We start from the raw sequence: 72,089 nt of genomic DNA, 5'->3' as shown, positions 1-72,089 counted from the left end.
GGGTTTGTAAGAGTGGGTGACCAGATTTTCAAGGGTCTTGGTCTGCCGCAGACTTCTTGCCAGAGGTACATCATGAGCCAATCCCAGTAGGAAGACCCTATAGCACTCTTGGACCACCAACACACGGGTTGTCCCAGACACGGGAATCTTAGGCTCGCTATACAGGAGATTATTCTCCCTGTAGGTGAGAAGATCACCTGAGGTGTCTCCAGGTACCAAACGCCTTCAAAAGAGGGCCACTACTTATGCTCTTGGCAGAATTCTGCCCTGGAGGGGCCTCCTTCAGCTTGCAAATCAGCCAGTCTTCCCCTGTAGGTTCCGGAGCATCTCCCACTCGAACCGTAGGAATCTCTAGGGTGCGTTTCCCACGACCTCTACCCCTCCTCTTTTTGGCAAGTGCCATGCCCATTGTTCCAGGCTCCAGGACCTGGGGATTCCCCTCTCGGGAGGTCATAGTCAGTGTGGTCAGGTACACCCACTCCAGCAATGCTAGCATCTACTAGTGTGACCGGAGGTCCACCTACTTCCAGATTGTGTGCTCTACATCATTACCCAACAGACAATCCGCTGACATGGTTGGACTCACAGCTACCTTCAAGGAACCTGAGACCCCGCCCCATTCAAAGGGAACCAGAAGTGGTGGTCAGCATTAACCACCTGATGGACTACATTGGGTAAGTGACACCAAACAGTAGTCATACTGGCTCCTGTGTCTCTCAGTATTACTAGGCACATGAGCCTTACGTGCCATCTCTCTGTCAACCAGGGAGACAAAGGTGATCTCTGTACTACCACAGGGTCTGCTCACCAGTGGGGGGCTCCTGCCTTTTCGGGCAGTTGGGGTTTCCCTTTGAGTATCTGTACCTGTAACACTAAAAGCGCTTAGGGGTGAAGTGTCCTGAGGGCTTTTTTTCCATGGAACCCTTTTTTCTTCTGGTCAGGATTAGAGGGGAAATCCTTCTTCTGGAAACTCATTTGGTTGTGTTTTACTTTTGCCTCCACCCTCTTTTGTCTGCTGGGGGCCCTGTCTACCCTTTGGGACCCTGGTGCTGAGGCATCAGTCAGTGTCCTTGGCAAGTTCCCTAGGGCTAGTGGGCTTGCTGTCTATCAGGTGTTGGCGTACCTCTGGAAAACAATGATTGTATATGTGGTCTCTGGAAAACAGATTGTGCATCTCCTCATAAGTGTGCTCTTTCCTACCATTTTAGTCTTGCTGAACTACTCCACACAATCTATCGAAGACTGGAGGGGCAGCTTCTTGCTGTTCCTGAACTTCAGCCTATACTTTTCAGGCGTGGGTCCATACTTTCAGATAAGGGTGGCCTTCATGGGGGGTATTTCATCCTGTCATCCTTCTCTGCCATCAAAGAATCCCTCCCCTCTGCAGGTATGTACCTCCACATACTGGTGCCTCAAACTCCTTCACGGACCCTGTGCATTTCTCCGCTGCTGTGTTTCTGAATTTGTTTCTGTTGGCCTTAGGACTCTGTGCACTTTACCACAGATAACCAAAGCTAAAGTTTTTGTGCTCACTCCCTTAAACACAGTAGAATTGGCTTACACCAGATTGGCATATTTATTTTACTGATAAGTCCCTAGTAAAGTGGTATACCACATACCCGGGGCCACCCACTTAAGTTGCCCCTTGAAACACATCCCAGGTCTGCTATTGCAGCCTCTATGCAGTGTTAAACCGCCAGTTCAACTTGCCAAATTAAACCCCTCGTCAGGTCTGAGACTCCCTTTTTAATACATATAAGTCACCCCTACTGTAGTCCAAAGCAGGCCAGAGAGCGGGGTGCTTTGTATTTAAAAAGCTGGAAATGTACATTTTAAGTTTTACATGTCCTGGTAGTGAAAACAAATTTGAGGAGTTTTTCACTACTAGGACATGTAAAAACAAATCCAGGAAAACAGGAGCAGTGAAGGCAAAAGGTTTGGAAGACTACCACCCAAGGATGTCAGGTCTAACACTAACCATGCCGTATTCTGCTCACCTTTTGCCCCATTCAAATTACTTGTTAAATGTCGTATGCTTGTAAAGCGCACAGCTGCCCCAGCAAAGGGGCGTCCCGGCGCTGTATACCGCTGGGGAACCCATCCTGGCTTTCCCTGCGAGATGGTCCCTCCTGGGCATCTCCAAGGTGAAGACAAGCATCCCCGGCGCTGATGGGGCCGTTAGTAGAGATTAAGCAAGCTATTGCCCAGAGTTGCTGAGTGGGACCCATGGTTGGAGTAGGCACTGAGGCAAGAATTATCGAGTCCGCTGACCATGGCCCAAGACCCAGCCACGTTGGGAATCGAACCCTGGTACCGGGCCGACCTCTGCTTCCGGGTCTGCCGTCTCTAACCAGTGAGCCACACCACTCCACTTACTACTGTACATTTTATCTGACTCTTGGCAGAGAAATACACTGTAGTAAATCCATTTATGGCAATCAGCTTACTTTTGTGGATTACAGGCACGCATAAATTAAGACATTTTTTAGCCATAAACCTAAGTTTATTGTCAAAAATGAAACAGTATTTGAGGCATTACCACACCATTAGTAAATGACAAAACCCACCATAAATATAGAACATTTACCATTCATTGCTCCAGGATCCAATGACATAGCTTCACATGGGCAAACTACAGAAGGCAAGCATGTTATCCCTCTATAAAGGGTGCATTATTTTTTATTCTATATTTACCCCAAGGTGGGTGTATGGCCTAGATTACTTTCAAGTGCAATTGTATTTCAATTTATAAAGCACATTATTCCCATAGGTGTCACAGTGCGACCACCGGAAAAAAAGCTGCCAAAAAAGGCTACAGGCTTGGAAGGGAGAACAGCCAGGTTTTCAGTTGCTTATGGAAGCCATGTGAGAAACTAAATTAGCAATGTGGATCGGCAGTGTGTTCCAAAATTTAGCCACTGTTACCGAAAAGGTGCAACCACAGCATCTGGCCTTCTGGAACTTAGAATGTTCACCTTCTTCAGAGAGAAAGATCTCAGCGGTCTCTATGGAGAGTACCAGAGAAATACTGACCTCAGGGGTCACTGCCCCTGGAGGTGCAGCATGTGATGGGCCATAAAGATTACCTTAAAGGGCACCTGCTTCCTGACAGGCAGCCTGTGCAGGGACAGCGTGCCTTCCCTGAGAGGCGGTTAGGTACATTCAACAACAGGGGGGCTGGCACATTTTGAAGGACCTGGAATTTACTGAGCAATGACTTATTCATGTTTAAGAATAGTGCATTGCATTGCAATAGTCATGGCGCCGTGTCATAAGTGCAATGCCTACTGCTGTTCAGAGCTTCATTGGTATAAGAGGAAAATACCTTTTTGAAATATCTGTTGCGGAAATTTGTACAGCCATTAAGGGCATCGTCCCGAATAAAGTGCCAGGATTGGATAGGATTCAGGGGGACCTGTTCCGGGTGAGGTTAAAATTTGGGGAGCGTATTTTTTACCATTGTTCACAGCTTTCCTGCAAGCGGGGCACTGGGCCGGGAAAGAAATTGTCCCAATTTATAAAAAGGGACCCCATGAACTTACAATCAACTACAGACCTATTAGTCTGCTCGATAGCTCTCAAAAGTTAATTTCCAGTATCCTACTTAGCAGACTACAGGATTGGGTAACAGATAATAACATCCGGTCCCCTTTGCAGGCGGGGTTTAGGAAGACTACAAATACGGCTGACCAGGTTTTGCGACTCCTTATGCTAATTAGGAAAACAGTCACCCTGGGGGATCACCTGTATATTGTATTTGTGGACCTTTACTCCGCCCTTGATGTAGTCCCTAGGTCAACTCTATGGCAGGTGCTGCAAGAGTTGGGAGTGCCAGAATATTTACAAGACATCATAGTGAGGCTGCACAACAATAACTATGCACAGGTCAGATGCGGGAATGCGGGTGTGCTTACAGAGCCATTTCCAGTCAATAGAGGGGTCAGGCAGTGCGTGCTTGTCCCCATGCTATTCTCACTCTACATCAATGGCCTTCTAAAGCACTTAGATCAGGGTGACAACAATGCCCCTAAACTGACAGACATGAGGATCCCTGCCCCCATGTTTGTCGACCATACCTTTCTCATTTCCAAATCACCAATGGGCCTCCAAACACTACTGGATCATTTTGAAGATTTTTGCATAGCACAGGCCTTGAAATAAACATGGCTAAAACTAAGTATATGGTATTCAACCCAGGTCACAATTGCAGTGCAAATTCGACATTGGAAGGAAAACCTTTGAAGAGAGTACAAACAGTCACCTATGTGGGCATCACAGTAACAGAGCAGGGCGGGTGGCAGGCACACATTATGCAGCACAGATTAAGATTAGAGAAAGCAGCAGGAAGCATTACAAAGCTGACCAGTAACTCTGCGTTCAGACCGGCACAGCCGGCACTACAGATTTACCACCATCAAGCCCTGGGGACGGCCACTATGGTGCAGAAATATTGGGTCATATAGACGCCTCATCACAAGAATTGGTGGAAAACTGATTCATGCAAACACTAGTGGGTTTCCCGATGAGTATGCCTTCATTGCCTTCTTGGCAGTTCGGGCTGGACTGTTCCCATGAGGCATAGGATCAAGACTAATTTGCATATGGCCAGGTCTAAACTGGGGTGGCATGGTGAGCAAAAGAATGATGGATTTAACCCAGATCTCTTGACTGGGGGTGAATGTTTTGATTTGTTCTGCATTCCGTCCATAAATTGTGTGTCTTTTGCTTTCATTGCCACTAAGGCTGGACTTGGGTTTGAGATCTCTCTCGGACAAAGTTGGTCTCCATCCCATTCTCTTCTGATGGAGGATCTGGCTACCCCAGAGCTCCATCCATACTAAGATGGATTATAAGAAATACTTAGGCTGGTTGGTTCAAGCAAAATACATTGGGTTAAGAATATTAAAGTCCCCTTGGGGGAGATCAGGCTACCATCACTGTTCCCCAAGAAAGGCAAGATTATTTTCCATGAATAATATCAAATTAGCAAACTGGCAGCATCAAGAGTCTTTAATACACCCAATTTGCAGCAAAAATTGCTGACTGATGCCTTTCTCTCAATTAAAGGCTCATTAATCAGAGAAGATTTCATGGATGAGCTATTCCGCTATAGGACCCTGCCCCTCCATTCCCTTACAAACAAATGATTTAAATTGCCTCTGTCGGATGAACACCTGTGCCCAGGTTGTGGGTCTTCTAAGGAGTCTATAGAACATATAATGCTGTTCTGTCCAGCCTACCCAACTAGTAGGCATCGTTGGATCATACCTATCTGCTGAAATTTGGGGATAAGAGAATATAAATCTGCCCTAAGGATATTAAAAACAGACTGTAGTAAACCGTTGGTTTTTGCACTCTCCAGCTATTTGTTGGCTATGTGGATAACAAGGGCCAAACTTAGGGCCTTAAACGGCCAAATAGCTGGTGCAATTTTACTAATGAGCGTACATGTACAAAAAGTGCATTTTAATGTTTTATTTATTCCGAGTTCTTATTCTATGACCACAAGACAGTTTTAATATTGTTTTAGCCACATTTACGTCTGGACTATGTATTTGTTTCATTATGGTGGTTAATGTTTTACCATGCTTATCTATGTGCTTTTATGGCCTTGAGGCGAAATAAAGCTTGCATGAATGAACGGTATAAGAGGAAAAATCTTTTTCAGGATTTTGATGATGTAAAAACTTACGATTGACCTGAGTATAAAAGTTGAGCTTATTGTTAAAAATAACTTCTAGGATTTTAGCTGAGACAACTGGATTAGGTAAGCGGCCACACATCTCTGGCCACCACAGCTCTGACCACGCCGAATGCTGTGCCCCAAAGACCAGAAACTCCATCTTTTTAGCATTCAATTTCAGACAATTCCCCATCCATATGCTGATATCCATCATAAAGATTTTGAATTTCTCTGTCAAGGATAGCATGTCGTTAGATATCTATACGATGATCTTGGTGTCATCTGTATACGACAGGACCTGGAAGCCGAATGGCCGCACCAGTTTTGCCAGTACAGAGGAACAGTGGTCCCAGTGGTCAGTTTCATATACATGGAAAGTAACAGTACGTTGTCAAAAAAAGAATAAACAAGAAAAAGACATTTTGTCCTTAGTGCACAGTGTTATTTAATAACACAGGACTCAAAGATGATTCATACATTTGTTATCACAATGTTAAAAATGGTGCCCCAGGAGGGAAGAGGGCAGGTAGGGATGTGGTGATTTAGGGTGAGGATAAAGAAGTGAAAATACGGAAGTGTGATTTATACAATGTAATATTTACATGACAGGAAGGCTCACACATAAGCCAAGTAATTCACACAGTATACATAATTCCAAAAGCCATGATCAAATAACAGAAAACACAGTGATATATATCACTATTGTTGTAACTGGGTAATGTTCTCAAATTTTGACGTTTCGACCCCTATAGGATTGTAGATAAATGAGTCCCTTACGCAGGGGTCTTCCTCAGGATAGTGGTAGTGTGACGGGGGAAGAAGAAGCTACCTGGGGAACAAGTTGAGAAATCATTTAACCAAATGAACCAAGCCATCAATTGTGGATCCTAGTAAACAGGGTCATTGTTCTTATTCATGTGTCAGACATGCTAGTTGGGCATGGCTGACTTCAGATTCATTTAGGCCATTGTTGATGGTGTTGAGGAGCGACATCCATTTCCATTCCCTTACATCTAGTATATTTCCAATGTTTCCTCCCCTTGGGCCCAAGGAGGCCTTTTCAAGGATTAGCCAGCGAAGTTCATCAGGGCTATGGTCGGCATTGCGGTAGTGTTCAACAAGTGGTGCTCCCTGGACCCCACATCTTATTCGACTGCAATGTTGCAGGATCCGGGCCTTCGCCTTTTGTTGTGTTTGGCCCGCATACAGAAGGTCGCATTGACACATGATGATGTAGATGATATTTTATGAATTACAATTTGTGAGGGATTTCAGATTAATTGTATGATGTTCGTATGTGAAATCATTAGTCTGGATTGTTGTTCTGCAAGCCTTGCAATGTCGGCATTTGAAATGTCACTTTATGTTTCCTTTTAAAGCCTCCGTTAAGAATAACACGGTTTTTTCCTTGCGATCAGCAAACCTTTTTTAAATCTATTGTTTTGCTAAAGGACCCTTGTACGTTCCTCTGTGGGCAAATTCTAACTCTGAAGCCCCTGTCTTTAAATCCACGTCCCGTGGCCTGCACTGTGGAGGATGGAAGGGGGAATCCTGCCCCTTGTGACGATCTTGCCAGAGTGAATTTCTATGTTTCATATAAGACCAGAGGTCAAACAAGGCTTTTGCTAGCCCAACGACATCAGGGCCGTCTGGAATCCTAGACTGAGCCCACGAAAAGTGCATAACCCAAATACAATAACTTAAATTTAGCAAAGGATATTCACTATCTACCTGTAACTTGAGAAAATGCAGTCAGAGGCCGCATGGAATCCAATGAAACTCTGAAATGCCAAGTAACCCCAAGCGACAAGACCGTACTCTCATTCACCCCAGTGTATCAATCCAGTGGGAACCATGACATATTAAACAGGGGGAACATACTCAAGTTGGTTAACTCTTTCACGGGCCTATATCCGATAACATCAAGTGACTTATGCACCATAAGTTTCGCCCCACCAAAGGACTCTCAGCTAAATGAGAAAACCATCACTTCCTGGCAAAACAGCAGTCTGCCACATGAAATACTTAATCATCTAAAGATTCTAGAGTCTTGAGAATAATAGCTGAAGCAACCAGGTCATACCGTACCCTGCGATCTTCCTTGAGAAATCAATGAGGAGTAACTCTGCCAATTTCAAACAAAGGCCTAAAAATCGAGAGGTCCTGAATTTCATCTCCCAGCAAAAGAAGTTCTTGTAATATTTACGTTTACAGTGGCTCCAGGACTTTCTAATCACTCAACAACCTTAAACATGGATAAACAGCGGATGATAAACACAATTGAAAATGGACCTAAAACAGGAAAACTGACCTGAATGAGCAACCACCCATAGGATAGGATCCTACCATGTTAATATCCCCTGGAGCAACTGAGGTTAATAGGTTGAACATAGAAAGCCTGGGGAAAATGTTGACAGACAAAGCCTGGGAAGCATACATAAAGAAACACGATATCTGTTGTTTTCAGGAGACGTGGCCTTGGACAATTTTGATTTGGAGAGCTATACAGCATTTCCACTACCTACCGAGAGACAGCCCAAAGGAACTATTTAGTACTATGAACTATTTAGTAATCTGGGTCAAAAACAAAATTTAAGAACAAGTTGATCTACCTATAAAACGTAAACATCAATATGCAGCACTTAATGTTGAGGAAACAAAGTTGGGAACTGGACCTCTTCAATGTCTATATACCCCTGAGAAGCCAAAAGGAGATTATTCTGGCTCTTAAAACTCTTGAATCAGTATTGAAGAACATTCAAACTGAAACAGAAAATATCCCAAACCAAAGGAAATATGCAAACCAAAGGGCATCCTTCAACAGAGCCGTTATGATTTGCAGAGATTTAAATACCAGCTCTTGATAGAACAGCCAGTGCCACCAGCACAGTTAACGTATAAGCCTGTGACAAAGGTGAATTAACATATTAGTTGTCACATTACTTAGACCCTTGAATGGGTGCACAAAGTCAGACATTACTCCGAAACCTACATTTATAGAGAGGAATCGGAAAAGCATTATTGATTATGTGATGTTGAGCCTGGCATCGAATAATCCATATAAAGGTTGTGGAAAGGTTGGAAAGCAACCACGACCCAATTGAAAGGAATAAAAAAAAACTTATTTAGCCAAGTGTGTTACATACCGGTGCAAATATCATTTGGACACAAATTGGAAAAACATCCACATCGCAAAGGGACACTGGAATTCAATCGACTTTTCGCTGAACACAAAATGGAAAACTTTCCATTCAATGCGGACAATCCCCAATGTAGAAACTGCACCCTCAACGTTATCAACCGTTGTAAATTTGCTTGCAGCTACTAGCTCTATCTCAAGTAAACAAAAGGGGGGTGCATGCACTAAAGTTCATTCCTCATACATGGATTGTTCTCATGAGGATTGTGTCAAACTAAGAAGAGATATGGCTGCAGCGCAAAAAAATTGCATGTAAGAGTGAGTGGGGAACGCGTCCTGGTGAAGCCAGAAAAGTCTGCAAACATCTATGCAAATACAATAAAGGAATCAATGTCACAGGACAAGGCAAGCCCTACAAACAGCAATTGATGAAAAAAACACCAGGAAATGTTGGGACATCATAAACTGGGGTAGCAAGGGCATGGTCACAAACTTGCAAGCAAATATAAGTCCAGAGGTATGGATACAGCACTTCTATACCATGTACCAAAAAACCTCTTACCTCACCCCTGAAAACCAAGATGTGGCTGAGGAGGAGTCAGAGGTTCGAAAGCAATCAAAACCTGGGAGTACGGTATGCAACAACATGGAGGAAGAATTTCAGGAAAGTGAGGTAGCTGGAGCTATAAAGCCCACAAATCACATAAAGCCCCAGGCCCAGGCAGAAGCCCCATCAAGGTGTCACAGAACAACCAAGGTATGTGGCTAAAAATATTAGAAGCTGGCTTTAACACAATCTGGTCCTAAGAAAAGGTCCCTACTTGTGGAAGACCTTAGTTCTTATGCCAATTCATATGAAAGGGAGGCGAGATGACCCGGCCAATTGTCACCCCATCTTGCTTCTGGATGGTGTTGGTAAAATGTTCAGGAGATTGCCCCTGCAGCATCTGGAGGACTGGATAAATGGCAAACAGAATATATCCCACTCACAGGCAGGATTCCACAAAGAGCAAAGTACAATAGACCAGGTGATGAGGTTGTACTTGATTTGCTTTAGGTATGCGGTTCCGCAAAGGTCTACTTTGTACATGGTCTTCATTGATTTTAAAGACTGCTTTTGATAGCATTGATACGCCTACATTGGGGAATATCCTATGAAAATCTTACATTACTGATGGATTTGCATAACAGTAATAAAGCGAAAGTAAAGTACGGAACTAAGAGGAATGTACAGATGAAGTGGAAATACATGCTGGAGTAAGGCAATGATGTGTTCCTGTGGCGGCATCATTTAACATCTATGGCAATCCTTCAATCAATTTTAATCTTGACGTGCCAAAGATAGAGGCTCCTAGTATACCAATTATACTTTATGCAGATGGCACAGTAATTGTGGCATGAACAGAAAACTCAATGCATCGCCTACCATAGGGCCTCGAGCTTTTCGGCCGGAACAAGAAACTAACCATCAATAAGAAAAAAAACAAGTTTATGATCGTTAACCCCAGAGTTAATCACACCTCCACTTTCAAAATATATAGGAGGTCAATTGAGCGTGAACATATCTATGAATATCTGGGAATCCACCTCGACAACCATCTTAACTGAGTGGAACAATTAGCAAAAAGCAAAGTGACACTGAACCAACAAGGAGGTGCAGTTTTAAGATTTCTAAATATAACTGCCAATCCCTTAGTCAAGGCTGGTACCTATAATGCAGAAATATAGGGTTATAAGAAGATCCCGGCCTTACAAACCACTACAAACTCGGTTTTGCAACAAATGCTCCATTTAGGCCCAAGGACGCCACTGGCCGCATTGAGATCAGAACTGGGAATGGATAAAACAGAAGATGATATATCCTTAAGTCCGGTACTGGATTCATGGGTGGACCAACCCTACTTTGAGAGTGTTCCAGAAAGTTTTCCAGGACTTACAACATGGTTTGAGCACATTAAGAACACCCTCCCTGCAACTGGGTCTGAAAGGCTACGGCTGAAAACTGAGCCGATGAAAAATGATGCTATATTATTTTTGGGAACATGCAAAGTTAGTGGATGTGAGTGGGAAAAAAATTCTCTACAATGCTCCTCTAAATCATACATTTGAGCCCGGATTTGAACCTTACATCGATATGGTGTTCGCCGATATGATCTCTGTACATCCAATTCAGACTGGGACAACGTTTCAGACATCTGTTACTGTGCCCTGAGAGGCCCTGAAACAATCGCTCATTTTATGCCTGTATGTACCACTGGCTTGCAGCACAGAAGGTACTTTCTATGTCCCTTGTTTTTAAGATATAACACGCTGTTCTGCAAGGAAGCCATGAGCTCTGCTACAGGACCGACTCGAGGGAAATATACTTGTAGTAGCAGCTTATATTTACTCAGCATGGAGAGTAACAGGATCTCACCTGAGATGAGCCAGGATTACTTGGCTTCTGCAGATGCAAAGGCTCCCTGGGGACAAACATGAATGTCACATGAGTCATTTATTTAACACCACTGTGTTTTTATCTGGTGTGAGGCTATAACATGAACTTGGGTCTTGAAACATTTACCCTACTTTAAACTTGTATGAATTGTCTTTTTATAATTGCCTTGAGCGTAGCACTGAATGGGTTTCACAAATATGCATTGTGACAACTGTCACGGTAATGTGTGCTTTATAAATTATAATGCTTGTTTTTATTGCATGGCTATTTTGGCTGAAACTATTAAATTATTCAGAGATTAAAAACATGTTTACATGTAGAGAAATACCCCTTTACTCTAGTATTGCTTGTTACGGCGGTTGTTTCAAACCTTTTTATAAACGTCTATGCACTTCATTAGTCGCATCGCAACAGATTCTTCAGTATGATTGCGTTTTGCAAAGGGCCAGCAGCGATTTCCGGTTAAGGATTATGGAGCACACAATCAAGGGCTATTGCCAGCTTCCGGTTACCACTTGATGCGCAGAGCCCACCACGTTTTACAAAATGAACACTGGGGGACGTAGGGCTAATGGGGCGCTGAATGATCTAGAAGCATATTTAAAGACTTGCATTAATTAGATAATATTTATTGCAAGGTCTTTGATTTCAAAGAACTGTGTGTTTTGAACAGCAACAGCTCTTCTCCTTATGCAATCCGAAACGGACAGCAGTCCTCGTGACTTTCTGTTGTGTAAATATGATAGGTGTGATAAGCAAAATTCCACTAAAATCGACTTTGTTTTGCAAGTTCCCTGAAGAGTCTTGTAAATGGAAGCAATATTTTGAAAAGCCACAGGCTCTCTTTACTTGGAACCGAAATGCTAAATTCTGACAGAGGTTAAGTAAATGTTTCTGTGAATCCTTTACGAATGTCCAGGCCTTAGATGCAGAGCTGTGTTCGCTGTAATCATGTAACTGAGTTATTGCAGTTTAAAGGCTTAAATTGTTATTAAACAACTGAATAATATGCTTCAGGGAAAACAGTGGAATCATGCAAATGCACTTTTCATCAAGAAATATAAGAATGAAGTCTAATGCTATTAACTAAAGCAATCTTTTTTATTTTTTTAAACGACCCACTTTTTTTTAAAGGGCAATGGGATGTATTCAGAAGATAAAAATGAAACTCTGAAGTGTGATTTTTCTAAGAGTAGGCAGTGGTCCATTCTCAAAGGTGCAGTGGAGCCTGGGGGGCCCCTTCCCATTTCCAAATGGGTTACCACCAACTTGGTGTTAGGAGTAAATTGAGAATGTTTTGCGACCGCATTTCGGTCGCAAAGCACTCAAACATATTCAGTATGAGGAAGGGACGCCTTCAACATGCCCCTTAGAAATACCGTATCGCAAAACTCAACTTGTGGTTCTGTAACAATACCGAATTGCATTTTGGGCTTTGTACATCAGAAAAAAACATTTTTGCAGTCGCAAACAGCCCCATTCTGTGAATCGGGCCGTTTGCAAATGCAAAAATGCTTCTTACATCAAGTCAAATGGAAACTTAAAGAGCAAGTGAAGGAAAATGGAAGCATGAGCATGAACAGTTATGACCTAAATAAATCTGAAATTGTGATTTTGTTATTATGCAAATAGAATATTGAGCATTAGAAAGAAACTGTTCTGAATGCAGTAAAGAAATGTCAACTCGTTAATTCAAGATTTGCAGAGAACCGTCTGTAATCTACGAGTTACAGTACAAATCCCAAATGAACTAACTCAGTCTTTCATCCTTTCTAGACTGATGAAAGCAGTGCTACTTACGGAGATGATAATTTAATTATCACCACTGTGTGACCTAAAGGAAAGGGAAACATTTCTCGAGTAATATTTTCACTTGAAGGCTACCTGACTCTGGAGAAAGTCTGCCTTAATGAATCCCTGGCAAATTACATTTTGGCTTCCCTCGTACCATAAGCCAAACACATACTGTGACTTAATCTCTGATTTAGAAGCCCTATTATTTTTACCCAAAGTCAAGATTGCCTTAAGAGTCACTTTATTGTGGAACGGAAGGGTACAGACCAGCTTTAGACATTCCCCAGTTCCTGAGATTAGAAACTGGAAAAGATTGAACATAATTTTGTAAACCAGAGGGAGATTAATCCATGCTGTATGGTATGGTTTTGTATGGAATTGTATGGTAGGGAATGGTATAGCCTGTCATTGTATAGTATGGTCGGGAATTATTCTAGAATGGCCTGTAATTGTTTATTATGGCATTGTATAGTATGGTTTGGCCTGTAATAGTATGGTATGGCCCGTCATTGAATAGAGCGATATGCTATGGCCTGTCATTGTATGGTATGTATGATATGGCCTGGCATTGTATAGTATGGTATTCTATGGCGTGTCTTTGTATGGGATGGGATGTCTGCCATTTCATAGTGTGCTATGATATGGATTGTCATTTTATAGCATCACATCCTATGACCTGTTATTGTATGGTATTGTATGGTATGGTATATTATAGTATGAACTGGCACTGCAAACTATGGTACAATTGCATTCTATGGTATGGTATGGTATGGTATGTTATGGTATGGTATTGCATAGTATGGTATGGTATGCTGTGTATGGCCTGTCTTTCTTTAGTATGGTAGGGTATGGTAGGGTATGGTAGGGTATGGTACGGCCTGTAATTTTATAGTTTATAGTTTGGTATGGCTTGTATTGGTATGGAATGACCTATCATTGTATGTTTATGGTATGGAATGGTACTGTACAGTACAGTACAGTATGCTTTGGTATGGCCTGTCATTGTATAGTAGGACTTGGTATGGCCTGCCAGTGCATAATATATTGTGGTATATTATGGCCTGTCATTATATATTATGATATGGTATGATATGGTATGGTATGGCCTGTCATTGCTTGGTATGGTATGGCATGGTATGGTATGTTATGGTAATGTATGGCCTGCCATTGTATAGCATGGTATGACATGATGTGTTATGGACTATAACGTATTCGTATGGTATAATATGGGATGGGATGGCATAGTAGGGTATGCCATTACATAGTATGCTGTGGTCTGGCATAGGTTGTCATAATATAGCATCATATGCTATGGTCAGACATGGTATGGTATGGTATGGTATGGTATGGTATGGTATGGTATGGCACTGCAAATTATGGTATGGTGTGACCTGCCATTGTATGATACAGTATGGTATGATATGATATGGTATGGTATGCAGTGTCATTGTATAGCATCACATGCTGCACCACCACCCCTAACTCATACATCTTCCACCCTAAACAGACGCAAGCAAAATAAGCAACATGCTATTCCTCACAACTTCACTTCTCCACGTCTACTGCACAACAAGGTTACACTACAAAAACAACACAGTTCCCCAACTCACCCTCAACACCATCTCCACCATTTATACACGTAGACTGATCAATATAGCTTCTTAGCCTGCTGGCCGAGGAACATGATACAGAACAGCTACACAATTGCTATCCTCATACAGCTAATACCAACACTAAAGACAGACCTGCTTCAAGCCCACAGAATACTGCTCACTCTTCTACAAAACAAAGTCACACTATCGCCAAAGCACATTCTCTAAACTGCCTACTAATAAATGCTCGATCGAGCTCTAAAAACAAACATCACATCTACAACCTTCTCACTGACACAAAACCTGACATGCTCTTCATAACTGAATCATGGTTGGGAGATGACATGGCTCCAGTCCTGCGTGAAGGCGTTCATTTAGGCTATCAAACTATCACGGAAAATCATATAGGCAAATGAAGAGGTGGCCTAGCTGTTGTGTTCAGGCAAACATTGCATATCACTAAAGCTGACAACGTCTCCATGCAAGGTTTTGAGGCTCTTTTCATCAAATGCACTCCTACACCATCTTCTTACTGTAACTTCCTGCTCCTTTACAGAGCTCAACCTAGCAGTGCAGCATTCCCATGCACAGTTTTAAGCCTAATAAAACTATACTCCAACCTATGCTTACTGGGTGACCTCAAAATGTGGCTTGACAAACCCAATATGCCCCATCCAAAAACAATCATCACTGGCCTAGACACAGTGAACCTGCATCAGATCGCCCACAAACACACACACATCGCTGGACACCTCCCAGATATCATTTTTGCAAATACAGAACTAGTTACCTTTCAAACAATGACTTCAATAACACGATCAGAGCACCATTTGCTTGCTTGCTTTCCAACATAAAACAACACAAAGCAACAAACCTATAACCACCTTATGTGCATCCACTTATCGACTGTGGAACAAACTCAATATAGAACACTTAGAAACACAACTAATATCCAGTACAGATCTAGACATAATAAATTCTGTTAACAAACTATATGAGGGGCGGGGGGTGTGGCCAGGGAGGCCAAGATGGTGGACTTGCTTCTGTGAGGCTCAGGCAGCGTTCTCATCTATCGGCGTGAATCAGTGCCGATGGGCCCCCCAATGACACTCCCAGGCAGTGTAAAGAAACTCCTGATGCGCCGACTCTACCAGATGATCCAGAGGGTGCCGGGAGAGCACAGGTAACTCTGCCGCAATCGAACCCCATATCGGGCTGCCAGCTCACAACATGGCCGCTGTTCCCCGCGGCTGAGGGCCTCTTCCCCGCTGCAGAGACCGGAGGCGAACTACACCAGTGGAGTGCGCCCACAGCGGAGGCAACCGACGGAGAGGTGCCCACGGCCTGAAAATCAAATGCATCCCCCTGTGGGGACACCCACTACGGGAGAGCGGCTGGGCGCAAACTCCAAACCCCCGAAATAACGGCCACACTATAAACGAAGATCCTGCGAGAGGTGTTGAGGGCGAAGGGCTGGTCCTCTACCCCATCAATCCAGCACCATTTCCACCTATTCTTCCCTCCCCCATCCACACGGCTGGGGCCTCAAGGTGTGTGGCGGGCGATGAGGGCTGGTGGCCCTGCAGGGCCCATGGATGTCGGTGGATCCAAGGGGTGGATCACCAACTGGACCCCTGCAAACATCAGCGCTGCCAGGCCGAGAGGGCTCCACGATTGCTGTGGGCTGACATCAGGGCCTTTGGGCCGAGCGCTGCTACTGTGCTGCATCTGAGATGACCGGGGCCTGCATCGAGAGGCTGGAAGCTGAAGAGCCGGGTGCAACAGGCCAGCTCCCCCGACATAGAGGTAGCGCTGCTGCACCCCAAACCAAAGACAGTGCTGCCAAGTCATCCCTCACGGGACCCCACTGGAATTGCCCTCCCACATGCCGCCGGGCCTCAAGGCATGTGGCAGGGGAAGATGCTGCAGGGCCATAGCGACCTCAGACTTCCAACAAAAGCCACGACTCAGACTATAACGGGGCATACCCTGGTGAAGGTACCCAGCAGTGCCCCCCACGGTCCGGGAGACCTAGTGTGAGCCCCTAGTGTAACATCTGCCACACCACCGCAGCCCACTAAGGGGATTCAGCAACAATTGAGTGCCGGCCCTCCGCTCCTGCTGACCCCAGGCCGTCTCTCCCCCCCGCCCACTCGGTGAGTCGTAAACATCCCATCTATGCCAAACAACTTTCCCAACCAGACCCCAGCTATGGGACGACAACGGGCGACCACTACAGGGCTGCAACCAGGCTCCATCAGACGGTCTTCTCCAGAGACTGTTGCCCCTCGGACATCCGAGGAGCTCCCACAGACTGCATTCATGTCGGCCAAGTTAGACCAGGTCCTGGCGGCCATAGAACATTCTAGGGTCACTATGGAAGACAGATTCGGGACACTGGCCACAGACCTGAACCTTTTACGCGATGACCATCGCAAGCTTGCGAACAAATTCAAACAAGGGAGAAAACCATACAAACGAAAGAGCCTCCACTGAAGTCACAGCAAACCTCCCTAAGTGACCTACAAATGAGGATGAAGCTCCTCGAAGACAGAACAGATGACTTAGAAGGGCACTCCCGGAGAAGCAATATTTGCATCCTCAATCTACCAGAGGGAGTGGAAGGACAAGACCCCATAACCTATGTAGAGACATGGTTCAAAACCTTCACCCCGGCACCCGATCTGACTGGGCGCATCGAGTCCCAGCCAGCAAGCCACCTCCAGGACCCCACCTAGACCATTCCTATTGAAACTGCTGCATCACCGGGACAGGGATGCTGTCTTCCAAGCAGCCAGAGATCATGGACACCTCAAAGTAGAAGACAAACAGGTCATGTTATTCCCGGATTACTATAGGGCAGTCCAGTGGCAGCACTCATCATTCCTGGAGATCAAGCGTCTACTGCGTACCAAACAGATCGAATATGCTCTCCTGTTCCCAGCGCGCCTCAAAATCATGCACGAAGGTCGCACGCACTTCTTCTCGGACCCCAAAGAAGCATATGACTGGGCAATCCAACACTTACTGAACACCGCGGCCTGCAGTCTAAAACACGGGAATAAGGCATCCCATAACCAGAGGCGCCCGAAGAAAAAACGTACTCTAAAGCAATGGAACTCACGGCCTGCATCGAGCATGTGCAGATCCCCAGATCTGGAACCGATCATAGTGGAATGCAGGAGAGCTCTGCGGGCAGCAGCACAAATTAGCCCGACAGCAGAGAGCTCTGATGATGAAAAGACCCCCCACATCTTCACTCCAGAGGACGACGCCAGCGACTCAAATGCATCCAGAGACGGCTCAATTACCCCACCGTTGGTGACACCGCAGACAGCGGACGTTCATATAACATGGGACATCTTGTAATAACCAAATAGCCTCCCAGGGCACCTGGTGTTGCCCCAGACTCTGGCTCTGAACCTTGTTATATTATTCAACCAAAGGGGCACTCACTACAAGAGAACCCAGGGCATATCATCCCTGGTTGAACACACTACATAACCCATGGGGGGATCAGTTCGGCACAGCAAAACACTCACTTATGCTGCAACGGGCCACATACACCACCGCCGGAGCCACAGAGAAACCATGCTCCCCCCAATACTGTATTAGAAGACCGTACATGAAGTACAGTTTGGACATATCGTCCCCAACGACATGTCCTCTCAGTTCGGAATGCTCCCTGTTGTTTAGGTTTAGTTCACCCTTATTTCAGGTTTCCCGAATACCCTCAGCGAAGCAAACTAGTGAAATTGTAATATGCAAGTGGGAAGTTGACATTTGGTTGGGGGAGATCAGGAGGGGGCGAATGGGCATCACAAAAACACAATCTGATCGTAGTCACCGAATGGCATGAGCACTAAGGTCCCCAACACGGACATAACAATTATTACGATAAGCGTTAGGGGCATGCACACAGCAAATAAGCGCTACACCGTCTATGCATATATAAAAAGGGGGAAACAACCGTTACATCGCAACTTTTACAACCCACTTCTATTACAACGCAACTTTTACAACGCTGGATCCATTACATCGCATGCCTTTACAACGCATGACATTACATAGCAGATGCTATTACAACGCATGCCATTACAATGTAAGTATAGGTAAGTATATAATTTTTTTAAATATTTTATTTTACATTATTTAATTTATTTATTTATTATTAATAATAAATACATATATTAATTTATGTTTTTCTATTTTATAAATTAAATATATTAATTTAAGTAATTTAAAAAAATAAGTATGAGTATAGGAGTATATGTTTTGGGGTACTGAGGTATATGTTTTGGGGTGTTTGGGTATTTTTAGGTTTCAGGGCTGGGTTTGGGTTTTGGGGTACAGGGGTAATTTTAGGTTTCAGGGTTGGGTTTGGGTTTTGGGGTACAGGGGTATTTTTAGGTTTCAGGGCTGGGTTTGGGTTTTGGGGTACAGGGGTATTTTTAGGTTTCAGGGTTGGGTTTGGGTTTTGGGGTACAGGGGTATTTTTAGGTTTCAGGGTTGGGCTTGGGTTTTGGGGTACAGGGGTATTTTTAGGTTTTAGGGCTGGGTTTGGGTTTTGGGGTACAGGGTTATTTTTAGGTTTCAGGGTTGGATTTGGGTTTTGGGGGAAAAGGGGTATTTTTAGGTTTCAGGGCTGGGTTTGGGTTTTGGGGTACAGGGGTATTTTTAGGTTTCAGGGCTGGGTTTGGGTTTTGGGGTACAGGGGTATTTTTAGGTTTCAGGGTTGGGTTTGGGTTTTGGGGTACAGGGGTATTTTTAGGTTTCAGGGTTGGGTTTGGGTTTTGGGGTACAGGGGTATTTTTAGGTCTCCGGGTTGGATTTGGGTTTTGGGGTACAGGGGTATTTTTAGGTTTCAGGGCTGGGTTTGGGTTTTGGGGTACAGGGGTATTTTTAGGTTTCATGGCTGGGTTTGGGTTTTGGGGTACAGGGGCATTTTTTGGTTTCAGGGCTGGGTTTGGGTTTTGGGGTACAGGGGTATTTTTAGGGTTTAGTTTTAAAATAAATCTTTTAATTTATTTAAAAAAAATAATTTTATAAATTTTATTATTTATTAAAAATAGTTCTTTATTATTAATAGTTCTTTTTAAAATAAACTTAAAGTAATATATGTACAAATTATTTTTTTTTAAATAATTTATTTTTTTACTTTAATTAAATTTAAATGTATTACATTTAAAAAAAAATAATATACTTACCTATACTTACATTGTAATGGTATGCGTTGTAATAGCATCTGCTATGTAATGTCATGCGTTGTAAAGCCATGCGATGTAATGGATCCTGTGTTGTAAAAAATGCGTTGTAATAGAGTGCGTTGTAATATTTCGCGTTGTAACGTCATACATCCATAAAAAGGCAGCAAGCATAGATAGCTCTCCAACAGGAGACACGCCTGTCTGCGATTGAAGTGGATCGCCAGCATGAGAAATGACGGGGTATTGTCTGTGCCACCACATACTCAGCATTTGCCAGGGGCGCCCTAGTCTGGATTCGGCCCAGGATCCCCTTTAAGGAACAATCACGTACCGTAGATAAAGAAGGTCGATATTCCCTAATATAAGGAATGTTGGAGGGCCAGTCAATTCTGTTGGGGAGCATATACGCTCCCAATGTAGACCAGGACCAGTTTTGGGGGTAGGAGCACTAACCCAATACACCTTGGTCCCGTGGCTCTTAAGGGGTGTTTACAACTGTGCTACTGACATCCGTCTCGTTAGATCCCATCCCCCTCTAGTACACTCACCAGCACACAAGCAGACAGACCAATATCAAAGATGGGTGAAACACTGGACATTGGTGGACCCATGGCGGGACAGAATCCGGACACTAGAATTTACTCCCTCCACTCCATCCCACACAACCTACGAGTGCGACTTGACATATTCCTATGCTTCACAACATTGCCCCTGGGAGTACAACATACAGACTATCTGGGTAGGGTGCTATCATGACGCACACATAATGACCCTCAGGTGAAGGCCTCCGTACCCCCCAGTGCCCACCTGGAAACTGCCACATGACTGTCTCACAGACCAAGTGTTTCGCCACGAACATTGAGATTACAGTCAAGAGCATTTCGCCCTAGACTCCAGTACGGCGGCATCTAGACTAATAGAAGGGGATGTATTAAAAGTTGCGGCTAGGGGGCATTACATACAACAAATAGTGGGAGTATGTAGGACACTCAAAAGAACATTATAAAGTGCGGAGATGGCGCTAGAGGCTCTCAGGAACAAACAGATGCTGCTCGAGCCACCCCAGCCAAATAGCAGGGGCCAAAACATCCCACGCTGAAGCAATGAAGGACCTACGCAAATACAATTTCTGGGCTTATGCCTCTGGAGTACACAAAGAGGGCAATAGAGTGGGGACACTTCTGCCTTGGCTAGCCAAGCAAGATGCAGACATCAAACCGATTACGGAACTACTCGACAAAACCGGGACCCCTCGACAGTCGTACGTAGATATTCTGCACATTTTCCACGACTATTATTCAATTGTCTATCGGGCCCCTACACAAACAAATCAACCCACAATCACCCAGTTCCTTCGCCCATTGCCTATCCCCGCATACCACCCGCAGGCAAAAAAGCGCCAGAGGCAAAGATCAAAGCCCCAGACGTCACCCACGCCATTAGACCACTAGCACGAAACAAAGCTCAAGGAATGGACGGCTTACTGCTTGAATATTACAGTACCTTCTCAGCTCACCTTCCGGGCGTTAGCCATGTATGAGGACGCGTAAGACAGAGGCGAACTCCCAGGTTCGCTCAGAGAATCTATTCTGGTCACATTTCCCAAACTCCACAGTGATCCAACTCTCCCTGCCTCGTACAGACCAATAACACAGCTAAACAGACTGTAAAATATTAGGCAAAATCCTAGAGGACCGGTACACCCAGATTCCTACGCCCTTGGCCCGCCCCGACCAATGCGGATTCGTTCCAAGGCATAACACCTCACAGAACCTACGCAGATTGTTTCATGTCAGAGACAGGGCGAGACTGCACCTCCTTAACACGGCGTGTCTGATACTAGATCTCGAAAAAGCCTTCGATACCTTGTTATGGCTGTACTTATTTGCCGTCCTTCGTAAACTAAACGTAGGACCTACCCAGATGAAGTACACGCAACTCCTAAACAAAGGCCTAACGTCACGAGTGAGAATAGGTAAATATATTTCCACTCCCTTCCCGGTGGAAAGAGGGACTAGACAGAGATGCCCCTTGTCCCGCCCTGGCTGTGGAACCCCTGGCAACAAGGCTACGACAGGAGGGCAACGCTTGGGGTATTCTAATAGCAGATACGGTGCATTGTGTATCATTATGTGCAGATGATCTCCTGATATATGTCAGAGATGTCACAAGTGATCTCACTCCAATATGGACAACGCTGCTTAACTTTGCAGCAGTCTTCGGCCTCAAAGCCAATTGGGCCAAATCTATGATTTACCCACTGAGCCCGCACTTGGCCCCGCTCGACATATCTGTAGTAGCCTACACACTCGCCTGGAGCACTGCTGCACCTAGATATCTGGGGCTGAGACTGTTTCATTCCCCCGCAGACTTGTACGAAGGGAACCACTGCAAGGTACTAGCGGGAATACTCATGGCAGTGGGCTTCTGGAAGACATTACCTCTTGCCCCCATTGGACGAGTAGCCCTTTATAAAAGGATCATGGTCCCCAGGCTCCTTTATCATTTCACCAACCTTCCTCGGATACGACCATGCCTTTTCTTTCGGAAATTAGACACGCTCCTAGCCACATTGTTCTGGGGAGGAGGTAGACATAGGGTGCCCTTAACCACACTATACTTGCCCCCAACTCAGGGAGTACTGAGAGCTTCATCATTCGAAGCATACTTCCTGGCGGCTCAACTCCAGTGGTTGTCACACTGGACAGCGGAGTGTCACATAGGAGAAACAATCACGGAAAAGGGGCGGATACCCCTCCCAGCAATACGGAGATTGCAGATGCCAGGTACCAAACCCCTCCGCACTTACACTTTGCAAGTATCCATAGCCAGTACGTGCATGCTGAAAACCCAATGTATGTCCAGGGAGAAGCCCCCTAACTCACCCTTACTCCCACTGGTAGGGTTTCCTCGCAATGATAAATATTATACCACCCGCGCCCTCCAGGTATGGACCGATCATTCAGTCACGGAGATGGAGTCCCTGTTTGAAGACAGACAGCTAAGGACATTTGCCCAAATGGCCGCTCACTATGACCTTCCCCCGGGAAAGTTCCTACTATATCGGCAGCTACTAGACAACGGTCGACCCCATTGGGACCTAAACGAGGGGGAGCCCCCGACACACCCGGTAATAAAAACTATATTGCATATGGGGCAGGTAGACACTTAGTTACCTGGCTATACAACCCTGTTCGGGAATAGATCCTCCACCCATTAAACTCACTAAGGCAGACATGGAAAGACGAAGCGGGCCGGGTTTTTAATGATAAAAAGTGGGGAAAAGCCCTAGAATACCCCAAAAAGTCTCCACAAATGCACGTTTTAGGAACATTAAATTCAATTTCCTACATAGGGCATACCTAACCGCCTCCACCGTTTTTATCCCGACAAACATTTTGCCTGACCCCAATGCCAGACTCCTGAGGTGGACTTCAGCCATATGTTCTGGGGCTGCCCCACTGTTGAGCAATACTGGGACAGAACACACCAAACACTCCTTGAGACAACCAACATTCTGTACAGGTCTTCATGGGAAGCCATTGCCCTCAGAATCTTCAGCAGGTGGAAAACCGAGAAGGTAGAGTGCCGCTTCACCTCTTTTGCCATTCTCCTAGCAAAAAGGGGTATAGCCATGCACTGGCGGGCCCCGGCGGGACCCCCCGAGGCAGCCTGGATAGGGGCCAGGAAGAAATGGGGCGCGGCGGAGGAAGAGGTACCAAGGGATGAGGAATTGAAGGAAATATGGAAGCACCCCATATGCCTGGAGTGGGCACAATTAATGCACCAATTTACTCACGAAACAACACAATCAGGCATCACAGGCAGCTTCCCAAACATAGACTTCACATTTGTCACCCCAGAGACCGACGGAAGTGAATATATAAGACCAAACCCAGACACCTAGGAAAATGTAATAGGACAGCATCAGACACTCCCATCTACCATGTCAGGCCAACCCTTCATGGCCCCTCCTCACACACACGATGTTGTAACATATACTGCAACCACGACCAAGTAAACATTAAGTATGGGTGAAATTTTCGAATTTGCGTTCCGCGAATTCGCGCAAAATTGAATTCACAATCCGCAAAATCCGCGAATTTGTGCGAATTTGCAGATATTTGGGTTTTTGCGTGTTCGCGGGGCTTTTTGCGTGTTCGCGGGCCGCTTGCAAGGCGAAGTTACCCATGCGGTAGTGTATGGGCACAGCACCCTCTGGTTCACCACTGCCACCCTCTGGTTCATCACTGCCACCCTTTGGTTCACCACTGCCACCCTCTGGTTCACCAATGCCACCCTCTGGTTCAGCACTGACACTCTCTGGTTCACCCCTGCCACCTTCTGGTTCTGCACTGTCACCCTCTGGTTCACCACTGCCACCCTCTGGTTCACGACTGCCACCCTCTGGTTCATCACAGCACCTCTGGTTCACCACTGCCACCCTCTGGTTAACCACTGTCACCCACTGGTTCAGCACTGCCACCCTCTGGTTCAGCACTGCCACCCTCTGGTTCACCCCTGCCATCCCCTGGTTCAGCACTGCCACCCTCTGGTTCATCACAGCACCCTCTGGTTCACACCTGCCACCCTCTGGTACAGCACTGTCACCCTCTGGTTCACCACTGCCACCCTCTGGTTCATGACTGCCACCCCCCGGTTCATCAGAGCACCACTGGTTCACCCCTGCCACCCTCTGGTACAGCACTGTCACCCTCTGGTTCACCACTGCCACCCTCTGGTTCACGACTGCCACCCTCTGGTTCATCACAGCACCTCTGGTTCACCACTGCCACCTTCTGGTTAACCACTGTCACTCTCTGGTTAACCACTGTCACCCTCTGGTTCAGCATTGCCACCCTCTGGTTCACCACTGCCACCCTCTGGTTCACCCCTGCCACCCTCTGGTTCACCCCTGCCACCCTCTGGTTCACCACTGCCACCCTCTGGTTCACCCCTGCCACCCTCTGGTACAGCACTGTCACCCTTTGGTTTGCCACTGCCACCCTCTGGTTCATGACTGCCACCCTCTGGTTCATCACAGCACCTCTGGTTCACCACTGCCACCCTCTGGTTAACCACTGTCACCCTTTGGTTCAGCACTGCCACCCTCTGGTTTACCCATGCCACCCTCTGGTTCACCACTGCCGCCCTCTGGTTCACCCCTGCCACCATCTGGTTCATCACTGCCACCCTCTGGTTCACCCCTGCCACCCTCTGGTTCAGCATTGCCACCCTCTGGTTCAGCACTGCCACCCTCTGGTTCACCCATGCCACCCTCTGGTTCACCACTGCTGCCCTCTGGTTCACCCCTGCCACCATCTGGTTCATCACTGCCACCCTCTGGTTCACCCCTGCCACCCTCTGGTTCAGCATTGCCACCCTCTGGTTCAGCACTGTCACCCTCTGGTTCACCCTTGCCACCCTCTGGTTCATCAATGTCACCCTCTGGTTCATCACTGCCACCCTCTGGTTCACCACTCCCACCCTCTACCGAGACCTTTTGTGACGCAGCGGCAGCACAAAAGATGCGCCATGTTGCTGGGTATTAACAACGTGACGCATCTGAGAGATGTGTCACGTTGTAAAGCCCTGCGCCATCAGGAGGCGTTCCGGCACAGGGGATGGCGTTCATGCGCAGGAACGCCTCCTAAAAGTGGCGGAGTGAAATCTACAAGAATTCACTCAGTCACTTTTAGGCCAATGCTGCGTCAAAACCCTGCGCCTGCTTGAAGCAGGCGCAAGGCTTGATGCAGCATTGGGGAGATGGGCCCCCCAGAGCATTGCTGGAGCTGCGTCGCGACGCAGCTCCAGCAATGCGCTGCTTTTACGGCACAGATGCGTGATGCATCTGTGCCGTTTTTGCCACATGGTGCGCCGCATTGTAAATGCCGCGCACCATGGGTAGCGGAGCTGCGGAGCACAATAACTGGCGTATCCCTGGGGATGCGCCAGTTATTGTAAATCTGCCCCTATACATTTAGCCAACGAGGGAGCACTTACTGATTAGACAGTAGAACGTACTCCAGTTGAGTAGAGATATTGCACAAAAAGGTGGCATCTTCGTGGACAAACACGCAGGGCGGCCTTCATTCTGCCCCCTGTTAGACTCGTTTTTTGTGCCCTTCTGCCCTCTGTTAGACTCGTTTTTCCCTTGTTTCTCTGCCCTTCTGCCCTCTGTTAGACTCGTTTTCCCTTGTTTTTCTGCCCTTCTGCCCCCTGTTAGACTCGTTTTTTGTGCCCTTCTGCCCTCTGTTAGACTCATTTGTCCCTTGTTTTTCTGCCCTTCTGCCCGCTGTTAGACTTGTTTTTTGGGCCCTTCTGCCCTCTGTTATTCCCTTGTTTTTGTGCCCTTCCGCCCTCTGTTAGACTCATTTTTTGTGCCCTTCTGCCCTCTGTTAGACTCGTTTTTGTGCCTTTCTGCCCTGTTAGACTAGTTTTTTGTGCCCTTCGGCCCTCCGTTAGACTCGTTTTTCCCTTGTTTTTCTGCCCTTCTGTCCTCTGTTAGACTGTTTTTTGTGCCCTTCTGCCCTCTGTTAGACTTGTTTTTCCCTTGTTTTTCTGCCCTTCTGCCCTTTGATAGACTGCTTTTTGTGCCTTTCTGCCCTCTGCATCACCACATCATCACTCAGCGCTACCCCAGCATCACTCAGCACCACCACATTATCACTCAGCACCACTACAGCACCACTCAGCGCCACCACAGCATCACTCAGCGCCACCACAGCATCAGTCAGTGCCACCACATTATCACTCAGCACCACCACAGCACCACTCAGCACCACCACAGCATCACTCAGCACCACCACAGCACCAATCAGCACCACCACAGCACCACTCAGTGCCACCACAGCATCACGCAGCACCACCACAGCATCACTCAGCACCACCACATTATCACTCAGCACCACCACAGCCCCACTCAGCATCACCACAGCATCACTCAGCACCACCACATCATCACTCAGCACCACAACAGCACCACTCAGCACCACCCCAGCATCACTCAGCACCATCCCATGATCACTCAAGACCACCACAGCACCACTCAGCATCACCACAGCACCACTCAGCACCACCACAGCACCACTCAGCACCACCACAGCACCACTCAGCGCCACCCCAGCATCAATCTGTGCAACCATTCAACAACAGCTGGTTCAAATATGTTCTCTCAATGTTTCAAACTTTATTACAAATGTCACAAAAATATGTTAATATTTTACTTCTGTTCTTGGATTTTCGTCACAATAAAATACACTGAACATAATCTTCAAAAAAGTTATTTACAAAAGTTTAAGCTATTGCCATTATAAATTAAAATCACTTTTATTTAACTATTAATTATTTAAAAAAATTAAAAGCCATTGTAATTTGTAATATCAATACAGCTAAGTCACGTAAATACAAAACATGTTGCATTACAAATGCTATAGGTGTCACATTTGCAAAAGTTATAACTATTGGCATTGTAAATGACAAAGCTAATAATTTAGCTATTTTCAAAACCAACACATAAATAAAAAAAATTGTCATTTACAAGACCAATCTGTCAGAACCTCCACTCCTCAGGATCTGGATGATGCTATAAGGGGTCCATCTCCAGACATCCCCGAACTCTGAATTATATCACAGAGTTGAAGGGTTATCAGGCGAGGGAAAAATGCTGGAAAGCCGGGGCCGGGGGTCGAATGGTGAACCTGTGGGGAGAAAGAGGTTCAAAGAACATGAAACAATAAGTCCTACTCTCATTCAATTCTCGCTAGTGATATGAAGCGTACCTTTTCTACCAACAGGATCAGCATACTCTAATGGGATCTCCACCTCAATCAGAGCACTCCCATCGCTAGAACCTAATACAATTAGGCAGGTGTTATTACACACAACTCTATGGGCTTGGTACAAAAAGTATGATGCAATCTAGAACAGAGCTCACCGGTTCAAATAATAAATGGCAGCCTGTACCCCAACATAAGATAGACGTTGGCCCCAGAATAATATGAATAAGAGTGTTAGTTTGTAGAGCTCCAACAATGTCACGCTCTTGGGCTTCCACGGTGTAGCATACCGCCACCCTTCTTTGAGGCTTGCCAGAAAAGAATATAACACAACCAACTCAAATAATGTTCTCAGTTACTTCACTGATATCAATGTATATTTAAGGTAGATTCTTGTAATTCCCCACTTACCCAAGCTTCCACGGTATTGGTACAACCGTCGCCGAATAGGTGGGGGTATTACTATGGCACTTGCCCCTTTACTCAGTTCTTCCCCAGGAGAACCGGTTACGTCACCGTGTTTTCCTTTCTGTAATTGAATTATCAATCCTACCGCCAAAAGTATCAGGAAACGTCTCACAAGCCGCACTTCCTTTGGGCGGTCATACGGGTTTCGAACTCCGTATCACTTAGTCTAAATGTACTCACCACAGCCGTGGTGATGCTCAACAGGAGCAGGTCAGGATACATCCGCGTCTTCGTTCCGGGAAACGCCAAGTCGCGATGTCGATGCAGGAAACAGAATTACGCACACCGAGTGCGCGACGGGTGTCTAGATATCAGTACTTCCGCCCCAGCGCCTCATGGGACATGTAGTTCGATTGAGTAGGCGCGATTCAGTTCATAGCACGAGCGCTATTTCCTGACAGTAGGCCCTCCCGCCCAGCACCTCCTAGAACCAGGCTTGGTGGGGAATCTCCGGAAAAAGGCACGCACCGCGGAAGGGGCATGGACATTGCCACAAGGTTCCCAGGAATCGTCTTCCGACGTGTACCCATTCCAGGATACCAGAAACCACAGCGAACCCCTTCGGTACCGTGAGTCCAGAATCTTCCGCACTTCATACTCCACATCCCCCCCGCAAAACAACGGGAGGAGCACGACGCCGCCGCATCCCCAAAGCCGTTTTCAACAGGTTACAGTGAAACGCCGGATGTATGCGGAGACTGGCCGGTAGCTTCAGTTTGTAGGCCACCGGATTGATCTGGCGCACCACCTTGTAAGGGCCAATGAACCTGGGGTGAAAAATGCTACGCAACTTGAATCTGATATTCTTGGTGGATAACCACACGCTATCACCAATCCGGTATAGAGGGCCATCCACACGATGTTTGTCTTCCCATCTCTTGTAGTCTCTTTTGGCGTTCAATAAGTGCTTACGAGCCGCCCTGTGTACCTTTTGCAACCGCCTAATGTGCACTGCCACTGCAGGCTGGTCAGGAAGACTCCCAGGTATGACCACAGGCAAGGTCTTCGCATCGAACCCATAGTTCGTCTTGAACGGAGACATCCCTGTAGAACTGTGCCAAGAATTATTATAGGCCAATTCCGCCATCCATAACAAGGACACCCAAGACGTCTGAGCTTCCATCGCGTAGCATCGCAGATATTTTTTCAGCGTCTGATTCAAGCGTTCGGTCTGACCGTCCGTTTGCCGATGGAAGCTGGTGCAGACCGCTGATTCAATCTGGAGTGTTTTACACCATGTTCTCCAAAAACTGGCTATGAATTGAGGGCCTCGGTCTGATACTATAACTTCCGGCAACCCATGCAACCTAAACACTCTGTCCAGCAACAGCTGAGCCGTCTGACCAGCTGTCGGCAAGTTCTTGCAAGGTAGAAAATGTCATATTTTAGACAGGCTGTCTACCACCACCAGGATGGCCGAAAACCCCTGATCCATCGGGAGCCCAGTGATGAAATCCAAGCTCACGTTTTGCCAGGGACGGAGAGGAGTAGGCATGGGCATGAGCTTTCCTTTCTGTTTGGTGTTAACTCCCTTACCCCTAGCACAAACCTCACATCTTTCTGTCCATTGATGTACGTCCTTGGCCATAGTCTTCCACCAGAAATGCCTTCGCAGGAGTTCTATGGTTTTACGAAAACCTGGATGGCCCGCCAAAGGTACTTCATGACACCATGTGTACGCCTTTTTCTGTAGGTCTTTGTTGGATAGGAATAGTTTTTCGTTCTGGAAAGGCAAACCGTTCTTAATTTCACGATTCCTCTCGGTGGACGCCCACTGTATCCATCCCTCTTTGGTTTTGGCTTTCACCACCTCTTTCATGAATTGATCTATGTGTACCACACATATGACCTTTGCCGGATCGATGATGGCCTGAGGTATCGAAAGGTTTCTTTCCGTATCTGTGTCTTGCCGTGACAAGGTGTCTGCCTTACGATTATCCGACCCTGGTCGGTACGTGATGATGAAATCGAATTCCGCAAAGAACAATGACCATCTCATCTGCCTTTGGGTGAGATGGCGTGCGGACTTCATGTATTGTAAATTCCGATTGTCGGAATATACAGTAATGGAATGTCTGGCCCCCCACAAGAAATGACGCCACTCCTCAAAAGCTTTCTTGATGGCCAACAGTTCTTTCTCGGATATAGTGTAGTTCTTTTCAGCGTCATTGAGTTTCCTTGAGAGGTACGCCACTGGATGCAGTTGCCCTGTCTCTTTATCCCGTTGGGAGAGTATAGCCCCTATAGCTTCATCCGAGGCGTCGGCTTCCACTATGAAAGGATGTTCCAATTGTGGGTGTTTGAGCACAGGAGCTGTGGTAAATGCTTCTTTCAGGAAAGCAAAGGCTAGAGAGGCTTCAGGAGTCCATTTGAAAGGAACGCCCTTACGGAGTAGCCTCGTGATGGGTACTGCCACTTGGGAGAAATCCTTGATAAATCTGCGATAATAATTCGCAAAACCCAAAAAACATTGGACATCCCGTACACACTTGGGGAGAGGCCATTCCTGTACTGCCTTTACCTTTCTAGTAGACATACTCAGCCCATCTGGGCTTAATATCACCCCCAGAAATTCTACCTCCTGCACTCCAAATTCGCATTTGCTTAATTTACAGTACAATTGGAACTCTCTCAGTTTTAGCAACACCTCTACCACATGTTGTGTATGTTCTTCAGTAGACTTAGAATAAACCAAAATGTCATCTATGTAGATTACTACCGTACGATCGACATATTCTTTCAACACATCATTCAGGAAGAATTGGAAGGCGACAGGGGCGTTACATAGCCCGAACGGCATCACCGTATACTCATAGAGCCCATATCTTGTTTTAAATGCCGTCTTCCATTCATCTCCCTCTCTTACTCTCACAAGATGATATGCCCCTCGGAGATCTAGACGGGTGTAAATGTTAGCCTCCCTTACTTGATCCAGCAATACAGAGATGAGAGGGAGAGGATATCGATTTCTGATGGTGTTTTTATTCAACATACGAAAGTCACAGCAGGCCCTGAGTTCCCCATTGGCTTTAGCCACAAAAAAAAGAGGGGATGCTGCTGGTGAGCACGAAGGTCTGATAAACCCCAAAGCTAGAAAACGGTCTAGATAATCCCTGAGGTGAAGAGTTTCATGTTCAGACAACGCATAAACCCTACAAGCTGGGATAATAGCTCCATCTACCAAATCTATTTGACAGTCATACGTGCGGTGTGGTGGGAGTTGTTCTGCCTGTTTCTCACTAAATACATCCCCGAAACTGGCATACTCGGCTGGTAATACTACCTCCTTCTCCGCGGCAGTAGCTATTTGAAAAGGATATATCAGCGCCAACGCCTGTGACTTACTATCCTGTAAACAACTTTCCTTGCATTCCTTGGACCAAAACTTCACCGACTTCTCTCTCCAATCTATGGTGGGATTATGATGTCCAAACCAGGGCATGCCAAGGATGACTTCATATTGGGGAGCGTGTATGATATTCAATGTGATGGCTTCCACATGCTGACCTCTACCCTCCCCAATAGATAACTGCAAAACCTCGGTTTGATCAGTCACTAACCCCGATTTCAAAGGCTTGCCGTCCACTGCCAACACTTCTTCGGGAATCTCTCTGGGTATTCGCATTATAGCTAGTCTTTCCACTAAATCACTGTCTATGAAATTCCCTGTGGCTCCCGAGTCCAACATCGCCAGAACCTGATGGACCTGATGTTGACTTTCTAGCCCTGCTATCAAAGCTATATGTGTCTCAGTCTCTTTAATAGCATTACCGGACAAGGACGGTATCTTCCACTCACTCTCTTTCTCGCTCGCGGGTGATGGCAGGGAGGGAAACCCTGCCTTCGCCTTTGCTATCGAGACGGTACCTCTTTTGTTCTGAAAAGAAATCCCCTGTGATTTCGGTTTAGAAGGACATACACGTACAAAGTGTCCCTTCTTCCCGCAATACATACACAAGCCTTGGGTACGACGACTCTCTCTCTCAGTTCTAGAGAGAGGTGCCCGTATGGCCCCTATTTCCATGGGTTCACTATGGGTATCGCTGGATGTTGTCTCTTTCTTGGGATTCCTGTCTGTTCTGTAAAACGCCCTTTCTCCTCTAGGTCTATCCCCACTGCGATCCCACATCCTACCATCCAGACGTAGAGAGAGACTGACTAGATCCGAACAGATGGTGGGTTGGGGATCTATTTGAGCAATAACGTCCTTCAACCCTTCTCTCAAGCCCTGATAAAACAGGGGCATTCTCTTCACTTCGGGCCAATCAGATTCGGCCACCAAACAATTGAAAGACGTGAGATAAGTCACCAAATCGTTTCTACCTTGCCTCAAACTTAACTACTCTTTGTCAGCGCTAAAAGAGGTTGTTCGTCTATCGAACACCCCTTCGAAAGCTGTCCGGAAAGCGTCCCAATCAGACAACACCGTATCGTTATTCCTAACCAACGGCACCACCCAGTTAGCAGCATCCCCTATCATATATGACATGGCGAACGCCACTCGGGAGTGATGATTGGAAAAAGAAGAAGGCTTGCAGGAAAAATGGAGCAGAACCTGGGTTAGAAAAACCTGTATTTTGTGTGGGTCCCCATCGTACCTTTCGGGGCTGGCCAACGGTATAGGAGGAGGCACTGTGACTTGGATCTGGGGATTAATAGTAACATTCACATCAAAAGGGTTACGAGACAGCTTATCCACTCTGTCTCGTAAGGTCGCAGCCTCTAGTCTAGACGCTGCCAATTCCTGCTGTACTAATGCTAAGGCCTGAACTATATCATCCATAGTGGCCATGGCCGATTGCTCATCCAGATCGGGAGGAGCGTTAATTCGTGGGTGCGTAATTCTGTCAGAACCTCCACTCCTCAGGATCTGGATGATGCTATAAGGGGTCCATCTCCAGACATCCCCGAACTCTGAATTATATCACAGAGTTGAAGAGTTATCAGGCGAGGGAAAAATGCTGGAAAGCCGGGGCCGGGGGTCGAATGGTGAACCTGTGGGGAGAAAGACAGAGGTTCAAAGAACATGAAACAATAAGTCCTACTCTCATTCAATTCTCGCTAGTGATATGAAGCGTACCTTTTCTACCAACAGGATCAGCATACTCTAATGGGATCTCCACCTCAATCAGAGCACTCCCATCGCTAGAACCTAATACACACAATAAGGCAGGTGTTATTACACACAACTCTATGGGCTTGGTACAAAAAGTATGATGCAATCTAGAACAGAGCTCACCGGTTCAAATAATAAATGGCAGCCTGTACCCCAACATAAGATAGACGTTGGCCCCAGAATAATATGAATAAGAGTGTTAGTTTGTAGAGCTCCAACAATGTCACGCTCTTGGGCTTCCACGGTGTAGCATACCGCCGCCCTTCTTTGAGGCTTGCCAGAAAAGAATATAACACAACCAACTCAAATAATGTTCTCAGTTACTTCAATGATATCAATGTATATTTAAGGTAGATTCTTGTAATTCCCCACTTACCCAAGCTTCCACGGTATTGGTACAACCGTCACCGAATAGGTGGGGGTATTACTATGGCACTTGCCCCTTTACTCAGTTCTTCCCCAGGAGAACCGGTTACGTCACAGTGTTTTCCTTTCTGTAATTGAATTATCAATCCTACCGCCAAAAGTATCAGGAAACGTCTCACAAGCTGCACTTCCTTTGGGCGATCATACGGGTTTCGAACTCCGTATCACTTAGTCTAAATGTACTCACCACAGCCGTGGTGATGCTCAACAGGAGCAGGTCAGGATACATCCGCGTCTTCGTTCCGGGAAACGCCAAGTCGCGATGTCGATGCAGGAAACAGAATTACGCACACCGAGTGCGCGACGGGTGTCTAGATATCAGTACTTCTGCCCCAGCGCCTCATGGGACATGTAGTTCGAGTGAGTAGGCGCGATTCAGTTCATAGCACGAGCGCTATTTCCTGACACAATCGCTCAAACTTTCCTATTGCGAGACCTATTGCATTGCAAATGCTTGTTTTTATATCTGTCAGTGCTTCCTGTTGAGGTTTAATTTTTGTGACAGGCGCCTCATTGCCTACTTATAACTATTCTCTGACCCTGCTTCAAGGGTCAGAGCAGGGTCAGAGAATAGTTGCAAGTAGGCAACGAGGCGCCAGGAAGCACTTACAGGCTTACAGCAGCAGGTGCCCAAGTTGAAGTTAATTTCTTTGTAACCCTTTTGTAAAAGGTTACAAAAAATGAGCTTCAACTTTTGCACCTGCTGCTGTAACCCTGTAAGTGCTTGGCTGAAAATGAGTCCCCGCTGGTTCGCGGATTTTACAGCGATTTTGCAAAATTCGCGGATCGTGAAATCGCGGAAAATCCGCAAATTCCACGAGCGGAATGAATTGTCAGCCCATGCTTAGTAAACATATCACTCTAGTAGCTCTTCAACAGCTTCCCCAGTTCACCCCCAAGGTTAATAGTTTTACCCCTACATTGCTGGTTCCGAAACCGATGGCATTTAAATGGGAACGCATTCACCAAACGCCATGCGAGAATTCACAAAAACGGAACATGAAAGGAACACATAGTAATCCTCGGCTACAGATGATGTACTCAGCCGAGGGCTAGTAAATATACTAATACGATATCAGATGGTAGGCACGGGGATCGCACCTAGAATGTTTACTGTACCATGTCTGAAATGTCGGAATATGCAATAAGTGATGAATTCTGTTGTTTCCACATTGATCTCTCGACTGATTATAGATATCTGTTAATGTATAAATGAAATGATGTTCATTGATATAATGAAATGCAAAATCCCAATAAAAAGTTTTTTAACAAAAAAAACAATCTATATGAGTGGCTACAGGAAGCACTTGATATCCTGATGCCACTAAAAACTATACAACAGAACAAAAGAAACAGGCACTGTGGAGAAATAAAAGAGATAAAACAACAAATTAGAATGCTGCGACATGCCTGTCTCAAAACAAACACCAATCAAGACAAACTTTGTCTACAGAAACCTAATAGATAATACAAGTCAGCTATTAAAAAGGTAAGAACATTTACTATCCAGACAGAATCCAAAATGCTAAATGTGGAAATAAAGAATTCTATAAACTTCTCACTGAATTTCATAAATCAAATTGCCTAGAAGGAGCTCATTCCATTGCTCAAGATTTCACAGGCAAACTGGCAAATAATTACATGGCCAAAGCAGACATGTTGGACTAATTTAAAACAAAGGCAAAGCATCAGCACCAACTCTTTTCTAAAACAATAAAAAGTTTTTTAACAAAAAATAATCTATATGAGTGGCTACAGGAAGCTTTTGATATCCTGATACCACTAAAAACTATACAACAGAACAAAAGAAACAGGCACTGTGGAGAAATAAAAGAGATAAAACAACAAATTAGAACGCTGCAACATGCCTGGCTCAAAACAAACACCAATCAAGACAAACTTTGTCTACAGAAACCTAATAGATAATACAAGTCAGCTATTAAAAAAGGTAAGAACATTTACTATCCAGACAGAATCCAAAATGATAAATGTGCAAATAAAGAATTCTATAAACTTCTCACTGAATTTCATAAATCAAATTGCCTAGAAGGAGCTCATCCCATTGCTCAAGATTTCACAGGCAAACTGGCAAATAATTACATGGCCAAAGCAGACATGTTGGACTAATTTAAAACAATGTATGTATGTATGTATAGGCATTTATATAGCGCACTACTTACCCGGAGGGTCCCAAGGCGCTTCGACCGCTGCGAAACCCTTCCTGGCTTCCCTAAGAGATGGTCCCTTAATGGGTATCTCCAGGGTGAGACCAGGCATCCCCGGCGGTCTGGTGGGGCCGTTAGTGAAGATGAGGCAAGCTAATGCCCAGAGTTGCCGAGTGTGATCGCTGATCAGAGAGGGCACTGAGGCGAGAGAATTATCGAGTCCGCTGACCCTGGTCCAGAAACCTGCCGCGCCGGGAATCGAACCCTGGTCCCGGGCCGTCCTCTGCTCTCGGGTCTGCCGCCTCTAACCAGTGAGCCACACTACCTCACCTACAAACAAAGAAAGGCAAAGCATCAGCACCAACTCTTTTCTAAAACAACAATCCAAGAGTACTCTAACCCAGCCTCTCCATTCCTTCCAACAAATTCCACATGATGAATTTATGGACCTGGTCAAAGCAAGCAGGCCTGTCAGCAGCCTTTCTGACCCGTGTCCACCACAAGTCTTCAAGACAATTCTTCTAACAACCTCTGCTGCCACTCTAGTAAGAAGAATTTATCAACAATTCCGTAACTACAGGAATATTTCCAGTAGAACTCAAAAAGTCATACATACGCCTATTACCGAAGGAAACAAACCTGGACCAGCTGAACCAATAGACCTTTCCTGGGCAAACTGGTAGAAAGAGCAGCATTTGCTCAGATGTCACAATTCATTGAAGATAATGCCTTACTTTCAGACATCCAAACGGGATTCCATTGAGGAAGAGGCACAGAATCTGCCCACATTGCCATCTGGGATGACCTTCAGAACACAGGTGACTGGAGCGGGGTTGCTGCGCTACTTCTCTTAGCTCTCTCGGCTGCCTTTGACACGGTTGACCTTGGCACTCTGACACAAAGACTATATGAAGCCGGCATAGAAGGGACTGCTCTAGACTGGATCCCATCCTACCTTAAGAACAGAACTAATGCCATCCATACCCCCCCTTTCTCGTCCAAACTGTACTTCACAAAAGAAGGGGTCCCTCAAGGCTTTATCATCTCACCCATGTTTTTCAACATCTACATGACGTCATTACCAGCACTGATCAATCAATTTTACCTCATGTTCTATAACTATGCAGATGCAGCGCAAAAACCCCTTCTACCGGAATGCCCTAAAGACATTGGAAACACCAATTTCAGTTGTCTCAGAGCCATGGATCAATGGATGACGTGAAGTCATCTCAAATTGAATGCTTCCAAAACAGAAATACTTATGTGTGGTGATTGGAAAATTATGACCAACCCGCCGCCTGGCCTGATGATCTGGGAACACACCTAAAGTATCGAAGGAAGTAAAAAACCTCGGAATGACCATGGGCTCCTATCAATGAATGCCCAAGTAGGCAAACCAGCAAGATCAAGCTTTGTAATTATAAAAACTCTGCGACTTATCTTCTCCCATCTAGAATTTCCATATAAGGTTCATTCTACCATCTCTCTTGTTCTGTTCAAACTCGATTACACCAATAGCCTCTAAAACGGATCACCTTTAATGACTATGAAAAGACTAAAATGGATTCAGAACTCAGCTGCCAGACTACATATAAAGCCACAGGCTCATATCTCCCCTGTCTTGAAAGCCCTGCATTGCCAATCACTTCTTTTGAATGTAAAGGATGTACACTATAATGTTCATAAATTTCTTCACTTCTGGAGATGTCCACTTTTTCGATTTGGCCAGTTGAAATTTCGCTATCATCTCCTAAAAATATTTCTTGCTCTTCTAGATATACATTTTTATAATAAAGATAGTTTTTTATGCGATATAAAGTAGCCTTTTGAGCTTTGCTGACATCTACTAACTCTTGCCATATTTTCCGACTCTCTGTTGGAAAATCATTAACTAGAAAAACTACAGGTTCATTTTCCTCTCTCTCTGCACCAATAGTTTCAATATTTTTCTTTAAATCTAATGGTAAATACACAACTCTTCCTTTTAATCCTCTTTGTAAATCTGTAGGAGGCAACTTACTTGTTTGAGGCTTGATACGAACAATAACCTGAAATGGGTGTACAGATTGAATCAGAATGAACTCATTTGTATTTAAATCTACCAGTTCTAGAGGAATAGCTACCAATTCTAGGTTATTATGCACAGCTCTAGCTGGTATTTTATTCTCTTCTGGTTTACTGTAACAACATTTGCAAATACGTTGATCACTACCCAAATCAAAACATCCTTCCACCAACAAATAAGTACCAAATTGCTCCCACTTATCATTATTTTCCTTTTCACTTTTTAAATACACATCAACATTCCTAGTTGGATTTATCTAGTGAGTACGTCGACATTCAACAACAGATGCAAACATAGTTTGGTTTTTCATTACAAACTACCTTAAACTTTGTAATTTCTTCTGCAAAGTTCTGAATACTACTATCTTCCACCTCTTCTTCAGCACCTACACTTATGAGACTCTCACTTTCTCTACACTCCTCTTCAGTACCAAAGAAGCAAAACTGTATATCTTCACAAACTTTTTTTGCATCCAATACTGAACCATGCAAAAGAGCAGTGTTTATTTCACTTAAACATAATGCAGGACTCTTTACATAGTACAATCTTCTTACTACCATCCGCATTTCTGAGTGATGTACTGCTAACATTCTCAGATGAAGAAAAATGCTTTGATACACTTTTCTAGAAAGACACGCCAGAGAATGACCCTGCAAGCCACTATCTGTTCTCACTTTACAAGGATGTAGTCCTTGCAACATCTTAATCTTCTGTTCAACACTTTGTTTACCAAACTCTTGTAAGAAATTGCGTAAAATAGCAATAGATTCCTGTAATACTACAAATACTACTACAATCCCACGTATACACTGGAGTTTGTGAACATCTCCCTTGAACTTTTTCAGCGATTACATCTTCTACATTTCTAGGAACCATCTTTTATTTTTCAATCGCACAAAAGTTTGTTCTGTTAATAGTTTTGCTTGTCTCCTTCATAGAATGCATTGTTTTATTCAATGTACTCATTCTGTTTAAAACTAGTATAAACAATCTTCTTTTTAATTCAAAAGCGTATGTGACACACTGCGGAATTCCTACAATTAGAAGACATCACAACGTATCCAACAGTAGCACAGAGCACAACTAAAAATTTCTCTTCTGCTTTCCAAAAGTACATAGAAAGTACCTCATTGATTTTATAAGTGTATATTTACTACCTGGGTTATTGGAGTACTACTATGGCAGTATTTGAGTGATACATCCTGACATATGGTGAGAGTTACACTTGAAACATGTTCTTAATGCAGAAAGAAGTAGCAAAAATACAGAAAGAGGAAAGAGGGGAAACAGAGGGAAAAGAGGTGGAAAAACAAGCTAGAGAAGTTCAAAACAAACAAGAAAAGTGCATAAAGAAATAACAGACATACAAAAAGGAGTAAGTGGGGTACAGAAACAAACAGAGGGGCAGAAAAAACAAAAGAAGTGCAGAAAAAAGGACCAAAGTTGCAGAAAAAGGCAAGAGGGAAGCAGAAAAAGCAAACAGGGGTGTCCAAAAGTCATGACTGATTCAAAAAGAAGCAACAAAGGTTTACAAAGAAGCAAGAGGACTGCACAAAAAAGAAGCAACAGAGGCGTTGAAAGGGACAAAATGTGTGCAAAAATAGAAATCAAGGGTTCAGAAAGAGACATAAAGTGTGCAGAAAGAAGAAGCAAGATATGTACAGAAAAAAGAAAACAACTGCAGAAACAATGAACAGAGGTGTAGAAAGAGACAACAGGGATGTAGAAAACCAGCATTGGTAATACGTTGGTGATTACATGAGTGCCCCAGTGATGCTTGAGTGATTACAGGAGTGTATATGTACTACCTGCATGATTAGCAAACTACATCAGTAGTACTTAACTGTTTTTATTATTGCTTAAGTGCTGAGCCTTGCAAAATATAAAGCACCAGAGAACTACATGACTCAACTACAAGTCTCTCCATATTGTTAGAAACATGCATACATATGTCTATAAAAGAAATATGTATTCAACATTCTATAATACCATGAGTACTACGTCGGTGATTACATAAATAGTAAGGTAAAGTACTACCTGACTGATTACAGGAGTGGTAAGGCAATGCCTGGATAATTTTATAAGTGCATGAGTACTTCTTGGGTGATTGCAGGACTGCTGAGATACTACCTGAGTGGGGGGGCGTGGCCTGGAGCCGAAGATGGTGGACGTGTAGTTCTCGAGCTCCGTCCGTAGCCCGAAACACAAGCAAACTATCCTGCAACCCACCTGATTTCTGTGTCGGAGGCCCCTGGGGGTGTACTGCAAGAAGCGGAGCGGTGTCTATCCACTCGGCCCGCATCAAATGAGCGTTGCGGCATCGGCGCCGATCGCGGCCTCCTGGACGGTGAGAAGCCCCGGGCTCAAGTAGGTGGCCTGCCCGGCCTGCCCCTAGCTGCCGTCGCGGTCCGATCAGGGCCCCGGACGGAAAGCAATTGCAGACACTAGCGGAGGCAACAGGACAAGGAGGGGCGCCCTAACACACCTGTGACCCTGCTGCCTACCTTCTATTGCTGAGCCCTGCCCGGCCGCCCTGCTGTGGGGCCCACTGAGAACACGGGAGCATCCCCGGACCGGCTTGCCAGCTCACCGCCGGACCGCAAAGTCAGCAGTACGCCTATTCTCGACGGCGCTGGCCAGGACTGCGGGGCGGACGATACCAATCACCGGACGCCGGCGCTGTGGGCCCGGCTTCCCCCGGATCTCCTCGAGCACTGCGGATCTGAGACGCATTTTCCGCCGGCACCATCTTGTCTACACGCCCGGGCCGTATAGTGTCCTCGGGTCTGGACTGTGGCATCTTGCATGAGGAGCGGGGACCCTGCACGGGGTGGCGCACAGCTGGGACCAGCGCACCCCGCAGCGGAAAGCGAACCCCGGATACCCGGGCTGCCGACTCCGGCCCACGGTGAGGGAGTGCGACACGCGCCTTGAAGCCCTGCCACAACACTCCAGGCCTGTCATCTATCGCGCTACTGCTTGGGTTTCACGACAAGCTTGGAAATAACCGGGGTCCTACTGTCTCCCTTCATCTGCCCTCTGGAAAGCCGGGGTCGCACCTGCCCGCAAGGCCCCCAGTGGAACATCAGCCCTCCCAATTGCGGCGACACGCTCAGAGACCCTGCACAATCCCTACCAATCCCGGGGTCTACACAGCTACCACCTTTGTCCGACACAACTCGAGCCCTCGGCGGACGCGGACCGGCGTTCTGAGTGGACACTTGAGTAGGCAGCAGCACTCGGCGGTGCCCTTTACAGCGCCACCCTGCTAACAAGATCCATGGGCAAGCACAGGGGCAGGACTCATGAACTGGGCGCTGCGGCGGACATGCAGTCCACGGGGTCCGAGGACCCGCTGGCCTCCTCCAATGTGGACATCATTCCGCCGACCGGAAAAGGTTCTCAGGACGCGAAATTGGACCTAATCCTCAATGAAATACGCGCGACGCGTGAAGCCCTGGAATCGCGAATAGACAATATGGCGACGGGCCTGTCTCTATTGAGAGCTGACCATAACAAATTGGCGGAACGGGTAGCGGAGCAGAAGATAGCACTGAATGACCTTGTACCACAGCAGACGGAACACTCCACGAAGTTGGAGGGCGTGGAGAAACAGCTTAAACAACTGTGGGATAAGGTGGACGATGCCGAAGGACGTGCTCGCCGCAATAACGTCCGCATCCTAGGCATTCCGGAAAGAAGCGAGGGGAGGAACCCTACCCAGTTTGTGGAGGACTGGCTACGGAAACTAGTGGGCCAAGAAGACCTCACTGCCCTGTATAGCGTGGAATGGGCGCATAGGATGCCGCCGCGGCCCCCCAAACCGGGGGCGCCTCCTCGTCCCCTGATCGCGCGGCTCCTTCACTACCGAGATCGAGACACTGTCCTGCGTGCGGCCAGGGAGAAGGCACCGATATGTTTTGAAGATAAGAACATTTCGGTCTACCCTGATTTCACGCCCACTGTACAGCGCGCCAGGTCCACCTTCATGGGTGTGAAACGCAAATTAAGAGACAAGAACATGAAATATGCACTTCTGTTCCCCACTCGGCTTAAAATTCTGCACGACAACAAATCTCACTTCTTCGACTCACCAGAGGAGGCGGAGGAATGGATGGAAGTCACTCTGACACCACCGACCTCACAGGACCCGTTTGAGGAGCACCACGGCGGAGACCGCAGGGACGTTCCGGACCGACGGAACAGCGCTTCCAGCCCAGGACATCACTCTTCCCACGGTACACCAGCGAAGGCGCACCCTCCTAGTAATCGGATGGAAGGACACTCATTATCGACACCGCGGCAACGGCTAACAGAAGAGGCACTGGCCGCTCACGACGCGGAAGCAACCGAGGACAGACACACAGCCACCACCGACACCCACACGAAGGTATCCGGATCAGTAGACAGCTTGCCGCTGTTCCCGAAGATTACAGCCCAGATGGCGGAGGAGTTCTGATCTGCTGCGAGTATGATCCCCTCCGGGTGGTAATGTATATCTGATCCCCCCCTTATTTCGTATATGGTGGGTTGCATGGGGGGCCCACTCTGTTGAGGGCTAACATGCCTATGCAGGCCGTTCAGTGACAGTCGACAGAGGCCTGACACCCCCGGAATGCACACAAACTTAACTGACTTGTGCCCACGTTGGGCACCATGGTTTGGCTCCCGGGCACGTTGGCTTGGGGACCTTCTTGTTCAGGGGTTTAATGGTTGCAGGACACTCTCACCTTCTCGCAAAGCAGGACTAACATGGGTACCCGGGTGTTTCACTTGGCTGCACCACACAGATAGGTATGGGGCCGCTTAATAATTACCAACTGTGCACCTGGAACGTACGTGGCATGGGAGCGGTTCAGAAACGTCATAGAATCTTGGCTCAGCTTAACCGCAGGGGGACACAGATTGCTTGCCTGCAAGAGGCACATTTGAATGCTGCTGAAAATGTGAAACTGCGCAAGAAATGGAGGGGGCAACTCTTTGCTACCTCCTATTCTGCGTTCTCCAGAGGAGCGGCGATCTGGTTTCGCGGCTCTGTCCCCTTCCAGATGTTGGAGCAAAGAATAGATAATGAGGGACGATATGTATTTGTGCGGGGGCTGTTGGACGGGGATGCTATTGTATTTGGGTGTGTGTACTCGCCGAACTCAAATCAATCGGAGTTCTTGTTAACAGTGAACGGAGTACTTGCGGATTGGGCTGATCATCGCTGGCTCATTGGAGGGGATTTCAATGCTGTGCTTGATGTTACATTGGATAGGTCACATCCCCCTTTGCAGGCAGCAGAGAGTAGAAAACAGGCAGATGCTCTTACGAGATGGGCTGGGGGCTGGGATCTGGCAGACGCATGGCGCAGCACACACTCACAGGAGAGGGAATATACCTTTTTCTCCCCTCCCCACCAGCTTCACACCAGAATCGACCATATTTTCTGCTCCCGCTCCCTGGCGGATTCAATTGTCCAGACCCAACACATGGGGAAAACTCTATCCGATCACAGCTCCGTAGAACTCACTTGGCAGTGGGGCAGGCGGCTGGGCCCCATCCCAACTTGGAGACTGTCTCCAGATCTCCTTGAAGACTCGGTATTCCGGGCCTCCCTGTCTGACACTATAGTAACCTACTTCTCCACAAATGTGAACACAGCCAGCACCCGGCAAGTGGAATGGGACGCTTTTAAAGTTTGTCTGAGGGGGGCAGCAATGACCGCTGGAGAGGGCAGGAAACGGGAGGTCATCAATCAACTGAAGGAGGTAGAGGGCTCGCTAGCGTCCCTAGAGAATGAAGCAGCCGTCACAAATGCACCCTTCACACCACTACAGGAGGCTCACATTAGACATGCGGAGCTGCTGGAAGACCTGAGGCTTCTAGACTACAGAGAATACACGAACAGGCAGCATACACAGTCGGATAGAGCCGGTCCCCTTCTAGCTCGCCTCTTACGTGATTCCCCAGTTCACCACCCTATTCTGAAAATCTTAGACCAGACGGGCAGCCCAACTACCACCCAACTCGGGATTAACACGGCGTTCAAGGACTATTACACACCACTGTATAGCCCCCCACAGCCCCTATCCGAGGTTGCATTCGAGGCCTTCACGAGGGACCTGGACCTACCTCAACTCACTGACAGACAGACCAAAGAACTGAAGCATACCATTACAATAGCTGAAATCAGGCAGGCAATACGAGCTCTTCCAAAGGGCAAGACTCCCGGAACAGATGGCCTACCGGCCGACTTTTATGCGACATTCATAGACCTCCTGGCCTCACGGTTACACACTGTTTATTTGGAAGCACTACTGGACAACCACCCTGCCACAATCATCCATGCAATGATAAACCAAAAGAAATACCAATATTGCCACGTTATTTGAATAGTGGATCTCGGGTGATCTCTCGAATGACTGATTTAAGCAGTAATTCTCAATGAACCATGTTTCAGACTGAATCGGTTTTATTTTATTTTTCAACTTAAGTGCATGTATCAATTCACTATGCAATTTTTTGTTTTTTTGATTCAGGGAACATTTCTTTAGTTCCACAATGAGCACAGATTTGAAACTGAATGCTGAATAGAAGCATTAGGAACCTTTGATCATTTCAGAAAATAATAACGTTGTGTACTTACTGATTTCCAATGCTTTGTCTGTATTTCAACTGTGATATTGTATAGATTGTAAATAAGTGTATTACACCTTGATTGTTTTGTGTGGTATGAATGACGAATGCTAGTTGTAATTTTGCTGTCTAATTATTGTTTGTACTTATTGTTATTTGTTTCAAATCTGTGCTCATTGTGGAACTAAAGAAATGTTCCCTGAATCAAAAAAACAAAAAATTGCATAGTGAATTGATACATGCACTTAAGTTGAAAAATAAAATAAAACCGATTCAGTCTGAAACATGGTTCATTGAGAATTACTGCTTAAATCAGTCATTCGAGAGATCACCCGAGATCCACTATTCAAATAACGTGGCAATATTGGTATTTCTTTTGGTTTATCATTGTTCTGGTGAGGCTTGTCCTTATTGCCAGTAAGCCCAGACCCTGTGTATGGTGTCAATCATCCATGCAGGCATTAATCACCTCCCTCTTAAAACCTGCTAAGGAAGGACTACAGATGGCCGACTACAGACCCCTGTCCCTTCTCAATACTGACTCCAAGATATTGAGCAAGGTGCTGGCTTCGAGGCTCGTGCAATACGTACCGCAGCTGATCCACCCGGATCAATGTGGTTTTGTCCCGGGCCGCAACACGGCCATGAATCTCAGGCGATTGGCCCAGCTTATGCTCGGAGACCGGGAGGACATGAACTCCGAAGGCTGCATATCTCTAGACTTGAAGCAAGCGTTTGATTCCCTTAGGTGGGACTATATGTTTGCCACGTTGTCCAAATTTGGGATACCACCCGAATTCCTCGCCTGGGTCAGATTGCTGTACACCATCCCCACAGCCAGAGTGCGCACCTCCAGCCATATATCAGCTCCTATAGCTATAGCACGGGGCACCAGGCAGGGCTGCCCACTCTCCCCCCTCCTCTTTGTCCTTGCCCTCGAGCCTATGCTCTGTAGACTTCGGTTGATGGCCCCCCGACATGGCATACTAAGACATGGGACGGCGCATATTGTGTCTGCTTACGCGGATGATATCATATTATATCTCCGAGACTTGAGGGGCGACTTGAGCCCTGTTTCCCAGGTCTTTGAGGACTTTAGGACGATCTCTGGCCTGACCATAAGCGAATCCAAGTCCTATGGATTCACATTTGCAGCCTCAGGCCTGACTACTCCCCTGCCCTTCGCCCCCCACGAATTCCAGATGGCGGAAACCACCTTCCGATGCCTGGGGATGCATATTTATAGGGAGGCTGACATGATGATTGACGGCAACCTTGGGAGGGCCATCAGAGCACTGAAATCGCAGGTACAATTCTGGCTGACACTGCCACTCTCAATACCCGGCAGAACAGCGATATCTAAGATGGTGATGCTCCCCCGTCTCCTCTACCATTTCACCAATTTACCGTACCTGATCCCAGCAGCGACATTTAAGACCCTTGACACTCTCCTCACCGAACTTGTATGGGGGCACGGCCGCAGACGTATAAGTTTGTCCAAGCTGCAGCTCCCCTCTGACGCCGGTGGTATGGGCCTGCCGGACTTTAGAGCTTACAACTATGCGTGTCAGTTACAATGGCTGGCCTTCTGGGTGGCCGGTCGCAATCTTCATGAGCTCGACATGACGGAAGAGGAACATAACAAGGGGAGAATACACACATTACTTCTGCCCAACTCGGATACACCGAGAGATGCCCCGCCTCTCCTTAGGCTGGCGATAATTTACTGGCGGAAGGCATTAAGGTACACGTCCCCTAAGTCATCCTATGCCCCCACGATCCTGCTCTTGGGCATCCCTTTGGGCTCGGGAACTCTCACGGCGACCTCGCTAGCGCCATGGCATGACGCAGGAGTGTCGCATGTGGGTGACCTGTTGGTGGAGGGGCACCTGTTGTCCTTTGAAGACTTTCGAGCCACACATGGCGTACCTAGGGGCTCATTCCTTTTGCATGCAGGCCTTCGCCATTATATTACACATAAGTGGTCACCTGAGGGCCAGGAGCCTGTTACAAACCCTCTCATCAAGTTGCACTACCTCATGGGCACGGGCGCCCACCTGACAAAATGGCTCACTGCTAGCATTAAAGAGGGGAGGGCACTCACTCTATCGCCACTCCGGGAGACATGGGAGGGAGATATTGGTAGACCCCTGAGAGACAAAGAGTGGGAACGTGTACTTCAGTTTCCCAAAAAGGTAGCTAGGAACCCCAAGTTCAAATTCATTCAATTGATGCTGCTACATAGAGCCTACCTGACCCCGCACCGCATACATGCGATGTTCCCTGATGCGAAAAGCAACTGCCCCCGATTTGACACTGAAGACGCATCACTGATGCACATGCTGTGGCAATGCCCCAGGTTGGGATATTACTGGACCACGGTCCATGAATCGCTTGAGAGAGCGGGTGCTCTGTCCCGATCTCCTACACTAGAAGGCACACTACTGGGGCTGGGACCCTCACAACGCAACAGAACAGTGGCGACACGCTTTTCAGACCTGGCCCTGTTGCTTGCGAAGCGTGCCATCACGATGAGGTGGAAGTCACCCAAACCACCCAACCCTGAATTGTGGAAGGCGGAGGTAGTACGTTGGGGTAAGGCAGAGGGAGAGGCACTGCAGCGCGAGGAATACAGAGGTCTGCGGAAAACGCCGATCTCGCTGGATTGGTTTGTCACATTGGGAGCATTCGAAACTGGGGATGAAGGGGAGGACAGGGATACATGTGACTCGCCGAATGTGGAATAAATATGTCCTGAGCCAGAGTTGCATGCACTGTCACTGACTCTGGTACGCCACGATGGGGTACGAGGGAACCCGAACCACTGGCCTTTTGCCTCATTCCACCTATGTGTAAAGATAGAAGAAGCTACATGTTACATCGCCATGAGTGACCCAGTTTAACAATTATTCAGTTATATGCACGTTGAGAGAGTGTTGTTTGAGGGTGGAAGGAGGGATTAAATTGACCGGGGTTTTGTTTAATTGTGACAGTTACGGTCACCACAGAAATGTAAAATCAAGATGACTATGCAATCATATGTTCTAAGCAGGCACATGCATGTTTTACTCTGCTTCCTACTGAACTTGGAAATTTATGTAACTGCTTTACCTACTATGCTAATAAATAGATTTTCAAAAAAAAAATACTACCTGAGTGAATAAAAGAGTGTAAACTTATTGCCTGGGTGAATTCTTATCAACATAGAAACTGCCTGCATGATTACATGACTGCAGGGATAGTACATAACTAGTGCTTGCGTTGTGTATCGATTTAGATTCCGTATGAATTTCCCGATTTATGCCCTTATATAGGTACAATTCACATTGCCCTTATTTAGGCATAGAAATCCAGCCCATATTGAGGCATAGTTCATGCTACCCAAATACAGGCATGGCTACTTACATACGTTCATCTACATCACAACGAGTTCCTGGAAAACAAGACTCTTAAGCCTTTAGGACTTCTCCTTGCTTGAGTATTGATTTCTCCAAGAACTCATTTATTATGCATGAACATCTATTCCTTAGGGGTTCATTCATGACGTTCTTATGCCCAACTTTTCCATCAAGACTGGTTTCCCTAAACACCTTCAAGGTATAAATATACCTTCACTTGCTATGCCAAGGCATGGTGCGGGTCGACTACCTACTTGCACGCGGCTCGCCACAGCAAGTCCTGAAGGAAGCCAAGTCCCCAACTGACGCACTGACCAGACGCTGTCATCCTCTTTACCAAGCATCCAGCTCCAGTCTTTCTGACTCTCCTTGCGGGGTGTTGGAGATCAAGTCCCGGGACAGAGATACCAACCTCTCTTATTCTAAGGTATGGAGATGATTAGAACCTAGAGAAACCTTTGGCAATTCTTGGCACAACTAAACTAAGCTAAACTATAGCTATAAAAGCACCTACTTCTTCCCTCGTACTACACTTAGGTTCGGTAAACTGGGGTAGGAATATTTTAGACGCACCAGGTGAGTATTTTAGCCTGTGTTATTTATGTATGTATTTTTATATATGTCATAGTTACAGACCATGCTATTACAGTATTATTTTATATTGCTTTGCGCATTATACTTCGCATTTTGTGTTACGAATGTAGTGGTTCATATCTCTTGCATGAGAAAGAAGACTGTTTAATAAACCCTTTTTATTGAAACTCTGTCTCTCTCTATTTCTGTGCAACAACTCTGTAGAAATGAAGCATGCACAATTGACTGTGTGAAACAGTTATCTATTGTCTCCACAACTCTGAAGATATTGTTCCTACTCTAAGGGAAACAAAGTTGTCATGTTTAGGCGTTTGTCAGAAACTAATCCCTTCTTGTTCATTCGAGAAAGTTTCTAGTGACCTCTGAGTCACACAAGTAATTAAGTTTAATGTACTCAATAGAGAAATACTGACCTCAGTCCTATGTCAAAACTTTAGTGTATATTATTCCAATGTGCAGAGCCTATTAGGGATATAGGAACTACACTACACTTGGGTACTTCTTGGGTGTTTGCAAGACTACTGAGGAAGTGCCTGGGTGAATAATAGAGTGCAAAAGAAGTGCCTGGTTGATTTCATAACAGCATGCCTAGTAGCTGAGTCATTACATAAGTACGGGGTAGTGCTCCGGGATAGAAGCACTGCAACGGTTGTGTCTGGCTGATCATATAAGTGCATGAGTAATGACTACATGATTCCCAAAGTTTATGGGTGATCATATAAGTACATGAGTAATACCTTATTGATTACATAACTGATAGTGCTTGATGATTGTATGAGTGCAAAGTGTAGTGACTGGGTAATTGCAGGAGAAGATGGATAGTGACTGGCTAATTACATAAGTGCAAACATACACATTGAGTGCACGGATAAGTGTATAAATAGCACCTTAAAGCATAGATGAGTCATTGAGTAGAGCCTAGGTGAAAAGATGAATGCAGCAGTAGGGCATGTGTGATTCTATGACTGCAAAGTTAGTGTGTGGGTTATTACATGAGTGCATAGGTACAGCCTGCATGATTGCATGATTGTACGGATAGTACATAACTAGTGCCTGCGTGATTGCATGACTGCAAGGGTAGTATCTGGGGGATTACTGGAATACAAAAAAAGTGAGTGAGTGAATTTATAAGTCCTTAAGTAGTGCCTGGCTGATTACAGAAGTGCTAAGTTACTATCTAATTGATTACGGGACTGTAAAGGACGTGCCTGGGTGATTTTATAAGTGCATCAGTACTGAAAGAGTGACAACATAAGTACAAGAGTAGTCCCTGCATGATTGAAATAGTGCAAACATAGAGCCTGGGTGATTGAAGCACTGTATAGCTAATGCATTTGTGATTGCATGAGTACAGCAGTAATGTCTGGGGGATTAAAGGAGTACATAGGTAACAACTGGGTGATTGCATGAATACAGGGTAATATTGAGGATTTACATGACTACATAGGAAGTGACTGGGTGATTTTATAAGTCCATGGGTACTTCTTGGATTATTGCAGCACTACTGAAGCAGTGTCTGAGTGAATAACAGAGTACACAGATAGTGCCTGGGTGATTTCATACCAGCATGACTACTGGCTGAGTCATTACATAAAAACACTGCCTGCGTGATTGAAGTAGTGCAACAGTAGTTCCTGGGTATTTATATAAGTGCATGGGTAGTGCCTGCATGATTGCAAGTGTGCATGAATAATACCTTGGTGATTGCATGAGTACATAGGTACTGCCTAGATGATTGCATGAGTGCAGCACTAATACCTGAGTGATTACAGCAGTGCATATGAACTGCCTGGATCATTTGAAGACCGAATGGGAGGTACTTGGATCTTTTTATAATTCTATGAGTGTTGGGCCTAGCCAAGTATAAAGCAGCACAGTATTACAACTCAGCCATATGTCTATCCATATTGTTAAAAGTGTGCATAAATACGTCTCTCCCTTTTCAAATCATCATCATATCTAAAATAAATATGTCTACAATATTTCTAAAATGGTAGTACTTAAGTGAATGTATCAATGCATAAGTAGTGCCTACATGATCAAAAGAGTGCATGGGTGCATAGATTTTTTTTTTTTTAAACCTTTATTTATAAATGCACAATACACAGCGTCTGCCTACAACCCCACGGGGCCGGCCGCTATGACATAAACGGATGGTTGAAAAGGAAATTTGGAGACAGTACGTTGTTAAAGCAATCTCTTGAGTCCACATTGTTAAATGGAACATAGCACCATATCAAATAGGATGAAAAAAAGGTTTAATTTTATGATTTTGTCGAAAAGAACAACAACACACAAACACATGGTATCATACTGGCAAGGGTCGCAGGGGGGGGGGAGGGGGGGAAAGAACGCTAATAAATAAAGGAACGCATATGGTGAGGGGGGGCGAGCACGAGGGAGAAAGCAGAGGCTATGCTGGAAATGGAAACGGAACGTCAATCATGGAGAAGAGGGGAGAGGAACCTCATAGTCAAGTGGGGGGGGGCAAATGTCTCCGCGGTACGAATTCCACTGAGCCCAGACCCTGGACCATTTCTTGGGACGCCCCCGTGCCTCATATACAGTTTTCTCTCGGAACATGCACCAGTCCATGTTCTCTTTCCAGGCACTGAGCAATGGTAATCTAGGGGAGCCCCAGAGCTGCGCTATATCTCTCTTAGCGACCATGTTGCCCAAAGTAACCCAAAGTGTCTGGGCAGCATTGCAATCCGAAGGTTCCCACACATTGAGCAGGCAACGTCGTGCTTCGGGAAGGAGGGGGATCCCAGTGACACAACCCATAACATCATGTTCTCTAGACCAAAAGGCCGCAATCATTGGGCATTCCCACAGAACATGAAGGAAGGTACCGTCCATACCACATCCACGCCTGCACCGTCCATCCGAAACCAAACCCATTCGTACCAGACGCATTCCGGTCAGATACACACGGTGAGGATCTTCAGCTGGACAAAACGAAGCCGAGCCGGGAAAGCCACCTCCTTAGGAGAGGATACAGCTGACTGCCAGTCCTCGTCGTCGAGTTCGAGCCCGTCAGCCGTCCAGGAAGCACGAAGTTTCTCAAGTTGGTCAGCCCTGTTATTGACAAGCTTTTTATATATCAAGGAAATAGTGCTATCGGGGACATGGCCGTCTAAAACACGATCCTCCAAGGGGGAGGACTGCGGGATATCGGTACCAGAGGGAAAGACGGAGGACAAGGCATGTCGAACCTGTATATACCGGAAGTGCTCCCTATCATCTAGCCGGTATTCCAGTTTCAATACCTCGAAGGATTTCACAGCGCCCCGTGCCCACAGATCCTCCACCTTACTGATCCCAATCATGTCCCATTTCTCAAATCCTTTCGTCTTCCACAGATTACCCAACCGATCCGAGTCATACAGTGGCGTCATACGCGTCAGCTTACCACCCCAGCCCGTGGCCACAGTAGCATCTCTCCATACCCGCACTGCACACTTCGTCGGGCCTGTAAGGAGTCGAAAGGGTGACTTTGAGTATAGAGCCCTATTAAAGTTGCCACCGGGCAGTAATAGTTTATCCAAAGCAAAGGCGGGGGCAGGTTCCGAGGAGTACGTCGCATGGTTGATAGCGCTCAGGTGCGAGGCCCAGTAGTAGCGTCTAATATCCGGCAACGCAAATGGGTGCATAGATATTGCCTAAATGATTGCATCAGTGCATCAGTAATGCCTGGGCTTTTACACACCTGCATAAGTAGTGTCTGCATCATTGTAAGACTGCATGACCAGTACTTGGATGTTTGTATAACGGTATGGGTGTTGGACCTAGCCAAGTATAAAGCAGCAGACTATTACATGACTCATCTATAAGACTGTCCATATTCTTAAAAGCACACATACATATGTCTCTAACTTTTCAAATCATCATGATATCTAAAAGAAAGAAATATACAATATTTCTTTAACATAGTAAAACCTAGAAACTGAGACATGTACTACATCTGCCTGAGTGATTCCAAACCTCAATGGGTAGTGCTTGGTTGATTGTATGAGTGCAAGGGTAGTCACTGGATAATTGCAGGAGAAGATGGATAGTGACTAGCTAATTGCACGAGTGCAAACATACACATTGACTGCATGGATAAGTGTATAAATAGCACCTGAAGGGATTGAAGAGTCATTGAGTACTGCCTAGGTGAATAGATGAATGCAAAAGAAGGGCATGGGTCATTCTACGACTACAAGTGTAGTGTGTAGGTTATTACATGACTGCATAGGTACAGCCTGCATGATTGCATGACTGTAGGGAAAGTACATAACTAGACCCTGGACGATTACATGCCTGCTAGGGTAATATCTGATGGATTACTGAAGTACATAACAAGTGACTGGGTGATTTAATAAATTCATGAGTACCGCATGGGTGATTACTGAACTACTAAGATACTGTCTGACTGATTACAGGAGTGCATAGGCAGTGACTGGGTGATTTTAAAAGTACATGAGTACAGGCTGAATGATTACATAAGTGCAAGAAAAGTGCATATGTGATTGAAAGAGTACAAGGGGATTAAAGGAGTACATGGGTAACACCTCTGCGATTGCATGACTGCAGGGATAATGTCTGGGGATTTACATGACTACATAGCAAGTGACTGGATGATTTTACAAGTACATAGGTACTTCTTGGGTAATTTCAGGACTACTGAGGTAGTAATAAAAGAGTAAATAAAAGACTGTAAACATAGTGCCTGGGTGATTTCATAACAGCATGACTACTGGCTGAGGGATTACAAGAGTAGAAAGGTAGTGCCTCCGTGATTCAAGAGAAAGAGGCTAGCATTATTCCACCCTCCCTTTCCCATGTGTTAAAAAAAGAGGAGAAGGGAGAATGTATATGATTTTAGATTGTTGCAATACGTAATTTACGGGTAATAATATGTGGATTATATTGAACGCTACTCATGCATTCACAAGTCTTACAAGTGATTTGAGAAGCTTGTAAAGGTGTGTAAACGTGCATTATTTTTCATCAAAACCAGCACATGCATTAAAAAGCATACAATGTTTCTACTCTGATGCCTATATATTTTACAAGCTCAACTGGCTCCACAGGAAGTTACAGGCAGGCGGACCCCTCCATCACACTATGCATTAATGAGGAAAAATTACAGGGCCGTTTCTGGCAGCCAAACTGCTTTTACATATGTTCAAAGCACACATTTCGATTCAGTAACATGTTACTGAATCACAATTTGTTTGTGATTCGGTATTTAAAAGGGGCATGTTTTGGGTGTCCATTCCAAATACAGAATCTGAATGGGATGCATTAATGTTTTGCGACTGAGGTCCACTCACAGAACGTTAATACTTTATCGTCTTCTTGAAAGAGATGGCAACCTATTTGCAAATGGGAAGGGGTCCCAATTGAATATCTTCCCCTTTGAGAATGGAAAAAAATATATTTTTTTAAGAGCAGGCAAGGGTTCCAATTATATGGTTGTCTGATGACCCCAGCAGGCCACCATGCCGGAGATGCCTATCATTTGTTATGGGTAGCAAACTGCGACCTGCCTCATTAATATTCATGAGGTAGGTCGATTTGCAACCCACTAAAATGACTATTTGAAAAATGTACGTTTTCTTAATTCAGTAATTGTGATCCAGTAAATTCAATATTTTGTACATGTGGTCCATAATTTTTTAGTTTGCAAGGCTGAACAAAGCTATGTGTCTGTGATTTGCCAATCTTGTTCTTTTCACAAGTACAGTTACACTTCCTACACCACTGCCTCCCCCCAGTCTCTGCACCTATTTCCGGTCCTCTTCCTCCTGCATATTGGACCCAAAGTCATTTCTATCAGTAGTTTAACCCCTTGGCGGCGACGGTAATCCCGCCGCGGTGCCAGGGGGGGAGGGGGGCCGCGCGGCACCGCCACTCCATCACGATCTGCGGTAGCGCTGTGCTGGTGATGGAATGGTTCCGTCACGGCCCCGTTCGCTCAATGGAACGCTCAGCGCAGGCGCGAAATCAGCGCCGCGCAGGCGCCGCGGCCAGGCTGTGACTAAATCATTCCGTCACCAGCACAGCACCACTGTGGCTCGCGACGGAATGGTTCCGTCACCAGCATGTAAGGGGTTAAAGAATTGTGTTAAGGCTGCGTGCTACCACCACTGTCACAATAGCATCAGCATTACGTTGCATGGTGTTGTAGTCCCGTGGTCAACAAATACTCACATATGATGCCTGCTTGCAGCCTGTTGGAAATTGTAGTGATACTTTGATGACTTTTTTATCCACTATAGTATAATCCATTCATTGACAACTGGGGAATGTAGTTCTACGGCATCAGCGTTTCCCTCATATTCATGATTAAACAAGTGTCTGTATGTAAATTCTAGGGCTACTTGTTTGTACCTGACCTTATAATAGGGTCTAGTCCACATGCCTACATTAGTGATCCTAAGCTCTAAATGTAGTTACTGTACAATACAACTGTAATTGTGGCTCCAAAATAGGCACACAGACGGGTAGTTCCACACACCTTAATCTATATTTACTCTTTAGGGTCAAGACTTCAAGTGATCATGTAACTTGACCCTAGGCCCAGAGCCTTGTCAACCGTATGTCATCAGTGAATCACCTTTTGTGTGCGGGCACTCTATAAATCCACCTCTGCTCCTTCTCTTTTTGTTTTAGATATTTTTAGAATTTATTTTTAAAATTTTAAGCAACAGATTGTCATGAAGCATGACTTTGAGGTTGTGAACCTTGTGAGTGACTGTTGACTGTTGGCAATACATAAAGAGAGCCAACTGGTAATTAAATAAAGCAGGGTCTCTTTTTCCCAGTAGCAGGACATCTGTAAGGAGCTGAGGCAAAGTCAGCACTGAGGCATCTTAGTTTTGGGCATGCCTGAGGCAGATCATGAATTGCTGACTGTCCTTTGTGCATTGCGTTTGTTGACCTGTATTTTGGTTTCTTGATCGTTCCTTTTGCATACAAGGATACCAGTTGAAGATAGTTGCAAAAGGGTCAGGGAAACACTAAAGATGTAACCTAGCAGTGCCGATCATTCTGAGGTGATTTTATTGGGTGTGGTGGAGGTAAAAAATAAAGCCTGACGCAATGGAGTTGTTCCAACTGAAAGGCTATCTATCTTAAATGAATATCTTGAGGGTAAGCATTCGATGCTTAATGGGCAGTATTTATAAGTAAGTCTAACAGGAAACTTTTTTGCTTAAGGAAGTCAGGGTGAACAAAATGTAGGTCTCCAAATGTAAACTTTCAGCAACGGAAATCCTTCAAGACAGCATGCTTTCTGCGGTATAATGTTTAGCAGCACAGTAGGAGTGTTAATGTTTCCAGAGGAAGCAATGAATGGTAGCATTCTAGAAGGAAGTAAACTCCCTTAAAGGGATAACTTCATTGCTGGTCACAAACCCTGAATATCGCCCAGTTTTTGAACCAACACTTGTTCACAAAACTGCTGGCATAAAATGTTAATTAGTTGTAAAATCACCCAAACACCTCCATGGTGGAAGACTTTCTCCACCTAGATAAACATTTACATTGTGGAGAATGCAAGAAAAGTATTTCATATATTAATTCACTTTTACTTAATAATTTCCCTTGAGAATTATCAACGCTAAGTGAATCAGCTGAAGCAAGCTTGGGGCAACATTAGAGGTGTATACATTTCAAGAAATACTGTAGATTTTGATGAATACCCAAAAGGTCAATAATCTGCTCAAGCCAAAGTATAGTAATTACCAGTATGTATATTTGTGACGACATCTTATTTTGTTATGGTTATAGGCACAAATATAGTTTTCAGATACATGGGCACATTAGACCCCAAGTGTTTTTCAGGATGAATCCATAACATTTGATAATTTTTCAAATGTAATGCTAGGCAGAACTAGATGAAACCCATCAAACAGTGGCAGATTGAAAAGTTTCATAGGGCTATAATGCCTTTGCCAAATATTATTATTATTTTTTTTATTTCAACAACCTTTATTGATATTTAGCACGGTACATCAGTGTAATAAACAACAACATAGCAATTGTTGTTGCAATAAAAAGATAGTAACACCTTCCCGTGCCTGCAGCTCAAATGTCCATGAGATTTAAAGGAAAGAAAAAAACAATACACTCCCATCGCCGAAACAACCTACTTTCTGTGTACAGACAATGAAAAACTCAGTACTGAAATACAGTCAATGGCAGTTAATACAACACGCAAATGCAACACTCTAAACACTCTGCATGTGGCTACAATGGTCAGACAACGACTACATCTGAATGAAAGACAACCCCTTCATTGAGTTGGCTAGCGCCCGGATTTATCATCTTCAATTGTAATACAGTCACAGCACAAAACCTCCAATACTACCTGCCCTCATGAGGTATGTTAGGGAAGCTGACCCGCACTCCGGCATTGCTACAACACTGGTGCAGGTGGTGGGGCACGGGGTGAGCCATTGGTCGTTACAGCATCCTGCTCCTCCCTCTCCGCCTCATCCGCCACCTGCCTAAGGAGATAAGAAGTGAAGGGACCCTATATATCCTTTGGTCGCAACTTTATGGGCAACAGTTCTGCGTAGGAGTGTATGTGATTATGCCAAGTGGACAGTGTATGTATCCAGGATTTGAATTTAGGGGCGCAACCCCTCCCCCATCTGCACACCACCAGGTGCTTGGTCAGGAGCAAGCCCATAGCCAAAAACTTTTTATTGACAGTAGTGACGCTGTGTGTCAGGCCCAGACGGGCCATAAGTGGGCATGGCTCTATTGTGGTTGTTAACTTGTCCGAGAGACCCTCAAAAACTTGTGTCCAATAGTCTGCCACTCCAGGGCAGGTCCACACCAGGTGCAGAAATTCTGCCCCTTCTTCCCCGCAGCGCTCACATCGTGTGTTGTCTCTGAGGTGAAACCTATACAATTTAACGGGGGTGTGATTTAGTCGGTGGATGAGGCGTAGCCGACTATTACTTGTAAGTCTATCTGTCTGGGCCCAACTAATTTCCCACTTGTCATCCGTCAAGGATATAGCTAAGTCGGCATCCCAGGCTTTTCTGGCCCTTAGAGTTTGAGCAGGTGTCGCATTCTGCATATGTTTATATAGGAGGGAGACAACGTGCCTGGGGGGCTCTTGTTTCAGGACAGTATGAAGGGGCGCAAGAGTATCCGGCTCGCCAGGAAAGACAGGGGCGACTGCTCTGACACTTTGCCGGAGCCGGGTATATAACAATTTATTCATTATTGTTTGTGTGTGCGCTCTGAGGAACTGCTCTATGGTGCGGAAATGGCCCCCGGTATATAGGTCCCCCCAGGTATGATATTGTAGTTTAGTCAGCATTCTGCGGCATATCTCCTCACATGTCACCTGAAACCTGGAGTCGTTCAATAAAGCCAACTTAGGGGAGTACAAAAAGGAGTTCCCCAGAACCAGAGTGAGCCGCCGCCATGCCAGCACCGTACAGTCAACCGTGGATGGGTCATTTACCCTCTCTTTCACCGGCGAAAATAGATAGCTTGCCGGGGTTGTCAGAGCCATATAGCCATCCTCCACTGCCAGGTGGGCCATATACGGCGGAGGGTGGATCAAATATGCTGCAAAGTGGGCCTGTGCGCAGCAATAATAATATTCAAAATTAGGGACTTCAAACCCACCCTGAGCATACAGGAGCATCAATGTATCCAGACTAAGTCTCGCCTGTTTCCCTCCCCATATGAGCCGTGTGAGTTGGGTCCTGAATGTGCAAAAGAAAAAACTCCCTGGATGGTATGGAATATTGGTAAACAGGTACAACAGTTTGGGTAGTATTAACATCTTGATTAGAGAGAGATTCTGCCCGCCATGGAAAGAGTCAAGTGGATCCACTTAGTAATATTGTCGGTTATATTATCTATGGCGATTCCATAATTAGCTCTCATCAGTGCGTCTTTATTTCTCGTAATTCGAATGCCCACATATTTGATCTCATCAGATTACGAGAGTAGAGGTAGTCTAGTTGGTGCGGTTGTGTGTTATCAGTGAGGGGGAATATAGCAGATTTGGACCAGTTAATTTGTACGCCAGAAATCCAGCCGAATTTTGTGATTTCACGCAGTACAGGGTTAGGTTCTCCTGAGTTTTTTTTTACATATAACGTCATATCATTGGCATATAGGGAAATTAGTAGTTGCCTGGCTGGGTAGACTAATGCTCTATGATTATGATGTTGTCTGAGTTTTGCAGCTAGGGGCTCAATGGCCAGGGCGAAGAGTATTGGGGACAGTGGACTTCCCTGCCTGGTGCCTCTGAAGATAGTAAAGGGAGAGATCTGGCCCCTTTTAGCAGCACCGTCGCTGTCGGTCAACAGTACAGTAGCTGTATCCAGTGCAGGAAAGTGAAAGGAAGTCCCATGTACTCCAATGTACAAAGAAAATAGTCCAACTCTAGTGAGCCAAATGCCTTAGTGGCGTCGAGGAACACCGCTACCGCCGCACAGGTTGGATCAATATCCTGAAGGACGGCGGCTAGGGTTCAAAGGTTGTGTGAAGTGGAGCGGTTGGGTATGAAACCCGCTTGGTCCGGCAGCACCAGTCGTTCCATCAATAGGTTGAGTCGGGTCGCAAGGAAGTTTGCCAATATTTTGGTGTTGCAATTTAATAAGGACAAGGGGTGTTATGAATCGCACAGCAATGGGGACTACCCTGGTTTAAGTAGTGAGGTTATGAGGGCTTCTCCCATAGTCTTGGGAAAGCACCCGTCTTCTAATGTCGCATAGAACACCTGCTTTAGGATAGGAGCCAGTAGGTGAGCGTAGGTTTTGTAAAATTCAATTGGGAGCCCGTCTGACCCCGGAGCCCGTCCCGATTTCATTTGCATGATGGCATCAGTGATTTAATCGAGTTCCAAATCTAAGTTAAGGAATTTTCGCTGGGTGTTGCCCAGCCAGGCAAGTGCAGTGTCCCCAAAGTAGGTGGGTTGATCAAGTGGAGTACCCCTTTGACAAGAGTACAGCGTGCTATAGTGTTCCTTAAACACAGTGAGGAGGTCCGGAAGATTCCTATGTGTGTTGCCGTATGTGTCTTGGATTTCCGTGACATAGTTAGAAAACTTAGGGGGTTTGGTCGCACTAGCTAGTGCTTTCCCCGGACGATTCCACTCACCATAAAGGCGTGCCATGTGCGCTTTCCCCCAAAATTGAACTTCCCTATCCGCAAGCTGCTCATATTCCTTGACTTTGTCATGCATTTGGGCCTTTATAGCATTATCATCAGGACTACGAGTAAGGGCGTTTTCTAAATCTTGGAGCTCCCTTTCCAGTTTGCAGAGATCATTTCGTAATGGTTTGAGTAAGCCTCCACCTTTAGCTACGTACAATCCCCTTGCTGTAACTTTGAACGCTTTCCACACTGTGGTGATGCTAGATACAGAACTGAGATTGCGTTCGAAGAAATCCTGGATATCTTGTTCTATCTCAGCCTTAAAAACGCTGAGTCATTGAGATGATATGGGTTGAGGCGCCAATTTAGGTACGGGGAGCTATCTAGAGTGGGCTGTAGCTCTACAGTCACCGGGGAGTGATCCGAATACGTGCGAGCCAGGTGGATCGCACGGCCCAGCCAGTGCGCCATGCCTGCAGAGATAAACACATAGTCTAGCCTAGCCCAGGAAGCTCACCTCAAGGTGAAACATGGGTTGGTCTTGGGGGACAGATGAGTTTCTTTTAGAAGGGCAATCTTGATATCGTGTCTATCTAAGTACCCAAGCACCCGCCTTCATTTCCTGGGATCATTGAGGCCTCGTACATTCCACAACGCCACCTTAATATTCAGAGTGTTGCATGCCCTATCCAACTACTCCATTACAAAAAAGACCATCAATATAGCACATATTGTCAATCATAATTGTCTGTACCTTGTGCAACTTATCTACCAGAACACATCCTCACCCCTCCCATGCCGGCCCCCCCAACTTGCCGGGTATGCTAGGCCCACCCTCCCCATGTAACTGTGCCCTTATCCTCTTAACAGTCAATCCCAACATTAGCTGGGGGTTCACCCATTATGGGAGACACTAGGGGCCCACGCATGCCATCTCTCCTCCCCTATTGCAACCACCCGCCACAACGTCGGTTGGACTAGCAGCTTCTGTGGGGTGGGGAAGAGTGACGGGGCAGACCATATTACAGTCGTAAAGTCAGCAGGTATAAATCACCAGTTCGAAGCCATCGATCTGCTATGCTAGTGTCTTCTCCACCGCTCCCAACATTGGTAAGTCTCAGGCAGGTCATTCCGGCTGAGACATTGGTGACTGCGACCTGGAGCGATCCTGCGCTGCCGCCTCCCTGGATGTCGCCCTACGATTCTTCTTGAGGTAGTCCTCTGCTGGGGGTGGGTAAAATAGTGTTGGCGGCAAATCTTCGTCTAGCTTCTTGAACCGTTTGGGTAAAATCTGGAAAGAAAGCCATGGTGGTGTTTTCGTAGTGCACTTGACCCTTTTCCCGTGATAGTCTGAGGACCGTATCCCTGTCGCAGTAGTTTAAGAAATGCATAATAATAGGACGAGGTGGCGCCCCCGGGGGGGGGGACGTGATGCCAACGACCTGTGCGCTCTTTCAATCGTCATGTGTGCCGAGAAGGAGTCTCTCCCAAAAAGATCTATGACTAACTTTTCCATGAAGTCCTCCATGCGGCCCATGTTTGTTGATTCGGCCTGGCCCACGATGCGAACGTTGTTCCTCCTTGAGCGGGCCTCCAAATCCTTATTCTTATCCGCGATTATTTTTAGGAGTTTATCCATTTGGAGCACTCGTTCCCTGTTCGCCACAGCCCCGTCCTCCAGCCCTGACACCCTGGACTCAGTTTCTGTGAGTCTCAGGTCGTGTTGTTCAAGTTTGTACACCACCGTGTCCATTCTTGCTGTCATTGCATCCATTTTGGCATTGATGGATGATAGACTCTGCTCCATACTAAGCAGCTGGGACTTCCAGTCCTCCTCTTGGCTGTCCGCAGTGTCCGGGTTAGTGCGTTCCGAGGAGCTAACATTTGGCAGTTTGCGAGAGTCAAACGTAAGTTTCACCTGCTTGGCGTCATTGCGCTCCATGATGACCTTCCTCTGTGATTATGCGATTATGCAATCAGTGTTAGTTCCTCTGCCAACAGGGGTTCGCGTCTTGAAAGCCCTTGGCCCCCTTATGACGGCGCCAAGAGGTTAAAGTCCTCAAAATGGCGGTACTGCGCTTGGGTATGAGCAGGTAGCTGCAAGCAGTCACAAGGCTGTGGGGCGCGTCGGGTGCGAGCTATGTCCGATAGGGCATCAGGCACCCAGGCCGATAATGTAGGAGGGCCTCCCTTCTGACTCACAGGCACGTGCTGTTTGCGTGGGCAAGTTTCACAGTCCCAACTCACCTCTACGCCGCCCGCAGGGGGGGGTGTCGCATATCTTTTGCCCCAGACTAGTAATGCCACCTTATGGAGTATCAGTATTCATAGCGTTATGTCCCATCATCTATTTTGGGGCAGAGTACATTGTCTGTAATTCCTGGGGCTGGGGTGTGTATCTGTGTCCGGTCACTGTCTGCCCCAACTGATGTTCCTTACCGCTTCCAAAATGTTGGCCGATCGTGCAGGCGTCTCCGGGCAAGACCCACTCATTCTTAAGTGGGTTCTGCCATCACAGCTTCCCGGCTTCAGGGCAGGTTCTTCTCCCAGCGTAACACTTCCCAGCCACACGAGGGACGTCTGAATTTGCAGATCTGCCGGTCCAGGCTTCTCTTACGCCCCACAGCGACAATCCGCAACGTGGGACGTCAGAGCCGCAGGCAGTTCTCGGTATCCCGCCTCACTTCAGGGTCAGCGATTTTGACCTTCCAGGATAGTGCGACGTTTCAGGCGCTGAGGCGGACATAATCACCCAGGGCTGCTGCTGTATACCGCTGCATCTCCTCTCCCCTCGGAGGTCGAAGGGGAGGCCTCTTCCTACCGGCCTAGTCCGCCGCAGTCTTTCCTGCAGCTGTGTTCCGTCAAGTCGCTTCCAGTCGTCCCAGGCCGGTCCCGCTCAGAAATGCAACTGCTTATGACTCGGGGACTGCAGCGTTTCTTGAGGCACAAAAGGCACCGATGTGCTCAGCAGGGTTAGTGCTATCAGCTATTGATGGCACAGTTCGCCATATCGCAAATCAGGATGGCATTGCAGGCAGAGGCGCAACTAGAGCCACATTTCGGGGGGGGGGCTAAGAAAAAATTTCGGGGGGGGCTGAACTTTAATCAGTAGGCAGAGTGGAGCGCAGAGTCGAGCTGTAATATCACCAGAGTAAGTAAACGTTGTACACCAATGATGTAAATGGCTGCATTTGCACATAAAAGGCGCCAAGGAGACCGTGCAGTGCTTTGCTTAACACTTGCCCTCGAGGTACATTTCCCAGTACAAGTTTCAAGGCAATGACAACTGTCAAGACTAAGGGGGATTACGAGTTTGGCACTCAATAGGACCACCAAATCCAAGGTAGTTTGGCCATGACTGCCACACCGGCGGTCCGACTTCCCAATTTTTAGTTTGGCGGTCGGACTGCCGAAGCCCCGCTGCAACTGCCGTAAACCTGCCATTCCCTGGCAGTGTTGCTGCGTTGTGTGGCAGTAAAATGCTGGTGGTGCAGTTGCGGCAGTGCCAATCATATTAAGAGTTTCATCACTCGCAGCCTTTTCATGGTGGGAGAAAACTAAGTGGGGCCCTACAGGGCCCCCTGGTGCCTCAGGCCATGGGGATTCATGCAGGAGGGCACATGTTGTGCCCCCCTGTGTGCATACACCCTCTTTCCTACACGGCATGGACTTCAGAGTGCATGCTGTACAGGAACGGGCTCTGGCACTCCATTGCAGTGCCTTTTTCAAAGGCACCGCCATGAGATCTCTAAAGGACCGCCTGCCAGACAACGAGAAAACTCATAATCTGGTGGGTGGTGGACTTTGGCCATGTGGGAGCGATCCGGCAGCGTGGCAGCCCCACTCCAACAACACCAAACTCATAATCAGGCCCTAATCCATGAAAAAATGTAATTTCAGGTATTTACACATCTTACCCAAAGGAATATCACACAATATTTCCCTTTATAATTGATTGCACTTGATTTTACTTGGCATTAAGATTTCACACGAAGATCTGATTTTCTGTGAAAACATATGGGTGTATGCACCATTACACCCCTTTAGCATAGATCACAGGAGGGCTTGTGCAACACAGTGGGAAGCCATTTTGGCACAACTAACATTTTGGAGCTAAAAAAGGTTATTGGTAACTCCAGATGGAGAGGCATTTCCAGAAAATTTGAGATGTGTCATGGGGGTACGCTCAGAAATGAGGAATTACTGTGGTAATCAGGAATATCGCACCCTTACCTGATTTGCTCAGTAACTTCCTGTGCTGCCAGGAGTTTCACTTGCGCATTTCGGTTGCCTTTTGCTGCTGAAATGTATCAGTAGAGTTCCCCGGAACTTTGGTGTTCCCTCAGAGGTGTTCACACAGGTCTCGTGACTTCAGATGGGACAGTCAATCCAGGCCAAGGGCTATCTGTCTTCAGTAGCAGACATTTGAGAGAAGAAAACTGCCATCTTGTAACTTCTGAAAGTTCACTGTTTAGCTAGGCAAGTAACTATAACTGGTGCATTATAACATCACCGGAGATAAAGGTTTAGTGTTATAAATTTTACAGTCAGGGCTAACGCTGCTTCCCTGACAAAACAAAAAGACAACAGCGAGTTAGTTCTTTTGATCTCTTTGAGCCTACATGTTTCATGTGTAAACAATAGGCATCATTGCAGACATTTGTGTATTTAGAGCTACAACATCTTATGTAACTGTGTAAACAACATTTGCTCTTAAATAAGACTAATTTTGGAGTGTTGTTGAAGTGCCACACCCAGGCTTAAGTTCATTGATAGCATCAACTGCAATACGAGGATGGCCCAAGGCAGAAAGCGTGTATTTCCCACAATTTGTTATCCTGTTAGCAGCTCTATTATTGTTGCTGTTTTCAAGATGTCAACGTTAGCTATACTCCTACACTTACAGAAAGATGGCTCTACAACAACATGCAATGTGGCTGCACTTTTTGTCCTATTGGGAGTTGGTTGTTAATGGAGCTTTCCTTGATTTGAAGGGGAAGGGTCAAATCCTCTGTTGGAGGTTTCTTTTCGAGTGGGGGATTAGGCCATGAAAATGGCCTATTCCATAGACATAGAATGAAGGAGGTAATTCCACCAATGGATTTCTCCCCAAAATGAGATTCTCTCATGGAGGATTCACTACTTTCTACAAATATCAGAGATTTTGCCTTGACCCCAAATCTTTAACTCAAAGGACTATTGTAGTCATGGAATCAAGACAATGGGAAAAGAACAACGTTATTTCTGTCTGGATCTATGCTGTTCAGTGCATAAGGAAGTTAGCAGTCATATATGGCGATCTGATTGACAAAAACTCCTGTGCTAATCTTATATACACTCTACGACGCTTCTGTGAATTAGCCACAAAAGATTTAAAATAAAAACAAAATGGGAATTTCGAGAAATGTTCATATATTATTAGTACAAATAGAAAAGTCCATGGCCCTAATTGCACTTTTTTGAATAGGCAGTTCAGCATTTTAGGCCTGCTTCACAGTGGCATGTAATAGCATGTGAAATAGTACTCCTGTAGTACTTCTTCTCATACTCATAAATGGATTACTCGCCACTAGGGTATCAGATAAAGAATCACCTTCACTCCAAATTGGAAGATTTATGATTAAAACTAAATTCTAAAACAGGCTAATTTTTTCCCTTGAAGCGAAATTGCCTTGCTTCTATTACACCTTAAAATTCAACATTGTTGACCATGAAATTCTACTTTACATCTAGGTGGGAAAATAATGCAGGGGGGTGTTGTGGAAGCAACCAAATCAGTTGACTGCGACAATGGAGAGACCTACAAGGTTGGTAAATTGCGGGGCTTGCGAGACCACTGATCCTTATGAATTCTCGCATCTTGGACGGCAAAACAGACCTGATAGGAAACCCATTTTCAGAGCATGTTGTTCTACAGAGATCAAAGAAGAGCACGCTTCCAAGAGTATTTCCTTTTAGAGGCAGTAAACAAAAATATAGACTTTTGGCTTTAAAATTGCTTTGCAATGTCTAAGTCTTTGCAAACCTCATCAATGTTCTTGAGGCAGGTTCAACCACGTCACCAATGGGAACAGGAGTGACACGCACGTGCCTTAGCCATTCATGCATGTCAATGGATTGATCTACAATTCTATCACTAAGCTAGGAGGAGACATGTGGCACAGTACTCCGCTATTTACGTACCTTATGAGCGGTGGAGCACATAGGGATTGACCTCAGCCATTCCACACCTTTGACACTGATGGGTCTTCCCTGACCCAAGCAATGCTCACAGGGGGTTTCGTTTGTGTGATATATGCACATCTCGCTGCATCCCTTTGTGCAGCCGCGGTCCTTGCAGGTAAGAGCGGTAGGGCGGTGAAACCGGGTTGGGGGGGGATTCGACAGTCGACCACAAGGGAAAATAAAATAAATAACTAAATTTCACTCGTCATCGACTCTCAAAATCCTCTGCCCCAACCCCCCCACAGCTCTTACCTGCTCGGGCCCTAGCTGCCTTTGTGAATGAGTGACATGTGCTTACCACACCCATGAACATACATTTTGCTTTGGTGTCACTTGTGAAAAAAGAAGGCACATTCACGGTTGTCTCCTTCAAGGAAAAGAAAGGTTTTTTATTCCACAGGGTATTTTCCTGGTGGGCTGAGGCTCTAAGAGACTGGTTTTCAAAGCCTAGGGCCAATGCTGGTGCCTCTGTCACTTTCCCCAGATCCCCAAGGTTAATTGCAGCAGGCATAGGGCGATTTCAAGGGAGAGAGAAAGAGAGGGATCTAGGTCCATTGACTCCCAGCTGAATGTGTCAGTGTCTGTGTCGGGCATAAGCTGCTATCAGCAGGAATCGTAGGGTATGGACGTGGGTGCCTCTGAAGTTTTCATTTAGCCCAACACCACCACACGCCACAGGGCAGGGGAAGCACATGGCAGAATAATTACATATAGGGGCTTGTCGGCCCTGCAACCTGCTAATTCTGGGGAACCATTCAGATTTTAAAAGTATGCTTCTCTGGGTTTTCTGTATGGAGAGAAGGTATTTTCCCTTATTTATCGTTTGATCAGGTACTAGGAAGCCTCACAGACACACAACGTCAGAATATATTGTCTCTCAGTTGTAAAAAAGGGAAACGGGAGAAAAATATTACTAATTCCCTGTGCGGCAGGCCCATGTCATGTTATGCTATATTATGTTATATCTTATGTTCTGTTATATGTTATATGTTATGTTTATTTGTAGGTTGCACTATCACCCATGAGGTAATCACGGATGGTGGAAGGAAATGTGATTGATCAGGTAGGCGCGGCCTATGTGTGCCTAAGGTGTGAGTGAGGAGTTTGAACTGTGCACATTTGTGTACCAGGAGCAAGGAGAGCTCCCTAAGGTGAGGTATGATGTTTATTCTGCGAGGAAGTTTGAGGAAGAGTCTGGCTGTGTTCTGGATGTTTTTCATGGCCTAATCCCCCTCTGTTTGTAGTCTTCTGGTGAGTTGCTTGCTAGTTCAACGCAGAGGATGTTTCCGTAATCCAGCTTGTGGGTGGGGAGGGTTTATGTAACAGTCTTACGGTTGTTGTTTTGGAGCCATTTGAAGATTTTCTTGAGCATCTTCAGGGTGTGGATGTATGAGGCTGTGACAACGTTGACTTGAATGTTCATGTCCAGCCTGTAGTCAATGATGATGCAGATTTTTGACAATGATGATCCTGAGACCCCTGGCATGGGTGCTGGGGGTAGGTGTGGGTTTGAGGTCATCCCGCCACCAGTAGGAATTCCATAGAGAGGTATTTTTTTGCCAAAAATCACAACTTCTCTTTTATCAGTTGTGTGACTTGGCTCCCTCTGCAGGGTCACCCCCAAACGTTTTGCCTTCACACCTCCTGTTTTTCTGAAATCGTTTTTTGGGCCTTAGGACTCTGCACATGACCACTGCTAACCAGTGCTAAAGTGTTGTGCTCTCTCCTTTAAACATGGTAAAATTATCTTACACCTAATTGGCATATTTCATTTCCTTATAAGTCCCTGGTAAATTGATATACTAAATACCCAAAGCTGAAAAATAAATGATACTGGTGGGCTTGAGGTACTTATTGTGCCACCCACTGAAGTAGCCCTAAAAATGTGTCCCAGGCCTGCTATTGCAGCCTGTTGGCAATTTTAACTGCCAATTTGACTTTGCAAAATAACCCCCTTACCAAGACTTAAACTTTCCTTTTATTATATATAAGTCACCCCTAAAGTCAGGAAACTCCAGACACTTATCTGGGGGAGGGGAGCCTTCAAAAGCTTTTCTCACTTCAATGGGGGCACCAAGCCTAAATATAGGACTCTCAGACCCACTCTCAAGTTCACTTTCTGGATCTGTGGAAGGACTCTCAGAGGAATGTCTGCTGCTATGGCCTACTGTGTATTTCAGAAGACTGCCTTGCTGCACCATAAAGAACTTCTCTCCTGCCTGTAACCTTCTTTGAGTCACAGAGGTCTGTCCTGCGGCTTGAGCCCTGCTCTTGTACTGATCCCAGGACTCCCAGAGTGACTCCAAGGGCTAGTTAGCTGGCCTCCTAATCAGAGTTTAGGGACAGACAAGGCTCCAACTATCTTGAACCCTATCCTAAGTGATTCCTGACTTTCCAAGTGATGCCACTCCAGTCTTGGAACCTTGGAAATTGTGCTAAATGTGCCCAGATAGCCCAAATCCCAAACTGGGACTTACACAATTTTCAACCAAAATGTGCTCGAAGGAGACTGGGACCTACCTGCTTGCCGGTTCGCCCAAATTGCTTTGCCGGTCAGCATGACTTTTTTGCAGCTCCCACTACCTTCTTCTCCACAGCAGCAAATCCTGTTTAGCAGCTCCTCTCTGAAGGGCTATCTGGCCTTGTAGAGCCCTCATTGGCTACAGCCTGCAGCTTTGTCCCGCTGGAGATTTTTGACATCTGAAAAAGAGTCTAAGTCTGAACATAGGATTGACACCTCATCCTCGGACACCTTGCCCCGTATGAACTCCTACCTTCTCAAACATTTTCTTAAAAATGTCTTCTAAATCCAAAAGTAATTGGAGGGTGTGCCTAATCCAATTTGTGTATCCAATCCACACTCCATCACAGTGGGTCATAACTTTTGACTTTGTCCCGGCCTCATAAGACTTGATGGCTATGATGTTTTAAGTGCTAATTTTCACTTTAAATTTAAAAAATAATTACTCCATTTCCACTGATTTGATTTTCATTGTTTTGGTGTCAATTGATTTAGTAATATATATTTTGTTTTCCTAAATTGGTGTGGGATTTTTCTTGCGTTGTGTATTCACTTTATTTCTGTGCATGTGCTGTATGCATACTTTACTCATAGCCTCTAAGTTAACCCAGACTGGTGTTGCGCCAAGCTACTAGAGGGTTAAGCATAGGTTAATTTAGTGACCTTTTGTGGTTCCCCTGACAAGGATTATAACTGTTGCTGTAAAAGAGCTCATACCACCTCAACCAACAACCCAATTTCTCACATTATTGTTGACTCTGCAACAGTTCATCCAGCTGGTGACTTCGGTCATGCAGGAGGTAAATTTGTTGGTAGTCTTGTCTGATAGGGAGAGAACATGTTGTGTGTCATTGGCAAAGGAGAAGATGTTGATGTCATGTACATGGATGACATTGGCCAGAGAGGTTATGTAGACATTGAAGTGGGTTGGGCTGAGGGACGAACTTGTGGCACAGCACAGATGAGTTTGCGGGCTGCCGAGGAGTATTAGAAAAGGCTGACAGCTTGAGTTCTGTCCGTCAAGAAGTAGCAGACCCAACAGAGAGCAGGTTCTTCGTGCCAATATCGAATAAGCATTGGATGAGGTTGGGGTGGAAGACCGTGTTAAATGCTTCAGAGAGGTCCAGGAGAATGAGGTCTGATGTTTCTCCTCTGTCAAGGATCATGCAGATGTCATCTGTGGCAGCAATGGTGTCTGTTTCTGTGCTGAGGTTGGGCCTGAAGATGGACTGTGTGGTGTTGGAGGATAGTGGAGGTAGAGTATGGCAAGGTGAAGTGAGAGAGCTCCTGATCACATAAAATATTCTTTCTAAAGTACACTCTGCACATACACAGACACACACTGCATTAACCCACCAAGTTATCATGCCCCTCCCTTTGGATTTTCTATTCTTGAGGAGAAAGATTCTGTCTACAAAGATTGCGTTTAACATGCCTATGACTGGGAAGGGGGATAAAAATCTCAATCTCTGCCACTTTCTTTATTAGTCTTAAGGCCAATATGGCATTTATTCTCAAGACTGCACTGCCCAGAAAAATCAAGACAGTTTTAGCAGACAATAAATCAGCTCCGGGCAATGGTCAGCACCCAAATCACTGTAGCAGTAGCAGAAAAGAAAGAAAATGATGCAGTGGTTGCTGGACTCCTCATTGTCCAGAAAAAGACCTGAGTAAGTCAGCCAGCAGTAGTTCAAGGGAGTTAGTCAATAATGCAAGGAGGATCCTGGTTTTGAAGGTATTTGTGTGGGATCTGATTTTATTGATGACAAAGAACACTTTAATTTTTCTTCTGCAGAGGAAATTTTTCCTCAGGCCAGCAGAAGAAGACTTCATTGGCATTAAAATGTTTTGACAAGTGGCAAGGAGCGTAGCTTCCATTGGCGCAGCAGGTGCAGTGGCACTGGGGCCCAGAGGTCTGATCCAACTGAAGCGTTTTTTAACTAACTCGCTAACAATACTGGGCCCTTATTACAATTAGAAAATCTGCATCACTGCACTTTACCACAGAGACAATGGTCCTCTGATGGATCTTTCTCTGTCATAGTGATAAATCAGGATGTCCAAAACCGTTAGTCACATAATGGGGACCATTCATTAGTAGTTAACTCACAATTTAGAGATGAGGTTTACATACACTACCCTCAGAACCATGCTATAGAAATAAAGTATTGCAATGGGAAGACCCGACCTCCTAAAGAAGTTTAGTCTAACCAGGATTATACATACTAGAAGTTATGCAGTCGCAAAACAGAACAAATGTAGTTGAACTTGATGATCTGAAAACAATCTATCATTTTCCCTATCAGACATTTAGAGTCAATGTTCAACAAACGCAGTTTATAAAAAAAGAACATTAAGACACAATATCACACTCATGCAATTTAAGAGAATTTGGTTATTGTGTTAAATATCCAAACTCAGTGCATGTTAGCAGCATTTTAAGTAGCTCAGTTAAGAACCTTACAGCACAGAGTATAAAACCACACAATTAGTCAAAGTATGCTAATCCATATAGAGGATGGTTAAGGTTGCAGAGTCCTACTATCAATGAAGCCAGGAGAATTGTTTCTGGTTCAAACAAATTCTCCCAAAAGGGAGAAAGGATCAAGTTAAAGTCCACTAGTGGAAAGTCCATGGGCAGGGGCAGAGGGGAAAAGGAGCAAAACAAGAAAAGTTCAGAATTTGTCTTGCACCAGATAGCTCTAAATAGTTCTCAAGGAAGTTCATTGCAAAGAGAGAAAGGCAGGAGCATGATAAAGTGATCACATAGGCTGTCAGTAAAGAAAGATTCCAATAAATATGCCAAGAGTAGCAGCATCAGCAAAAGAAGTCCAAAAACAGCTTCTACCCTTAGGAAGTCAATTTTAATACTCCAGCATAATTTTCCTCGCTACACATGAGAAATGACTGTCCATTCCATCATCATAGGTTAGTGGAGACCGATCTATATACGTTGTTGTACTCCGTGGTTTCAGTCCAAAAGTCAGGTTCTCACCAATCATAATGAACACTAGAAAAATGTCTTATTCAAAAAGGATGTTGCATAAGCAGAATAGATAAAGCAACATTTGAAGAAAGGGGTCAAAAGTCCATTGTACCAAGCTATGAAATAATGCAGCTTAGGAAAGAAAGAAAATAAAATGCATGTAAAGTTAGCATTTATTATTTAGTAAAATGTTTACAAATTCATCACTCCGGTTTGATTGACTGGATTTTCATTGTTGTGGTGTCAAATAATTTATTAAAATGTATTCTATTTTCTAAATTGGTTTGGGATTCTTCTTGTGTTGTGCTTTCACTTTATTACTGTTTGTGTGCTGCATAAATGCTTTACGCATTGCCTGTGAGTTAAGCCTGGCTGCTTTTGGTGCCAAGCTACCCAGGGTTGAATACTGGTTAATTTAGTGGCTTTTGTGGTTCACCCTGCAAGGGATTGTGGCTGCTGCTTTATCCGAATCACACCCCAGTCAACCAACAACCCAATTTCTCTGATTAGATCAATATTAGATCTGTATGAATTAACTAAACTTTATTGCGAGAATTCAATCAACTACTGTACCACTCAGTAGATGGAACCTAAGGGTTTTGTACACCACTTAAATGTATAATCCAGAGACAATACTGATATGAGTGAATTGTGTCTACAACTGGTAATTTTCAAAAACCTGTATTTCGGTACTCAGTGATATCCTACTGGAGCCCACTTCTAACTTCAAATATTCTCTAAGGAAATTAA

Source organism: Lissotriton vulgaris, chromosome 3_1 (genome assembly GCF_964263255.1).
Source record: "Lissotriton vulgaris chromosome 3_1, aLisVul1.2, whole genome shotgun sequence".
In the NCBI taxonomy this organism is placed as follows: domain Eukaryota; kingdom Metazoa; phylum Chordata; class Amphibia; order Caudata; family Salamandridae; genus Lissotriton; species Lissotriton vulgaris.
Note: the sequence above shows the minus strand (reverse complement) of the source record.